The sequence below is a fragment of the Coffea eugenioides genome, chromosome 11, assembly GCF_003713205.1.
Source record: "Coffea eugenioides isolate CCC68of chromosome 11, Ceug_1.0, whole genome shotgun sequence".
Lineage (NCBI taxonomy): Eukaryota > Viridiplantae > Streptophyta > Magnoliopsida > Gentianales > Rubiaceae > Coffea > Coffea eugenioides.
In genome coordinates, this window is record NC_040045.1 from 4915395 (window position 1) to 4981701 (window position 66307).

The 66307-nt window shown below is 34.8% G+C and overlaps 1 protein-coding gene, 1 non-coding gene and 2 pseudogenes across 2 annotated transcripts in view; 3 read left to right on the forward strand and 1 right to left on the reverse strand.

The window, feature by feature from the left end:
* The first annotated feature begins 20185 nt into the window (after positions 1 to 20185).
* On the forward strand, positions 20186 to 20292 carry LOC113754562. Its single transcript, XR_003465245.1, has one exon. It is a non-coding gene; the product is annotated as a small nucleolar RNA R71 (small nucleolar RNA).
* Positions 20293 to 32468: 12176 nt separating this feature from the next.
* On the reverse strand, positions 32469 to 33414 carry LOC113753591 (annotated as a pseudogene).
* A 20190-nt stretch (positions 33415 to 53604) lies between these two features.
* Positions 53605 to 55873, forward strand: LOC113751843 (annotated as a pseudogene).
* Positions 55874 to 63804: 7931 nt separating this feature from the next.
* The window catches only part of LOC113751844, a 23295-nt gene continuing 20792 nt past the window's right edge, over positions 63805 to 66307 (forward strand). Inside the window, exons 1-3 of the mRNA XM_027295992.1 lie at positions 63805 to 64239; positions 65886 to 65941; positions 66070 to 66244. Of these exons, the coding sequence (XP_027151793.1) occupies positions 64162 to 64239; positions 65886 to 65941; positions 66070 to 66244 (309 nt within the window). The 5' untranslated portion in view covers positions 63805 to 64161. The remainder of the gene's footprint in view (positions 64240 to 65885; positions 65942 to 66069; positions 66245 to 66307) is intronic.

Here is a 66307-nt window from a genome sequence, read left to right on the forward strand (position 1 = left end):
GCAAAAAGCACTTGGACCAAAGACAAGTCGGAATCCAACTAGCTTTCAAGAAAAAAATTCCGGCAGCATATCCCTTGTTTTTACCTATTTTCCAGCCATTAATGGCTTCATTATTTCCTCAAATCAGTCCTAACATCTCACACAAAATAATTTCATTTCCAAAAGTCGTTCACTAGGCTTAATGGCATTCAAGTACAAAATTTAGCTAAGAAATGTCCGGATATGAAAGTCAAGCCCTAAACTATTCAAATAAACATAATAATACTCGATTACAAGTCATAAACCAATTCTACCTACTACCAAAACAGGGTTCCCTATGCATATACAAACATTAGAGGAAACCAAAAAATGCGGAAATGCAATTAGCTTTGGCCCTGAAAAAAAAATAGTTTTTGACCTTTTTTTGCGGTAATGGTACCAAAGGAACAACGAGTATCGGATGAAGGTGTAAGACCCACCGTTTCGAAGCTAAAAGACAGGGCTACAACATTGCAGAAGGTCACTCAACCCAGTTTTGAGTGGAACCATGTCAAAAATGCAAGATACTACACCAAAAACGTAAAATAGATTCACAAAATGCATTCTGGTGTAAAACTCAGCCTACTTAAGTCCAAATCCAGAAATTCCAAAGCCTGATGAAAGCTAAGAAACAGGGCTACATTTCATCAGAAGACCTCAACAACCAATTCGGAAGCAATTCCAGCCAAAACAACCAATTACAGGCGCAATTCTTGCATTCGGGTAAACCTTGATAGCAAGGGTAATTTTGACTTTTCTCATTCTATGTTACTCCGATTGACCTGAAATTTTTTAGGCACCTCTAAAATTTCATTCCCTACAACTTTCATGTTTTAAGCCAAGGCCAATTCGGCCTCTAACTAGGAGCTATAAATTCGGGCAGAATGTTATTCATAAAAACTCTAAATTGTCAATTTTTCTTCCAAACAGAAATTGGTTGTAATTACCGACTTTTTCCACCTCCTAGAGTCATTATATACTATTTCCAAGCATCATGGATAGCTACACAATCATGTTCATATTAAAACAGAAAAATCCCCAAAAATAATAAAATTTCATCACTTCAACCACAAATCAAGAAATAATCCATAAACTTGCATCTCATACTACCACTAATCATGATTGAAGCATCAATTAAGGGAGGAGGGTGGTTCTTCACAACTCACCTTAGAAACAAGAGAGAGAGAGCAATAGGTCCTCTTAGCTTTTCAAATAACTCCACAAATCAACTCACTAACACTAATTGAAGAGGTTTTATGGAGAAATGGCAAGTTTCAATGGTTGGTTGGATGGATTTGAGCTACATGGAAGCAAAATTTGAAGAGTTTCTTTCTTTCTTTTTGAGAGAGAGAGCCGGCCAAAGAGGGGAGAAAAATGAGGAATTTTTGGTGAATTTTTAGTTATTTAAGTCAATTGGTAAGACATGGAATAGTAGTCAAATGGTCCACCCAATAGCCAAGTGACACTTGTCACTTAATTAATGCATCTCTATCTTTTTGTTCCCTCTCACACCAATCCAAATAGCATCCTCTAATTATTTCTTAACACCCGATAAATTAAATCCAGTATCCAAAACTTAACCTCGTTGGCCGAATTTTTCCGAACTTTTCGCACTAGTGGATCCCACATACGCTCTTAATTTCTCAAAAACTATCCGATACTAGAAAAATCATCCAAAAACTATATTTACTCATAAAAATTATTTTCCCAAATTCTCAAATCAATAAAATGTGGAAAAACGTGCAATTATAAGAAAAAATAAAACCTAGTACTTAAAAAAAATTACGGGCTCTCACAAATAAGATATATGAAAATGCATCCCTTTGAAGGAATCTCCAATAAGAAATTAAAGCGATTGAAGAAATAGAGTCTCAATCTTGAATCCAATTGAAAACATGAGGGACTACCCAAGTGATGCAGTAGCGGAAGCATAAGAGATCAAGGGGTTTCATGAACAACCTTCCAAGAGGAGATGTTAAACGAATGAAATCTAATCATGAATCACCAATTCATGAAAATGAGAGGAAACTCTCACAATTGGCAAAAACTAACCAATGATATATCTTAATTTGAAGAAAAATGTCTGATTACAAAAGCTCTAACTATTGCTATTTATATGCCACAATGAATCCTATTCTACAAAGAAACAAATACCATTAAAAACCCTAAATGTACAAAACTATGTATTTAACTGCGGCGATGTTCGACACTCAACATAGGGCCGGTCATAGGGCCCAATATCATCCGTCCATTGTTCCCAATAATATTGAAAACATTAATATAACACATAAAAATAGTACTAAAACAACTAATAAAATATTATAACTACCCACATTATTCAACCCCTAATTAACTTTTGGATAGCTCTATTGTGAGGACCCGAAAAATTATTTTATATTTTCTCTTAGTTTTGGAAAAAAATTAATTTATATTTTCTTTTATTTTACTTTACTTGCCTATTTACTAGCCCTAATTTTATGGTAATTTTAAAGGTTAAGTTAGGATTTTTCTCTTTTCCCTTTTATAATTTGGTGCATATTAAGTTTCGTAGAGTATTATAGTAGTTTGGCCGATCAGTAAGATGTACGCATTATATTTGATGGACGAGAACGAGTGTGGTGCTATGAGATGGATTGGTTATGAGAATGAGTGAGTTTGAGAAACACAAGATGGATTGGTTATGAGAAATACAAGAGAGACAAAGAGATAAGAATGAAACCATAAGCAGATAAGTGTCACTAATCTAAGCATGCTTTGACCAAGACTATTCTTAGTCTTTATCTTACAAAATTGAACCAAAAACCTTCACCTTTCTTCTTCTTTATGGCCGAACCTAACAGAGAGAGAGAAGAGAGAAAAACTTCTATTTTTGCTTGATTTGTAGAAAAATCCAAAGACCAACCCTAATCCACTCCGATAAACCTTGAGTTAAGCATGAAAGTGAGCCTTTGGTAGAGTTATTTGAGGAAGAAAACTCTTGAGTTGCTTGTCATCTTAGGGTTTGAGGTAAATTTTCTAGATAACATTTCTTTTTACTTGTTTCTTGAGATTTATGCAAGATATATTCTGATTGAAGTTAAAGGAAGCATGTTTATGGTAATTTCATGGCTTTGTTGAGGTTTGGTGAAGTTGTTATTAGGGTTTGGTCAATTTCCAGCTTTAATGTTCAATTTTCAACCTTGAGATGAATTTCCAGCTTTCATAAGAGATGTTTTAGCTCTAATATGGGGTTTTCTGGCTTCTATATACAAATTTTCAGCTTTAATGTGAAATTTCCAGCTTTAGTGGTTAATTTCCAACTTTGATAGGTTAATTCCAGCCTTGAGATGCTATGTCCAGTTTTGTTATGCCTATTAGCTTTTAATATGAAATTTTAAGCTTTGATATGTGGTTTATAGTCTTCTTATGCTAATTTCCAGTTTTGAGAGGCAAAATTCCAGCCTTGTTATATCTTTGGAGACAATGATTAATATTTTTGCAACCTTGCATTATACGGAAGAAAGGCAAGTGACTTTTGCTGTCTTTCAATTGGAAGGACCGGTTCAAGCATGGTGAAATGTTATCAGGGCAAAATGAGAGTGAGAGAGAGAGCAGATGACATGGAAATGGATAAACTTCGTAAGGGAGTTTAATGAGAATTACCTCCCACATCTGGTCCAAGAGAAAAGAGAGAATGATTTTATCAGGCTATTTCAGGGAGCTTTAAATGTATTTGAGTATGGAACTCAGTTTACTAAATTGTCCAAATTTGCTCATGAACTGGTGGTTACGGAACAGAGAAGAGTAAGATGGTTCATACAGGGATTGAATATAGGATTCCAAGTGGCTCTAGCGGCAGCTCAAATCAATATATTTACGGAAGCTCTTGAGAAAACTCAGCAAGTTGAGAATGTGAGAGCACAAGTAAAGGCTTTCCAAACATGAAAAAAGGATGCACCAAGCAGTAAGTCTGTGGAACCTAGCGACGACGTATCATCTTCCAAAATTAGAAGAGTGAACCTTCCACTTTACTCACCACGGACACTAGGAACACTAGAAGAAGGTTCTACAAGAGGAAATCAAGTAGGAAGAGGGCAACAAGAGAAAATTTCTCGAGAAGGCTAAATAGTGGCTCCTCGTTTGGCTTGTAGATACTGTGGGAAGACAAATCACACTGACAATGAATGCTGGGTGAAGGGGTGAAAGTGCTTGATTTGTGAGAGTGCTGACCATAAAATCAAAACTGCACGAGAAAGCAGCAAAGAGGGTCAAACATACAATAAGTGAATAGGATACTTTGAGACATATCCAGGAGGGAGGAAACTGATCCAGGGTGCCAGCAAGGGTATATGCTATTGATCAACAACCAATTCCAGAATCCCATGAAGGTTAGAATTTTGAGGATAAAATTTTCTTAAGGGGAGAGAATGCGAGGATCCGAAAAATTGTTTTATATTTTCTCTTATTTTTGGAAAAAAAATTAATTTATATTTTATTTTACTTTACTTTACTTGCTTATTTACTAGCCCTAATTTTATGGTAATTTTAAAGATTAAGTAAGAATTTTTCCCTTTTCTCTTTTATAATTTGGTGCATGTTAAGTTTCGTAGAGTATTATAGTAGTTTGGCCGATTAGTAAGATGTACGCATTATATTTGGTAGACGAGAACGGGTGTAGTGTTAGAGGAATTATGCGATTAGAAGTGTTAAGAGTGAATTTGAGGAACACAAGACGGATTGGTTATGAGAAACACAAGAGAGGCAAAGAGATAAGAATGAAACCATAAGCCAATAAGTGTCATTAATCTAAGCATGCTTTGACCATGACTATTCTTAGTCTTTATCTTGCAAAACTGAACCAATAACCTTCACCTTTCTTCTTCCTTATGGCCGAACCTAAGAGAGAGAGAGAGAAGAGAGAAAAACTTCCATTTTTGCTTGATTTGTGAAAAAATCCAAAGACCAACTCTAATCCACTCCAATAAACCTTGAGTTAAGCTTGGAGGTGAGCCTTTTGTAGAGTTATTTGAGGAAGAAAACTCTTGAATTGCTTGTTATCTTAGGGTATGAGGTAAATTTTCTAGATAACATCTCTTTTTACTTGTTTCTTGAGATTTATACAAGATATGTTCTGATTGAAATTAAAGGAAGTATGTTTATAGTAATTTTATGGTTTTGCTAGGGTTTGGTGAAGTTGTTAGGGTTTGGTGAATTTCCAGCTTTAATGTTTAATTTTCAGCTTCGAGATGAATTTTCAGCTTTCATAAGAGATGTTTTAGCTCTGATATGGGGTTTTCTAGCTGCTATATACAATTTTACAGCTTTAAAGTGAAATTTCCAGCTTTAGTGGTTAATTTCCAGTTTTGACAGGTTAATTCCAACCTTGAGATGCCATGTCCAGTTTTGTTATGCCATTTTAGCTCTTAATATGAAATTTTAAGCTTTGATATGTGGTTTATAGTCCTGGTATGCAAATTTCCAGTTTTGACAGGCAAAATTCCAGCCTTGATATAGTTACTTGAAGCTTTATATATATGTGGAATTGTAATGGATTTCTTTGCCAAGAATCTATGCCACATGCCTCATGAGGTATTAACCATGATCTAGTGTGTATTTGTCATGGAAATAAGGTTCAAAATTGGAGGTTAAATAGAGAAACTTTGCGGCAGGTTGCTGGAAAATATTTGTTTGGTTGGTAGATTGAGCGAGGGAGAGTTTGAGTTTCTATTTTGTGGTGATTTTGACATAGTCTTGCTCAAGACATTTGTTAAAACCTTACTCTTCATATGTATGTTGATTTTGAGCCAAAATAAAGAAGTTTAAAGGAACGAAATGAGTTTTCTCCAAACCATTTTCTAATTGGAATTTCCAACTCTGCATTTTGAAGGTTTTGCCTTGTTTTCTTCAAATGTTTGACTATAATTGATATTCTTGTACTCCATATGATTCCTGAAACATTGATTTATCATGCACAAGGTTTCCCCTTGATTTGAATAAGAAAACGTTGCACTTTTGATAAGCTCTATGGGGGTTAAACTTGCAAATTTCTTTGTTTTCTAAGTGACGCTTCGAAACTCACATTTCATTATTTATATTGACCTTAGATAGTTAGATTCTTGATATATTGAACTTGCCTAAGAGGATGAATCAAGGTTTAAGTGAAACGATTGTGATCAAGTGGTGAGTGTTCCTTGTATGTTTGTGTATTAAGTGACTATGTTGACTATTTGTGACTGATTGTTTGAGTGTTAAATGCTTTCCAATGATTGTTAAATGGATTTTTAATGGACAAGTATGTACTTTATCACACTCAATCTATGTGAATGTGAATTTTTAATGATCAAATGATTGAATATTACTTGTGCATGAATATAAGCCATGTGTACTTTATTGCATTGGTTGAATTAGGACATTGCCCTTCATCACTAGCCTATTCTAGCCAGAAGCGGACTCGGTCGGGTAGGTTGGTGACTCTGGGCCACTATTTTGGTATACTCGAATATGACCACGAAGTCAAGTGGAGTACTGGCTAGTGAATGAAATGCAATAAATGAATGACTAATTGAATAAAATGATCACTATTGGAGTTTTATTTTCAAATGTTTTCAAATGTCGGAGGCATAAGGAAGAAATGGAAAGAGATAGAATGACTGAATGAATGAATGGCTCCAAGTGAGCACGTATCCTTTTACTGAATGTGTTGTTGTTACTTGAATGCTCTAAGTGTTTCCTTTGATTGGTTGTTGTTAAATGTGCTTGATTGCTTGTTTGGGAATCTCATTGGGCTTTTAGCTCATTCCTTTAGTTTGTTTTCCTTATAGGAGTGAAGGTCCAGAGCAATTAAGTGTGAATTAGTGTGTATAACCCTCTTGTACTTGTACTTTTGGTAGATAAAATATATTTTGGACATTTGATGTTGTATCTTACGTTTTACCTTTTTGGTTGTAATTAAGTTTGAATTTTGAATGAATTGTATAACTTAAATGTTATTTTGGAGGCTTGAACAGTTAATTTTGAGAATTTAATGAAGTAAATGTAGTGAGTTCGGGCAAGAGTTGGGCAAGCGATCCGCCAAACCTTTGGTTATTCCCTAAGGGGAGGTGGGGTTGCCACATCTATAGATACAAAATGATAGATTGAATAACGGGAGGGGGGGTGGTTCCTTGTTCTATATTAGACTCCCCCACTTAACAAAAACTTACCCTCAAGTTCTAGAGGGTATTTCAACATAGGTATAGGATGACAAGTCGACGATTCTTTCATGCATTTTGTAAGGCCTAAATAATATTAGGAACTTTTGCATCTAGCCATGAACACTAAAAAATCCCAAGAAGATTTCAAACCCAGCAATTCCATCTTCTACCTTTGTCAATACAAGTTGGACGAACTTTCCCTAGAGGATATGGTACTCCACCTGCTTGGGCTTTCTGCGAAAATTATTAATAGACAAAAACTTTTCAAAAATAACTTTTTCACTAACACTAATAATTTCTTAGCTTAGGATACTGATAGAGACAACAGACTAGATAGGAGATGAATCTAGCAGTGGATAGATGAAGATTTCATCAATCTTCATGTCCACACATTCATCCAATCCATCAAGCCTCATACTTGTAGAGTCAAACTCGACTTGGGGTTCATCAAATGAGAAAGATGGGACAAGGTTAACCTTTTCACCATCGAGTTCATAGATATATTCCTATTCGTCCTCGATCTCGAGTTTCAATACTTTTAAAGGTACAAATTTTTCCACAACAACTGGTATTGCAGTTTTGTGAATTGGATGTTGCTGTTGAGTGATCCTCTATCGACGATCGTCATAGATCTGATAACTATGAGAATTTGAAAAGAATGCATGAACATTGGAATCATAAGGAGTGAATCTTCCAACTATGCACCTTTGACGAACATATCTCTTATTGTGTTGCAAGAACTGTCGTGCCATCACCAATGCCTTGTCAAGGGCATCTTCAATGTGATTGAAGTGATGGTGGAGTGCTCGTAGCACAGTGGATACTTTAGTAGTTATCACCGAAGAAGCCTGCTCTAATATCATTTGATGCAATAATGGAAGCATAGGAGACGAAGGGGTTTTACGAACACCCTTCCAAGGGAAGACGTTACACGAATGAGACCCAACCATGAATTACTGATTAATGAAAAAGAGAGGAAACTTTCACAATTGATAAAAAAAAACCAACAATATATTTTAATTTGGAGAAAAGAGTTTGATTACAAAAGCCCTAACTATGCCTATTTATAGGCCATAATGAGTCTTATTTTAAAAAGGAAGCAAATAACACTAAAAACCCTAAATGAACAAAGCTACATATTTGGCGGCGACGATGTCTCGTGCCCGACATAGGGCCAACGTCATCTGTCATTATTCCCAATAATAATGAAAACATTAATAAAACACATAAAAATAATACTAAAATTACAACCCTAACTAACTTTTAGGTAATTAAATATAGAACAATAGATTGAATAACCAAGGGTTCCTTGTTCTGTATCACCAAGAGTTCTTATAAACTGTAGCTTCGATACCCCTCGATAAAATTGGAGTTTTATGATTATCTGTGAAACCACCTCCTATGATGTGAGCTATACCTTTAACTCCTCATTTCAATAGAATTTACTAAGGGGAAAGAGAAGGGTTTAAGAGTCAAATCAAAACCGAATCATCACTTGGCAAATGTTCTAATCAGTGTAAATTGAGCATCTATTGGGAATTTATCAATAAAAATTTTATGTAAGGGTTGGACAATGTCACATTTTTCTTTTCTACTCCCTTATTTGTAAATCTTGATCAATGTAATATTTCTGTGCTTTTTATATGTTTGTAAGATTTGTGCCTTTCTAGATTTATTTTTCATTGATAGACCTATAGTTTTCTTTTCTTATAGTTTCTCTAGTTGAATAATTTGTTCATTTTTCTTTCTTTTCAGTTCGTGGTTAGCAAATTTGAAATCCTACAGACATTTACATTTCTACACTCTATTATTTGGCCTTTTTACCTAATGCTTTAACATTTTTTATAATCCTGTCACTGTATCTATATCTAATGTTTTGACAATTTGCATTTTTCTATCATCATGTCCCAATATATAACATATTGCTCATAATGTTACATTTGGATCGTCTAATTAATTGTTCTTTCTTAAATTTTTTGAGTAGCTATCAGGTTTTCTCAAAACTCATTCTCTCTTCCTTCTCTTTAAAACTCCTTTACTAGCTAATATCTCATTCAACTAAAGACTAGACAATCTAATCTTTCCCTATGGGATGGAGCTCTTTTCTTAGTGTTATTTCCTTTGTTTGAATAAATTCTCCGAGTGAGAGATTCTTTTCCCCTAGATTTTTCTTGTGAAATATTTATTCTCTCCTATGATATTCTTGTGAGAATATTTTTTTGCTTTTCTTCCTTTTTCTAGTTGATGAGACCAAATATTTGGTAGATCTAAGAAATCAAATCTGGAGGCTAGATCTAAATTTTTCTTTGGGTTTGAAACATGTTTTATTATATTTGATCATCTAACTATCTGAAGACATGGACACGGAATTGTTAGATTGCAGTAGCGCAGATATCTAAATGAAATTGTTCTTTTTATAAAAAAAAAAATCATGTTTTCTCTATTGGGATCAATTCTATTTGTAACTTATTATATTTCAGAGTAGTCTCTCTATAAGTATTGACTATAACAATCCTGGCCAACTAGGTTTGGGTAGGAGGGAATGGTTAGGAAGGGGAATAGGGGAAGGAAGGAGCACAATTAATAAAAAAGCATTGATTATAACAAGTTCTATTAGTTTTTTTTTAATTGTTTTTCATCAAGAATAAAAAAGTCACCTTTCAAGTTAATTTTTTATTTATTATTCTTTAAGAAAATTTAAAAACTCTTTTTCCTTTAGCTACCTTTTTTAGATTTTTTATTGTTCAAAAATAATTTGTCTATTCTATTTTATTCTATTCTTTTCATTTTTGTGATCCATCCCTATGAAAAGTTAGTATCTTCGTTTTTCCAATCTAAAAATTAAGAGGCTATATATTCCTTTTTCTTATAATTAGTCAATTACAAATCAATAACAGTGTGATCAATTTAGGAAATTAAGGTATAGGGAAAACATTTGTCCTCTTTCACCATAATTAGACCATTGCAAAACAAAAACTATAAATACATTCAAATATCTAATTTGTATCGAAGAGAAATTTAATTAATTACATATTAGAAGAATGCCAAAATATTCTCTTACATGTTACTTTACCACCATTAGTTAGAATAAGCAAAATTGAATATAGAGTATGATTCAATATAAATTAAATATCAATTTGTTCATGCATTAAGTATTCTAGATCCACCTTCAAATCTTTGTTTTATATATGGTATCTTTAGGTTTATAAAATTTGTTTTTTTATTCTATTGAATTAATATTTGTTCCATTCATTTTGAAAATAAAAATTACCTATACGAATTCATGGGTTTATAACTAGTATTAACATTTTGTTATGTTACAAAAGTATGATAACCCACAAAATAAGCTATAATTATCTCCAATAGAACATTGAATTAATACTAATATTTTGTTAAACTACAAATGGCAAGTGTGAGACTTGAATATAAACTCTATTATTTCTGGAATCTTAACTTTTTTTTTAATTTTGTCACTAGAACAAGGCTTCATTTTAAAATCATGAGTTATAAACTAATTTGGTCAATGTTTGTAAACTTTTTAAAGGAATGCTGCATTTTTGTTAAACAAGTTTGTTTATTGAGGAGTATTTTTTTTGTTTTCTTATTTAGGATATAAGAAGAAAGACATAATCTAATCTAGGCATGGTAAGGAGTCAAGTTGAGCTTGAATACTAGTTTACTCAAGCTCAAGCTTAGAGTAAACTATTGTACATGAGCTTGGCGAACTTACAACTTTGAGACTCACGCTGAACTCGTGTAAAATTTAAAGAGTTCACGATCAAGCTCAAATTTGAACGGTAAGACATAATTTGTTCAAGAAATATAGATTTTTGGATAATTTTTTACTTAATATATATACATATAATGTATATATTTATTTAGTAATTTATTTTTATTGGCATATCTCATACATGAAGAAGAGATGTTAGCCCTGAATTTGTTCATTAATTTTCGGAAGGACAATGAAACCTTTATTCCAAACAAAAAGTACAAGTTTGTAAATAATTAAATAAGGTGCTATGACGACCCCACCTTCCTCCTAGGGCGTACCCAAGGGTTTGGCGGACCGTCTGCCCAACTCTCTTCAGGGACTCACTCACTCACTCAATCAACTCTCAAGATTAATCATTCCAGTTTCCAAAATAACATTTAAGTTCTACAATTCAACCAAAATGCAAACTTATTTACAACCCAAAAGCCAAATGAATGATACAATGTCAAATGTCAAAATATATCCTATCAACCAAGAGTACAAGTACAAGAGGATTATACACTCTAGGTCACACTTAATTGCTCCAGACTTCCATTCCTGTAAGAAAAATAAAAATTAAAGGAATGAGTTAAAATCCCAGTGAGATTCCCAAAGAAGCAATCAGGTAGAGAAACCATGGAAGTATAGTATTTAACAGTTTGAACACTTTGGTCAATAATAAACAGTCATTCAAGAAATAAACATTCATTCATTGGAAGGATACGTGCTCACTTGGAGCCATTCATTCAGTCATTCAGTCGCCAACCATTTCCCTTATTCCTCCGTCATTTCAAAACATTTAACAATGAAAACTCCTTCAGTATTCATTGTCACTCATTCATTGATTTTATTGCATTGAATCCACTAGCTAGTTCTCCACCAGACTTCATGGCAATACTCGAGTATACCAAACATTATCTCAGGGTCACCAGCCGCCCGAGCGAATGTGCTTCTGGCTCAAGTTGACTGGCAACGAAGGGCAAGGACCCAATTCAGCCAAAAGGCATACATTCATGCACAAGTAGCATTCAATCATTAAAAATTCACTTTGGCTTGAATCGAGTGCGATGAAATACACACTCGTCCATCGAAAATCCATTTAGCAATCATTAGAAAGCATTTAATATTCTGGCAACATTCACAATATTTCACATAGTCATTTAAAGCACACACATGTAAGGAACACTCACCACGGTACAAGTTCAATTGTTCGCCTCATGTGCATTTTCGACCTCAGCTCTACGTCCTAAAATCACATTTATAAAGTGCCATGAGATCCATTATACCAAGTCACATTATTCCAAAAGAAAAATCAAGCTTAAAATGGTTCAACAACTCTAACTTAAAATTGGAAGTGAAAATAAGGACAGTTTTAAGAAAACAGATTTTTTCCCAATTTTGCGCAACGCTATTTGAAAAATCATATTTCAACCTTCTTAAATCCAAAATTTATAAACTTTATACCGTTAAAAAAAAGATTCAAAGAATTATAATTTCTCAAAAAACATCTTTGCAAGATTCTATCCAAAAAATAGTCAAAATCCAAACCCAAATGGCTGCTTTATCCAGTAGAAAGTCAGAACAGGAATAGAAATTCAGTCAATTTTGGAAAATCACAGATATTCATAGGAATTGAAAAAAATTTTGAAAATCATATCTCAAGTTTCTTAAGTCCAAAATTTATAAACTTTATACCGTTGAAAAATAGATTCAAAGAATTACAATTTCTCAAAAGACATCTTTGCAAGATTCTATCCAAAAAGCAGTCAAAATCCAAACCCAATCGGTTGCTTTATCCAGTAGAAAGTCAGAATAGAAATAGAAATTCAATCAATTTTGGAAAATCACAGATATTCATAGGAATTGAGAAAAATTTTAAAATTTTCACGGTTAAAAGAGCTATGAGTCTAATTTCAAATGCAACAAAGAGAACTCAATTTGAATTTTTCTACACCAAAATATAACAGATTTCCCAAAACTGATCAAGGTCTCCTGCGAAAATATTTTCAGCAGCACTTCCCCTTATTTTCCCTAATTTTCAGCCATTTTCAAAGCTTTATTTTCACCACAAGACAGTCCCAAATCAAGTTCACAAGGTATAGGATATATAGACTACTTATTTTAGCCACAAACTAGCTATAATCAACATATACCTAAGTTGAAAAATTTTCTACCAAAGCTGAAATTTCACAACTAAAGTTAGAAAGTCCTATTTTGAAGCTAAAGTTTCATACCAAAGCTAGAAATCTTCATATCTCAACTTTCATATCCAAATCAATACTAAAAACTCCTAATTCATGGCTGGACAATATAACTAAATGTTGAAAAATTCCAATAACAACACAAATCCATGAAATCAGCCACAATATTTCTATATTCAAGTCATATGCCCACTTAAATGTAAGATTAAAGGGAAAAAGTAGTTCCTTACCAAGATTACTTTCAATTCCTAAGGTGAGTAGCAAATCACAGCTTTCTTCCCTCAAAATCACAGCACACCAAACTTCTTCCTTCCTTGTTGCAACCTTCTATGGATGGATTTAGGATTTAAGGTTGATTTCCCCACAAAATCCAGTTAGAAATCAAGATGGAACTTGGAGAAATTTTCTCTCCTCTCTAATTTCGGCCATGACAAAAAAAAAAAAAAGAAAAATCTTGGCCAAAAGAAAGATAAGAAGGAAAGAAAGCTTTCTTAGTCAACATGTCATCGATCGTCGTCACTTGGCGAGCCAAGATTTTTCCTCTTTTCCTTTTCTTTTCTTTCCTTCTCCTGGTCAACAATTTCGGCTAGCTTAGGGTTAATTTTGGGGAAGATTAAATGAAATAAAAACAAGAAAATTATGGTAAGAAAGTATCGGTCAAGTGGTGTGCTCAACCGGTAACAAATGGCGCACGTCGGTTCAAGCCTAGTTCCTTAACTCTTTTGTACTTTTGTTTTAATTTATGATTCACTAACTTACTTTTAACACTTTTAATCACATACATCCTTTTATGAAATACCCGCTATTATCCATCAATTTTAACACACACATCTTACTGATTGATCACGCTACCAAAATGCACCAAAATCCTAACTTACTCTAATTTTAAAAGTAAAAGTAAAACTCTTGACTCAACTAATGAAATCACCATGAAATTTAGAACTAGTAAATAGTTAAATAGCCAAGTAAAGAAATATAGAAGGAAATATAAATTAATTGTTCAAAAATGGAAGGAAATTCTAAAGAAATTTTCGGATCCTCACACACTCTCCTCCTTAAGAAAATTTCTTTCTCGAAATTTTTACCTTTCATCTCCTCAGATGACTCTGGAGCCCGTTGCTTGTCTATGGTATATACCCGTGCTGGCACTCTTGGTTTGTTTCCACTTTCATTAGCTTGTCTAGATTTGGTTCTATCTACTTGTTGAGCATTATTCCCTCGTGGCTGCTTATTCGGGCAGTTGTTAATTTGATGATCGGTACTCTACAAATTAGACACTTTCACCCCTTTACCCAACATCCATCCTCAATATGATTGGTCTTTCCACAGTATCTACAAGCCAAGTGAGGAGCCACTTTTTTGGCTTTCTCGAGAAATTCTCTCTTGTTGCCTTTTTTCTATTTGAACTCCTCTTGCAGAATCTTCTTCTAATTGTCTTAATGTCCATGGTGGGTAGTGCGAAAAGTCCGTTCTTCTTACTGACAGGTGTCGAGCCTGTGCAATAATAATTACTAAAAAGTTTTAGTTACCACCACAATTAATTATAGAACAAATTCAAGTACTGGAGTAGGGATCTTAAGTGTGCAATGAGTTACTTGATTTACCATGTTCTCAAAGAGTTTATTTGATCCGATATACCAGAATTGCCTATAAAAGTATTAAATTTGCATACAATGGCAAGTAGGGTCGATTCCACAGGGAACGGATAGGAAATTGTTTCTTTCCAAGTCAATAGAACAAAATTGGGGGATGTTTCATGGAATGAAAGTGAAAATAAAATAAACAAAATTCGAAAGTTAATTCACCAAGTACAATTTACGAAAAGTAGCAATTAATAAAACTCTACCCAAGGGATCAACTTTTCAGGTACGGTCCAATTAAATGATCATTGATGCATAGATATTTCATTCATTTGTCACTAGATTGGTTATAGCCATCAATAAGTTCTGATAGCCAGTTTTTTCTTACTTTTTCGACAGTCAAGGTACGACCGTTGACTGCTTCTCTAACCAGATAACAACCCTAAGTACGATCGTAGGAATTTAATTATCCAGTTGCATTAAAATTAGAAAAAGCTAACCCTAACCAATAAACACGCTAAGAGGGTTTATTTAAACTAGATCTTACGTTTTCCCAACATAAAGCCAATTATGGTGGTTGCCACTAGTTATCAACTAAACGAACAATTACGGATTTAATTTAATTAATGTGACAGTAGGCTATTAGATTAAATTAAATATCCGGCCGTTGATACTCAATTAATAAAATACCCATGAACAATTAATTTAGGAAACACACGAATAGTAACGAATTGAAAAAAATAATAAAAATTCGATTAGATCTCACAGATGTTATGGACCGCGCCTTCGCGTCGACCTTTGGGTAGAGGAGAAATCTAGCCGCTTCTCATCATATCAATCTCGCGTGATTTAATTGAAATCATTCAATTAATTACCAACGAGTTGGGAAAGAAGAGAGAATGAAGAGACAGACGAAAAGTCTTTCTTATCTCTGGGTTTCGTGTTCGTACTGGAGCAAAAGAAAGGTAAAGGTAAAGGTCTGATGGAAGCCGTACCAAACAAAAGCAGAGAGCCAAATCGTCTACAGGGAAAAGAAACTAAAAGCTAATCTCTATATCACACGTGAATCTGGCTTTTTCTAGCCAAATCATCCAAAGTGGCCGCTGAAAAGAAAGCATCCGCTCCCTACTTCCTTTAGGGGAAGGGTTTTAATCCTATGCATCTTCGCGGCCCACGAGCCCTTTTGACTTCTTAATTTTTCACCTTTTCTACCAATCCCGCGGGTCCGTTTTTTGGGTGTATCTCTTCAGTTTCTGGCATGGGTACACTATGAAATAAAGGGTTTTCTGAAAATTTGCCTTAAGAGATCACTTTTAACACCAACCACCTATAATTTACACAAATATGAAATATGGGTAAAATCTCAATACTTAGCACCGTGAGTAGCCAAAATTAGGACAGAATAACAGCGCAAAATGTACCCAATAATTGCTCTATCAAATCCCCCCACACCTAGATAATGTTTGTCTTCAAGCATTTCAAAACTTAGAAGTACAATCAAGATAGCAACGGTTATGTAGTGATCTACACTAACACAAGCATCTCGCATTCCTGACAATGTCGGCAAAATTAGATCACACTGGACAGGTAGTTATCCAAAGAGTATGAACAGTAATACTTGTCACCTTCAAGAAAATGTATAGATACTATGAACGCTCAACTCAACATCACGGAATGACATTACCATAGACTTGCACATTTATCACATCTCCACCACTCAAAAGTGAACTCAATACAAAAAATCAAAGGGACTTTAATAGAGTTGTAATGGGGTTTGAGCAAAAAGCGGGATCAGAAGGTAAAGATATGGTGTAATGTGTCAAGAAAATGTCCGATATCCATTACATAACCTCAGCATTTTATTGGAGAAATTTCACAAGCAAGACATTTTCATTTGCTATACCCACTATGCAAGAGTCGAAACTCTTTTTTTTTTTATTTTTTTTTGTTCTCTTTTTTTTTCGCAAAGAGCATCTTGCAAGGCGTGGGCACGCCCTGTAAGCTAGAGTCTTCTGTTCACCAGCTTGTCGATAGTTTTTTTTTTCTCTTTTTTTTTTCGATCTCAGATGCACAGAACTAGCACCATACGACTTTTATTCTGACAACACTTGCGACCCTAGAGTTATTTGTCTTGCACAAATAATGAAATTCAGACATCTCTTAACGACACAAGGTTGAACAAGAAAGTTTAAAAAGGTCCTGGGTTATCAAACACACCTAACAAACAAAGGAGAAGGATAAAAGCTCAAATTAGTTCACTATTGGGAGGCAAGATGAAGGCATGGTTTGTAGAAAATTAAAGAAGGTTAAATCATAAATGCCCTTATCATTTCAAATGCATCCAATTCAACAAAATGTGGTATCAACATGTATAAAATAGCAAGTTCTAGAATGTCAATACCGTATGTGATACCCACTCAACAACACAAACGAAGCAAACTAGAATAATGTGCTCGCATATGGCTCAAAAAGCTCCCAAAGGTTTCAAGAATGGGTTAAGTCCAGCAAATTCAACATTCAACGATATTGTCAAAGAAAAACAAAATGCACAGCTAGCATATATGACCACGTACACGTGCACCCTGATTGTGCAACCCATCATAGCAACATGCTCTAGCAGCTAACAAATGTAGAAATAACAAGAAAGTCAACTAACTACATATTTTTTTGATTTTTGATTTTTTTGATTTTCTGTTTGTTTCATTTTTTCATTTCTTTTGTGTTTTAAGCAAAATGAAATAATAGAAACCATCCCCCCATACTTAAAACCTATATTGTCCTCAATGTAGCAAAGACAAATAAAGTGTAAGGATAAAGGGGGGCAAAACTACACTGACTATCGAGAAGATGCAGCAAGACACTAAGGGGAAGGAGGATGAGGCAGTTGGAATCCAATTTAAGCAAAGAAAGCTGCCTGATTATCCGTCTGAATATGAGCAAAAACCTACAGCGCTGCAAGGTGGCGGCGGATGCGAAGTGAAATCGCGACTCGGGGCAGCAGATGGTTGGCGAGCAACTTCGGCGACGGCGAATGGCAACGGCTACAGCGATGGGGGGATTGCACAGGCCACAAATTAGTGGCGGTGACGGCGTGCGGATCAGCAGTAGCGGTAACAGATGAACAAGAAAATGGAAAAAGTAAAAATTGAAACTAAGACAAAACAACGGAAAGTGAAAAGTAGAAACTAAGACAAAGAAAATTGAAAAGATCAGACAAAACAAGAAAAGAGGAAAATAGAAAAGTGGGGTTAGAGATGGTTTTGGTCGCTTCGACTTTCGTTGTCGCAAAGGTTGGCCACGCCTTGGAAGGTAAGGTCGTTTGCCTATAATATGCCCAACACGATCTGCTGTGTGGCGTGGGCACGCCTTGGAGGTGGAAGTCCTCTGTCCACCGAATTTTACAAAAGCCCATGTGTGATGAATACAACGCGCGGGCACATCTTGTAACATAAAATCTTCTGCCCACGAATTTTTTTGATCCCAACCCAAAATAAAATTGCACAGAAACACCCATGACCTACAATATAGGTTGTTTATCAATAGGAACTTAAAAACACTAATTTTGAACACACGAATATGAAATAAAACACAATTAAAATTCTTGGATTGCCTTCCAAGTAGCTCATTTCTTTAACGTCTTTGGTTAGACGTTAAACACCACTCTTCAATGTGGATGTAATTTAATTTTTCTTGTAATTGGTGGCGCTCCTCCGGGATCCAAATAGCCATTGAGTGCAACATTTTTTCTTAATTTTCTACCCATTTTCACCTATGAATTGCTTTCATTCCATGATATTTGTTCGCAACAATTTTGAATTTACTCTTACAAGCAAATTCAAAAAATTCTTGTACAGAGAAATTAGCAGCATGAATAGCAAACATAGAATGGGAGTTAATAGGATGTTTCATTGTATCAAAAATATTAAAGTGAACTATTTCTCCATCAAATTTCATCGTGAGAGTACCTTTACTAGCATCAATCTTAGTCTGGGCAGTACTCAAGAATGACCTTTCTAATATAATGGGTGATGAATTTGGAGCACTTCTATCATCCATGTAAAGCACATAAAAATCAGCAGGAAAAATTAATCCATCTATTTGCACTGAGACGTCCTCAACTATCCCATCCGGATAAGCAAATGTACGATCAGCCAATTGAATTATTATCCTCTTTTTTTTTAAAGGTCCTAAGTTTAGGGAATCATAAAATGATTTAGGCATCACATTAATAGAAGGCATCACATTAATAGAAACCCCTAAATCTAGCATGGCATTTTCGATATTAGAACGTCCAATCTTACAGGGGATAGTAAACATACTTGGATCTCCGCATTTAGGTGGTAATTTCCTTTGTAAAATCGCTGAAACATTCTCACCTACCACAATTTGTTCATCCCCCCTCAACCTCTTCTTGTTGACGCACAAGTTTTTCAAGAATTGAGCGTATTTTGACACTTATTTGATCGCGTCGAATAAAGGGATATTGGTTGCCACCTTTCGAAACACCTCTAGAATCTCCTTTTCCTTATTTTGTTTCTTTGTCTTTTCCAACTTGCAAGGAAAAGGAGGTAAGTTAGATTTAATAGGAGCTGAAGAAGTAAATTTTACCTTAGCATCTTCGCGAATGCCCTCTTCTTCTTTAATCTCCTTTTCGATCTCTTCTTCACTTTTACTCTTTAGGTTCGTAGTCTTAGGTCCCTCCACTTCTTTGCCACTCCTCAGTATCATGACACTTACATTCTTAGGGTTTGCCTCGATTTCGATGACAATTTTCTAAAAATTTGATACTCTAAGCGATTAATTGCAGTTTCCATGTGACTTATTTGAATCTCCAGATTTTTTATACCCGATTTAGTTTTCTGCTGGAATTTGAGCAGTACTCGTGACCAAATTCTTAATAATATCCTCCAAAGAGCTTTCTGAATTAGAGGACGAAGGTTGAGGTTTTGGTTGCCATGGTTGCTGAAATCCTGGTGGACAATTTGAGAATGAATTCTGTGGTCTGTTCCCATAGCTGAAGTTGGGGTGGTCTCTCCAACTCGGATTGTACGTGTTAGAGTATGGATCGTAGTGCCTGTGGGACGTGGGCACGCCTCCAGCCATGTTTAGTTGTTCAGCCCATCTTCTTGCAAAATAGGGCATAAGTCAGTGGGGTGACCCACGTGTGTGCAAATTTCACAGACCTTTGCTTGATGCACATTCCCCACAGCCAATTGCCAAACAAAAGATGTTAACTCCGATAGCTGCTGTTGAATGGACGACGTCTCTACCTCATTAACTCTACGGGTAGGATTATTCTCATGAAAATTAAATTGTTGAGAGTTTTTTGCCAGTGATTTGATAAGCTTCCACGCTTTTCTTGGCGTCTTATTCGCTAATGCTCCTCCACTGGCAGCGTCAATAATGCTTCTATCAAATGACTGAAGTCTCTCATAGAAGTATTGGATCAATAGTTGTTCACTGATTTGATACTGTGGACATCTAGTGTACAACTTATTGAACCTTTCCCAATAGTCATATAGAGATTCCCCAGGATACTGCTTAATACTGCATATCTCTTTTCTTAGACTTGCAATCCGGGATGCAGGGAAGAATTTTTTAAAAAATTTATTTTTCAGTTGGGCCCATGTTGTGATATTACCTGCAAGTATGTAGTATAATCAATCCTTCGCTGCATTCTTGAGGGAGAAAGGGAATACTCTAAGTTTGATCTGCTCTTCAGTAATCCCTGGAAGCTTCATATTAGAACATATCATATCGAACTCCTAGATGTGTTTATGGGGTTCCTCACCCGAGAGGCCATGGAATGAGGGTAAGAGATGAATTAACCCTGACTTCAGTTCGAAGGAGGCATTCTCAGCTAGACTTGAAAATGTAATGCACAAAGGCTGCTGGGTCAATTCCGGAGCAGCCAACTCCCTTAATATTTTTGCATTCGTTATAGAGATGTCCTCTTGGCTTGGGTCACTTGAATTATCACCACTCGAATCTGTTGACTCAACCTCTGGATCCAATCTCTGAGATGCAATGCTAGATTGCTCCTCTTTGAACTGTCTAATCTCTTTCCTAGTTCGACGGGCAGTCTTCTCTACTTTCGAGTTGAAAATCAATTTGCCTACACGAGAAAAACGAGACATAAATTAGAAAAATGCCAGACAAAATCTAAAGAAAATAACTTAGAAAGAAACAAAATTAACCAAAACACCGTTCCCCGGCAACGGTGCCAAAAAATTGACAGGTGTCAAGCCTGTGCAATAATAATTACTAAAAAGTTCTAGTTACCACCACAATTAATTATAGAACAAATTCAAATACTGGAGCAGGGACCCTAGGTGTGCAATGAGTTACTTGATTCATCCTATTTCGAAAAAGTTTGCTTTGATCCGATATACCATAATTGCCTATAAAAGTATTAAATTTGCATACAATGGTAAGTAGGGTCGATTTCACAGGGAATGGATAGGAATTATTTCTTTCCAAGTCAATAGAACAAAATTGGGGGATGTTTAACGGAATGAAAGTGAAAATAAAATAAACAAAATTTAAAATCTAACTCACCAAGTACAATTTACGGAAAGTAGCAATTAATAAAATTCTATCCAATGGATCAACTTTTCAGGTACTGTCCAATTAAATGATCATCGATGCACAGATATTTCATTCATTTGTCACTAGGTTGGTTATAGCCATCAACAAGCTCTGACAGTCAGTTTTTTCTTACTTTTTCGACAGTCAAGGTACGACCGTTGACTGCTTCTCTAACCAGAAAATAATTCTAGGTACGACCGTAGGAATTTAATTATCTAGTTGCATTAAAACTAGAAAAATCCAACCCTAACCAATAAACACGTTAAGAGAGTTTATTTAAATTAGATTTTATGTTTTCCCAACATAAAACCAATTATGGTGGTTGCCACTAGTTATCAACTAAACAAACAATTACAGATTTAATTTAATTAACGTGACAGTAGGCTATCAGATTAAATTAATTATCTGGCCGTTGATACTCAATTAATAAAATATCCATGACAATTAATCCAGAAAACACACGAATAGTAATGAATTGGAAGAAATAATAAAAATTCGATTAGATCTCACAGATGTTATGGACCGCACCTTCACGTCGACCTTTGGGTAGAGGAGAAACCTAGCCACTTTTCATCATATCAATCTCGCGTGATTTAATTGAAATCATTCAATTAATTACCAACGAGTTGGGAAAGAAGAGAGAGCGAGGAGACAGACGAAAAGTCTTTCTTATCTCTGGGTTTCGTGTTCATACTAGAGCAAAAGAAAGGTAAAGGTAAAGGTCTGATGGAAGCCGTACCAAACAAAAGCAGAGAGCCAAATCATCTACAGGGAAAAGAAACTAAAAGTTAATCTCTATATCACACGTGAATCTGGTTTTTTCTAGCCAAATCACCCAAAGTGGCCGCCAAAAAGAAAGCATCCGCTCCCTATTTCCTCTAGGGGAAGGGTTTTAATCCTGTGCACCTTTGCGGCCCACGAGCCCTTTTGACTTCCTAATTTTCTACTTTTTCTACCAATCTCGCAGGTCCGTCTTTTAGGTGTATCTCTTCAGTTTCTGGCGTGGGCACACCATGAAATAAAGGGTCTTCTAAAAATTTGCCTCAAGAGATCATTTTTAACACCAACCACTTATAATTTACACAAATATGAAATATGAGTAAAATCTCAATACTTAACACCGTGAGTAGCCAAAATTAGGACAGAATAACAGTTCAAAATATGCCCAATAATTGCTCTATCACTTATTTTGGAGGGCGTTACATTTTTCTTAGGTTCCTCAGGTGTACTAGTTGGTGTACTCCTTTTTCTCGCATGAAAAGCCTTCATTTGCACCCTCGCAATTTCAACTCTGAGCTTTTTCAAGAGTTTCCGTGAATGTATTAATTTGTGCAGCCGCCAAAGTCTCTTGCATTTCTACGTTTAACCCCTGTACAAATTGTCTCACCCTCCTTTTCTCCGTAGCTACAAATTCAGGAGAAAATTTGGACAATTTAGTGAATTGTGCTTCATATTCGGCCACGCTTAGAGTTCTCTAGTGTAACCTAACAAAATCATTCTCTCTTTTTTCTTGGACCAGAGGTGGAAAGTATTTCTCATTAAATTCTCTCATAAAGTTCACTTGAGTCCATGCCGTCTGTTCTCTCTCCCACTTTGCCCTGATAATATTTCACCATGCCCTAGCTGGTCCTTCAAATTGGAAGATTGCAAATGCTACTTGTCTTTCCTCCGTATAATTCAAGGCGATAAAAATATTAACCATAGCCTCCAACCAATGCTCAGCAATCTTTGGATCAGGCCTTCCAAGAAATTTAGAAGGAACAAACTTTTGAAAACGCTTTAGAGCCCTGTCCTCTCCTTTTTCAGGGTTCCTAAGTTGATTCATTGGAGCTCGGCCTTGTTGCTCTACCAATTGCGCTAAGATATTAGCCATTTGTTGTATTGTCGTTACTACTTGATCCCCTGCTTCGGCCCTTGGTTCTTGTTGCTGCTCCGCCGACGCGTCTTTTGTTTCTCTTGGTTCTTGTATTTGCCTACCTCCACATCCATGGCTAGCCCCATGTTCTTGACTAGCCCCTCATCCTTGACTTTGTCAACTCTCCATACCCTTCTCTCTCTTTTTTTCTCCAAAAGGTTATGTAGTAAATAAACGAAATAAATCAACTATAGCAGCAAAAGAAAAATATTTTTAAACCACACAGTCAAAGATAAGGAAATGCACTTAGTATATTTATAGCATTCCAAGTTCATTCATCAAGTTACAAATATACTTTACATATCAACTTGATCAAAATCAAGCATGTAAAACAAAGCAGATACCATACATGTTAGCATTGACACGTCACTAGCAGCATACATGCAGTGGTAGAACAAGAAATGGCTTGTCATCCCAGTTACCTACACCCACGTCCTGTATTCTTGAGTCTCTAACCTAGATCCTTATCGAACCAACTGATTCTACTTCTCCCTGGGATAGAGGTTGCCTTACTTTAGGCTCAAGATGAAATTCATTAGGCCCTACATACCCTTGACCTCTCTTGGCTACATTCACTTGTACTACCTCATCCACAAGCATCTCAAATTAGTCAAAGTACAAACTGCTTCAATTGCATGTATAAATTCAAATACATCATTAGTAATGCCAATTCCAGGTAATAACCTACTCTTTCGAGTTAAAAACAATTCATATAAGCATGGTCTAATCACATTTCCACACTTACCTCAATTTCATTTGTAATCATCATAAAAGTATCAACTTTTTAGTACTCGGGTACAAGAATCCGAAAGAGGATAATTCATAACTCGAGTTGGCCGGTCCCAAGAGTAAATCATCCACATTAGAGATTCCTACCTGACGTACATATTTATCGTCTCCAAGTATCAAGAAAAAGGGTTTATACCTATAACATTCATGATTCACAGCTTACGCTTAAGAAGAGCATCTAATTTTTTACGCTTTTCATATAATCGGGACCATAACACCACTTGGTCCAAACTCACCCCACACAGAGACCACGCGAACTTGGCTCTCATACTCCCTGTGACGATCCCACCTTCCCCCAGGGCGTACCCAAGGGTTTGGCGGACCATCTGCCCAACTCTCATCAGGACTCACTTACTCACTCAATCAACTCTCAAGATTAATCATTTAAACCTCCAAAATAACATTTAAGTTTTACAATTCAACCAAAATGTAAATTTATTTACAACCCAAAAGCCAAATATATGATACAACGTCAAATGCCAAAATACATCCTATCAACCAAGAGTACAAGTATAAGAGGGTTATACACTCTAAGTCACACTTAATTGCTCCAGACCTCCATTCCTGTAAGTAAAACAAAAACTAAAGGAATGAACTAAAAGCCCAGTGAGGTTCCCAAAGAAGCAATCAGGTAGAGAAACCATGGAAGTATGGTATTTAACAATTTGAACACTTTGTACAATAACAAACAGTCATTCAAGAAATAAACATTCATTCATTAGAAGGATACGTGCTCACTTGGAGCCATTCATTCAGTCATTTAGTTGCCAACCATTTCCCTTATTTCTTCGTCATTTCAAAACATTTGACAGTGAAAACTCCTTCAGTATTCATTGTCACTCATTCATTGATTTCATTGCATTGAATCCACTGGCCAGTTCTCCACCAGACTTCATGACAATATTCAAGTATACCAAACATTGTCCCAAGGTCACCAGCCGCCCGACCGAGTCCGCTTCTGGCTCAAGTTGACTGACAACGAAGGACAAGGGCCCAATTCAGTCAAAAGACTTACATTCATGCACAAGTAGCATTCAATCATTGAAAATTCACTTTGACTTGGATCGAGTGCAATGAAGTACACACTCGCCCATCAAAAATCCATTTAACAATCATTAGAAAGCATTTAACATTCTGGCAATATTCACAACATTTCACATAGTCATTTAAAGCACACACATGCAAGGAACACTCACCACGGTACAAGTTCAAGTATTCGCCTCATGTGCACTTCCGACCTCACCTCCATGTCCTAAAATCACATTTATAAAGTGTCATGAGATCCACTATGTTAAGTCACATTATTCCGAAAGAAAAATCAAGTTCAAAATGGTTCAACAACTCCAACTTGAAGTTGGAAATGAAAGTAATGACAGTTTTAAGAAAACAGAATTTTTTCTAGTTTTGCGCGATGCTATTTGAAAAATCATATCTCAAGCTTCTTAAGTCTGAAATTTATAAACTTTATACCATTGAAAAATAGATTCAAAGATTTACAATTTCTTAGAAGACACCTTTGCATGATTCTATCCACAAGGCAGTCAAAATCCAAACCCAAGCAGCTGCTTTATCCAGTAAAAAGATAGAACAAGAATGAAAATTCAGTCAACTTTGGAAAATTACAGATATTCATAAGAATTGAGAAAAATTTTGAAATTTTCATGGTTAAAATAGCTATGAGTCTAGTTTCAAATTCAAGAAACGGAACTCAATTTGGATTTTTCTACACCAAGATATAATAGATTTTCCAAGACTGCTCAATGTCTCCTGCGAAAAAATTTTCAGCAGCACTTCCCCTTAGTTTCCCTGATTTCCAGCCATTTTCAAGGCTTCACTCTCACCACAAGACATCCCCAAATCAAATTCACAAGGTATAGGATACATAGAGTACTTATTTTAGCCACAAACTAGCTATAATCAACATATACCTAAGCTGGAAAATTTTCTACCAAGGCTGAAATTTCACAACTAAAGTTAGGAAATCTTATTTTGAAGCTAAAATTTCATACCAAAGCTAGAAATCTTCATATCTCAACTTTCATATCCAAATCAAAGCTAGAAACTCCTAATTCATGGCTGGACAATATAACTAAAAGCTGAAAAATTCCAATAACAACACAAATCCATGAAATCAGCCACAATACTTCTATATTCAAGTCATATGCCCACTTAAATGCAAGATTAAAGGGAAAAAGTAGTTCCTTACCAAGATTACCTTCAATTCCTAAGGAGAGTAGCAAATCACATCTTTCTTCCCTCCAAATCACAGCATACCAAGCTTCTTCCTTCCTTGTTGCAACCTTCAATGGATGGATTTAGGGTTTAAGGTTGATTTCCCCACAAAATCAAGCTAGGAATCAAGATGGAACTTGGAGAAATTTTCTCTCCTCTCTAATTTCGGCCATGGCAAGAAAAAATGAGAGAAAGCTTGGCCAAAAGAAAAATAAGAAGGAAAGAAAGCTTTCTTAGTCAACATGTCATGGATCGTCGACACTTGGCGAGCCAAGATTTTTCACCTTTTCCTTGTCTTTTCTTTCCTTCTCTTGGTCAACAATTTCGGCTAGCTTAGGGTTAATTTTAGGGAAGATTAAATGAAATAAAAACAAGAAGACTAGGGTAAGAATGTATCGGTCAAGTGATGTACTCAACCGGTAACAAATGGCGCACGTCGGTTCAAGCCTATTTCCTTAACTCTCCTGTACTTTTGTTTTAACTTATGATTCACTAACTTACTCTTAGCACTTTTAATCACATACATCCTCTTACTTAATACCCGCTCTTATCCATCAATTTTAGCACGCTCACCTCACTGATTGATTACACTACCAAAATGCACCAAAACCATAACTTCCTCTAACTTTAAAAGTAAAAGTAAAACTCTTGACTCAACTAATTAAATCACCATGAAATTTAGGGTTAGTAAATAGTTAAATTGCCAGGTAAAAAAATATAGAAGGAAATATAAATTAATTGTTCAACAATGGGAGAAAATTCTAAAGAAATTTTCGAGTCCTCACAGGTGCACTACTTTTTTATTGTCTATTTATGTAATTAAGATTTTAAAAGGCCTTCATGGTGTAACAGTTTTATTTTTATTTTTGCATTTGAGACCATTCTGAACACTTGTGGGAGCAAATTTATTTTGCTCATACTCTATGGTTTACTATTCAATCAGCTCGCTAAAATTTAAGTTTTGTGCGGTTAAGAGTTATATTTCAAGAATTTTGGTGTAAAAGATCTTGGGGAGCTAGCATGCCTTTAATATAGTAAAAATAAAGAATGGCTGGAACTCATGTTTTGCATTGATTATACCTTCAAAGTTAAATCTGAAAGTAAATGTCAATTATATTACATGGCTAAAGATAAATTGGGATTAAAGGCAATGCAGTAAAAATGATCTTTAAGAACCTCAGGTGGAATTTAATACAATTTGTAATGAGTGATCTTTGTATTAGTTTATTGTATAAAAACTGATATTACCTACATAGTAGTTATATGGGTGGATAAATTTGGTAAATATTAGTCTATGTTTTGTGTATCTGCTAATGAAATAATAAAGTTTTTGAGAAACTAACCATCACATATTTTCTTTGAGCATGCTGAAATAATTTACATGGATAATTAAGACTGTAGATACTAGACTTATGGGTAATTAAGTTATTTAAAATCCTCTAGAATGGAGGTTATATCTGTCTTATCTTAATGCTCAAAGGCTCACATTGATCTTGGATAAATTTGATGTTTCCACTATCGTGTTCATGACAACGAGTCAAATTTTTTGACTGCTTGTGATATGGATGTTTACAATTTTAACAGTTATCTAAAGTAAGGGAATGGATTGATAAGTATAATGTAGTTTACGAACGTACTTACAACGATTAAATGTTCAGTAATTATTGACCAAGTTGCTTACACTTTAATGGTTTGACAAGTATGTCAAATGTGTGGTGCTTTTTATGTGGTTGTACTTGGTCAGTAGGAGTTACAAATAACTCGTAACTCTTATGTATACAATTTCCAATTATTTAATTTGATAAAGTTTTCATTCCCTGATTTATGTAGTTATGAATATGATTTTACTCATATATGTGCATATTTAAGGATTATACATGAGCTCATATAAGTATTTAGTAAACGTTGCATAGTGATTGCTTGATATGCAAAGTGGCTTTGTGTTAGAGGTTAAGTGGACGAAATCCTATACATGCTTCCTTTGTGAAGCGGCTTCGATTTAGAAGCACCAAAGGGGACATGAAACCCTGTATAGAGTCGGTTTAAGACTATATAGTGGACTAAACGAGGTTTTGATTTGATTCTATTACTCTTGGATCATGGGAGTTAAAACCCATTATACTTTATCACACTATGGAATTTGGATTGATGGAGTATTAGTATTTGTAATTTTGGAGGTCCTACATTAATAAATAATGTAAAGACATCTATAATTTGGAACAATTACTCTCTTTGTACAAAATTCTGGATTAAGATATTTTCTTATAAAGGCCATAAAAGTTGTGTTTAACCTCAGAGTCATTTTCTAAACTTATTTTGACATTTACATTTCAAATGACTTCAAACTCAAGTTTGAAACAATCAGTGTTGCTCAAGTGGAAGAATCTTAGAATTCTATTCTAATTTGGGGTTTCGCTAATTAATTTGGTTTTCTCAAAAAAGGGGTTAAATTAAAACTAGTAAAACCCACTATAGCATGATCCATTACAGTTGGGACATAGGTATGTTGCAGTCATCTATTTAATATGATATGTAAGGTGTAGGGCTTGTTATGAAAAGGATTATCTTAATGCGAGGTTTAGCTATAGTTATACAAGGTTTAATCCCTTTCTCCCATCTGAACGTTAGCATCGTATTGTTAGCGTGGCTCATTCTATTGATGGCCACAATACAGAACTTGGAGAGGGAGAGGGACTCACCTATGTGAGGCACAAAAACCATAAGGTACCGATCAAGATTTTCAAGCATCTCTAATAACACGGTAGTGGAAATGTAAGAGCAGAAGGGGTTTCATGAACATCCTCCCAATGAGGAATGTTACATGAATGGATCCCAATCACGAATTAAAGGGGGTGTTTGGAACCCAAGTTTTTGAGCAAGTTTGTTTGCTACTAGTTTTTATACAACTTTTGCTACAGGAACCCAAAAAACTTCCAAAAAACTCACGGTTGCCTTGTTAAACTTTTAGCAAAACGACATCGTTTTGCCGCATCTTGTTTTGAAACTCCAAAACACTTTGCCCGACAAAAGCGGTGCCCTATACACTTGGACTGTTCCTCGTTTTTGAGCTCACAGAAGTGGTGCCCTAGACAGTGCCGGGGAGGGGGATTTTTCCACGCACCAGATTGCGGGGAGGGGAAGGAGAGGGGAAGGCTGAAAATTGCAAAAAAAAAAAAATTTGACTGGCTCGTGGAGGAGGTGCGCGTTGACTGCCGGGCGAGGGAAGAGGGAGGGGGAAGGGCAAAGGGGAGGAGAAGGGGAAAGGGAGGAGAGGGGTGGCGGAGGTGGCGTTGGAGGAGGTGCTGGTGGAGGAGCCGATGGTGGTGCTGGAGTTGGAGGAGGTGCAGGTAGTGGTGGTGGTGGCGTTGGGGGAGGTGTTGGTGGAGGAGCAGGTGGTGGTGCAGGAGGTGGGGCTGGTGGTGGAGTTGGGGGTGGAGCAGGCTGCTGGGCTGATGGGAGGCTGCGTTGCTGCGTCGCGTTGTTACTGCATCTGCGTTGCTGCTGGGATGAAGAAGAAGAAGATAGGAAAGAAAAGAAAAAGGAAAGAAAAGAAAAAGAAAAAGAAAGAGAAAGAGAAAAAGAAAGAAAAAAAAAGAAAAGGAAAAAAAAAATTCCACTTACAAAAACTTCTACAAAAAAGTTTTTCACCTTACAAAAACTTCTACAAAATTTTTTCAAAAACTTCTACAGTGTACTGCAGTAAAGTTTTAGACACACTCCCAAAAAACTAAGGGTCCAAACAGGCCCAAAGATTCGTGAAAAAAGAGAGAAATTCTAAAAAACTGGGCAATTTCAATAAAGTCTGATAAAAGTTGATAAGAGAATGAGATATTACTTAGGCCCTATTTGGCAAATAACTCCCAATAAATATCTGGGTGAAACTTAGGCCTCATTTGGCAAATGAGTTTTTTAGGTATTTGTCTAAAATTTTACTGTAACTTACTGTAAAAATTGTAGGAAAAATTTTTAAAATGAAAAACTTTTTTTCTTTTCTTTCCTTTCTTCTTCATCTCCCTTCCCCCTCCCTTGTCACCTCCTCCTTCTAGTTGGAACAAGAATTTTTTTTGCTCTTTTCTCTTTCCCCCTCTTCTCTCTCCCCTCCCCTCTCCCCCCTTTTCCGGGTGCTTTCTAGTCGTGCGACCAGATCGGGCAAAGGGATAAGGGAAGGGTGGTGGGGGAGGGAGAAGGAGGGAGAGAGGTGGCGGGGAAGAGGGGAGGAGAGGGAGAGGAAGAAGAGAGAGAGAGAGAAAAAAAAGGCATGGCCTTCGGCGTCGGCCGAGGTGGTGGTGGGTTGAGGTGGAACGAGAAAGGAGGAAGAAAATTTTTTTGTGTGTTTTGGATATTTTGAAGTATGTAGTTTAAAAATTTTGAGAAGTTTTTTGAGATTACTATAGTTAAAGTTGTTAAAAAATTGGTAGGAAACAAACTTAGCCAAAAATTCATTTGCCAAACAGGCCATTAGTTCTAGGAATGCTTTGAAAATCCTTGTTAGAGGGATAGGGAAATTCTTGTTATCCATTAATATCTAAGGTCATGTTATTCAATAATGGTAATTGTGAAAATTTTTTTCTCTTTTTTGATTGATTTTTATTCACAAATTGAAGCTACTATTCAAATTATAGTAATTTATTGTTGAATTTGGATTATTTATTGTTGAATTTGGCTAGGTATAAAGTTAATTGAAGATGCATAAAAGTTTCATAAATAAGGCAGCTTGTTTCGACTTTGTTTTCGATGATGTGTCGTTTATGTTTGTGAACTTTAATGACACAAAGGGCAAGCTACCCCTACTTCTGCTACTTATTTTGCATTTGGGGACGAGTCCCGCATCTCGCGCTGGAGTTGATACCGGCATAGTAAAATAGTAATCCAATATGAAATTAATGATTTTTTTATGTTTAGTTAAGAAGAAAGCGGAAGAAAACAAGAATATGAGAACAAATGGAAATTAATGTAAAACAAAAGGAAAAAAAAAGGCAAATTACACTGTATCTCCTGTGATTTAGTATTTTTGTACATAATCTTTCTATAATTTTAAAAGTTATATATAATCCCCTCATAATTTGGATTAAAGTGTCAAAATGACCGAAATGATCATTCGTAAAGGAACCTAAGAAAATGTCAAAATTACCCTTGTTTAAAAACTCAAATGGTTGAAGTGATCAACATATATAAATATAATATGCATGATACTCTAATCCCGTATGATTTTATATTTTACCATATAACCCCCTTATGATTTAATGTTTTACTATATAACTCCCTTATTGTTTTCACTATATATACATAATTTGCTTGTAGTCAATAAATAATTTTCAACTTTATATAGGGGCATTTTTGACATTTTAATTGACTCCGTTATGGATTGTAAATTTCGTTACTTTGATACTTTAATTCAAATCATGAGGAGATTATGTATAACTTTTAAAATTATAGGAAGATTATGTACAAAAAAAAAAAAACTATAGGAGGGTAAAGTGTAATTTGCCTGTATGCAGCGTCCCGCCCCTTTCCTGTCACTGGATTGGGAGGACTGTAGTATGAAAGACTGCACGCAACTGTAGTACGCATCTCCTTAACACTACTGCTCCATCATTATTAGCCAGTGTTATTATTGATTTGGCAGTAGTATTCCTGTCACTTGGCTGCATTAAATAAGCTTATTAATCAACTACCCTGACTGATTCTTAGACTGTTTATTCCAACAAATTGCCGAATAATGATATTAACTAATACTTACTCCATGAAGTATGTAACTTAATCCTCTCAGATTTTCTGTAATCACAGCAGTGTTATTAACATGTTTTCATCGAGTGATAAAATTTATTATGTATTCTGTAGTTATTGTTGCAGTATCTATCTACATATTTTGTCTTTAACATTTAATATTTACGTCCATTATATTCTGTAGTTATATTCTGTAGTTATATTGTTGTAATGATTTCCACGAAGACTTCCAAGTCATCGTGCCTGTTTCAAGTCACTGTGAGCCATCGTTCCGAACAATGGAGGTTCTTGCATGAATATGTTTGTATGGGAGAACGAATATGTATCTAATGATACACAGAACAACTGAAAGAAAAATGCTTATAAACAAAACCGTAATCTTCAAGGTCAAACGCGCACGATTGAGCTTCATGCGACAATTTTATTTTACTTGGGCATGGATAACCAACCCATTGTTTATTTATTTATCATTTTCGCCTCCTTTAGTAGATAGCGATCGAGAGGAACTGATCAGACAGCACGAGCATAGGACCGTAGCAGGGACTTGAAAGTTACCCTGTGACCAAAGTAGGGGAAAACCATGATGCCTCCATAAACAGGAGAGTTCTGCAGATAGGGAAGAACTTGATAAACTAGCACATTAGGTGGGATGTAACCGCCCTCAGGTGCGATAGAAGAGTTTATTGGTATTCCCAGGTACAATTTATGAACGCCTGGATAATCAGACCAATTGTCCCAGCTCCGGAAGAGGAGACTGGTATCGTTTGGAGGCAGAAACTCACAAGATGGGTTGTCGAAAAATTCCACCCGCACCTGATCAACGACTCCAGTTCTGATAATTGGGTCAAGAAAAAGGTCAGGAATAGGACATTCCCCCGCTACAGCTAAGATTACATTTGAGTATCCCTTAAGTGCCAGAGCAAGAACATCCAAGTAATTCGGGTTTCCGCTGTGGATGTGAAGCTCTACGCCATCTAAAACAGCTGTGCCGAATGGACGGAAGGTTGAATTACCACCTAAGTAAGTGTTCTAGATAAAGGCTGCCACTTCTTCTGCATCTTCGACGCAAGAAAGATTCGATGGTCCTGCTAGAGAAATAAACACTTTGGTCTGATTATTCTGGCAAGATTCTATGTCTGCTGCGCTCGGCCAAGGATGAATTATGTTCAATTCAGGCATGTGGCCGCTACCAAAATCTTCCAGAAAGGCAATATTCACGTCGGTAGCGAATTCTCGCCTGCAGAACTCAGCCAAACTTGATGGTTCTGAATGGCCTCGGCCCCAGTATTGGACAATTCCGGCAGCTTCGGAGGACCCAATCAGAGAAGCAATCAACAACAGGAATGTTATTGCTGAGAACAGTGGTTGCAAAGAGGCAGCCATTTTTTTTTCTTTCTTTTCAGTGATTTTTGCAGGTTTGTTTTGGTGAGTTCACTTGCACAATGACTGACCTGTTAGGGTGGTTATCTAAATCTAACCACTGGTGAAAACCATCACCTTTAAACCCAAGATCTATATGGCGATTATTAAGAAATAAATTAACTGTAAAATTGCGGAAGCGTACCTGAATCCATATTGATAAACTTGATCCTTGAATCCCTTAGATATTTGGGGTGGCCTTCCAGGTCAACAGGTATTCACCAATCCTTTGAGAGAGGCCTTTAGTTTCTCTCTGGTATCTTTCCTGACGATGGGATATCAGGGAAGAGGTATTTTGTGGTATTAGGAAATACTACAACTAAAACGATACCTGTGACTTGGGGACCATAACCCTATTTATAGGTAACATTCCTGTTACCTTTGGAGCCCTATTTCAGCCCATCATTGAAATAGGAGCCCAAAAGTTTCTACACATAAAAGGGCCCACATCCTATTAGATACATTAAACCCAAACTATATTTGATCACTTTAATTGGGTTTAACCTTAATTGACAGTTTGCAATACATAATTATTCACATATAAGTCCAATGTTGAATTAAGGATCCAACAATCTCCCACTTGGACTATATGTGTAACCTTATAATTATGTTTTGCAATTAACCGTATGAGCTCAACTTTACTGTCATTATCACAATGTATCTGCAACCAATTCGGTCCATCAATTACACCAATATAGGATCAAAGCGGCCTTTGTTACAATTTCGTAACTCGACCCATCAATGGTCACATATATCAATGCAATTGAATGACATGAATTATGATGTGGATGTGTAGCATGAAAAATTTCATGTAATGTGACCAAAACATGCCTATTTCCAACTGGTCCACCTTAAATTTTATGAGATCAAACCATACCAAAATTAGAGTGCAAATAAATCCAAACTTTATTTATGCATAAAATATCCTTAAATCCTTAATAACTGAAAAATATCATAAGAGCATTTAAAATAACAAACTCCCACTAAAACTATACATCATTTAATACGACACCCATATGAGCAGTATGCTCATGAAACATTTTGGGTGGCAATCCCTTAGTAAGCGGATCCGCAACCATGGAGTTTGTCCCGATGTGCTCTATTGATAATTGTCCATTCTGCACTCTTTCTTTAACAGTCAGGAACTTGATATCTATATGTTTAGATTTGGTCGAGCTCCTATTGTTATTGGAATATAAGACTGCTGACTTATTGTCACAGAATAATTTGAGTGGTCTTTCAATGCCATCCACTACACGTAATCCTGTGACGAAATTTCGCAGCCAAATTTCCTGATTGGATGCCTCATAACAAGTTATAAACTCTGCAGCCATAGTGGAAGATGCTATTAGGGACTGTTTAGCACTCTTCCAAGATATGGCACCTCCAGCCAACAAGTAGACATAGCCTGACATTGACTTCATAGTATCTTTGCATCCAGTATAATCGGAATCAGTATACCCAATGATCTCTAACTCATCTGACTTCCGATACGTGAGCATGTAGTCTTTTGTTTTCTGTAGATACCGTAAGACCCGTTTGGTTGCTTTCCAATGATCTAATCCAGGATTACTCAAATATCTACCCAACATTCCAGTAATGTACGCAATATCCGGACGCGTACATACTTGAGCATACATTAGACTCCCTACTGCTGAGGCATAAGGAATCTTTTGCATCTCTCTTTCCTCAAAAGCATTCTTGGGACACTGCTCAAGACTAAATTTGTCTCCTTTAGCCACTGGAGTGTCACCTGGTTTACAATTTTGCATGCCATATCTTTTGAGAACCTTTTCGATATAGCCCTTTTGTGATAGTCCTAGAATACCCCGAGAGCGATCACGGTGTATTTGTATGCCTAACACAAAAGATGCATTACCAAGATCTTTCATCTCAAAATTCTTAGTTAGAAATTTCTTGGTTTCATGCAATAGACCAATATCGTTGCTGGCAAGCAAAATGTCATCAACATACAATACCAGAAAAATATATTTGCTCCCACAGAACTTATGGTATATGCAATCATCTACTAGATTCATCTCAAAACCAAATGAGATAATCACTTGATGAAATTTGAAATACCATTGTCGAGACGCTTGTTTGAGCCCATAGATGGATTTTTTAAGTTTGCAAACCATATTCTTTGGATCTCCAGATACAAAGTTTTCTGGTTGCACCATATAAATCGTCTCATCAATGTTACCATTGAGAAACGCTGTCTTTACATCCATCTGATGTAACTCAAGATCAAAATATGCCACTAATGCCATGATAATTCTAAAAGAGTCCTTTGAAGAGACTGGAGAGAAGGTTTTTTTATAAACGATACCTTCCTTTTGTGTAAATCCCTTAGCAACAAGACGAGCTTTGTATCTTTCCACATTGCCTTTCGAATCCTTCTTGATTTTAAATATCCATTTACAACCAATGGGTTTCGCTCCTTCTGGCAATGGGACAAGATCCCAAACGTCATTATCCTTCATGGATTTAATCTCTTCATTCATTGTATCGACCCACTTTTGAGAATTTGAACTTTCCATGGCTTGACGGAAGTTGATTGGATCATCTTCCATCAATCCAGAGTCATCCTCATGTTTTTGGAGAAAAACAATGTAATCATCTGGCACTGCACTTCTCCTTTCTCTAGTGGATCTTCTTAATGGCACTGGTTCTTGAAGAGGAAGAGTTTGTTCTTCTATAACAGTTTGCTCTTCGACATTGTCTTGATTTGTTATGCCATGATCAAGTTCAGGAATAGGGTCCTGAGCAAGAGCAATGACACCTGTGGGAATATTAATATATTCCTCTTTAAAGGCAATGTCTCTTACTGTATTTTCTCCCCCAAACTCGACATCCTCAAAGAACCGAGTATTTCCTGTCTCAAAAATTGATTTGGCTGTGGGATCATAAAACTTGTAACCCCTGGATCTTTTAGAGTATCCAATAAAATAACAACTAATCGTTCTTGAGTCCAGTTTCTTTTCATTAGGCCTATAAGGCCTTGCCTCAGCTGGACATCCCCAAATGTGTAGATGCTTTAAACTGGGTTTTTTCCCTGTCCAAAGCTCATAAGGGGTTTTGATAGTTGCTTTAGTTGGAACCCTATTAAGGATATATGCTGCAGTCTTAAGTGCTTCACCCCAGAGTGACTCTGGTAAAGTAGAATGACATATCATACTCCTTACCATGTCTTTAAGCGTTCTATTTCGTCTTTCAGCTACACCATTCATAGTGGGTGAACCCGGCATAGTGTACTGTGGGACGATACCGCATTCCTCTAGGTATTTAGCAAATGGTCCTGGACGTTGTTCACCTGAACCGTCATATCTGCCATAGTACTCACCACCACGGTCAGATTTGACGCTTTTAATTCTTTTGTTGAGTTGATTCTCAACTTCGGCCTTAAAATTTTTGAACACGTCTAGTGACTGTGACTTTTCAGAAATGAGATATATGTAGCCATATCTTGAAAAATCGTCTATGAACGTTATAAAATATTGTTGACCATTCCAAGCAGATGTAGGAAATGGTCCACAAATATCTGTATGTATAAGTTCTAAGACGTCTAAGGACCTATTGGCTTCAAATCTCCTTTTATTGGTTTGTTTTCCCTTTATACAGTTAATACAATCATTAAAATCTGTAAAATTCAAGGGACCGAGAATTTCATTTGACACAAGCCTTTCCATTCTCCGTTTGGAGATATGTCCCAATCTCTTGTGCCATAATGCAGCTGAATTCTCATTGGCTAATTTTCTTTTAACTCCTCTAGTACTCAAATGCAGAGATTCATTAAATGAGGTAATTGTGTCAATTAAATATAGATTATCGTAGTGCATTAAAGAACCAGAACCAACCAATTTTGAATCATGAAACAATTCAAATTTTCCATTTCCAAATGAACAAAAATAACCAAATTTGTCCAAAGCAGAAATAGAAATTAAATTCCGTTTAAAAGACGGTACAACAAATGTCTCATTGAGATCCAAATAAAATCCGGTCTTTAACAATAATCTAAAAACTCCAATTGCCTCAACTTGAACTGTTTTGCCATCGCCCACGTAGATATATCTTTCACTATCATTAGGCTTTCGGCAATTCAGGCAACCCTGCATAGACACACTGATGTGAGTTGTTGCACCAGAATCTAACCACCATGTGTGTCTAGGTACCGAAGTTAAATTAACTTCAGAACAAACCAAATTACTATATTTCATTGAAACAAGGCGTGTCAAGAGCGTACTAACTTCAGCCTTTTCGTTCTTGACAAACCTTTTTTCAATGTCCTGAAGGAACTCTTTAGCGGTTACAGTCGTTTCTGACATTGTTCCCCTGAATGCTTCTGGAACGGCCTTTTTAATGATCATCAGACACAAGCGATTTGATCTCTCCCACCTCTCATTATTTCTCTTTTCATCAGAGGTACTCTGATCTATAAGAGGTGGGGGTGAATCATTCCTTAACGCAAGGTCGAGATCCATTATTCCAAGTACTATCAAGAGATTTTCTTTTCAGGACTTGAAATTTGTGCCATTCAGCATAGGAATATTATTGATATTGGAAGTAATATTTGTAAGATCATTCGCAACTGAACAGAAAACATAACATAATTAAAACAAGCTCACATAAATCAAAACAATAATAAATTCAAATAATGGCAGTCCCATCTCAAGATACCGATATTCCATTAATATTTCGTCTTTGGACAAAAATATTAACTTCTGAGTGATATCTTGGTGCAGTAATAAATACTGATAATAATAACATGTCGAAAAATAAATTTTCCTTTGGGCCAATTTATAAATCACATGTAAAATCCAAATAATTATCACGTATTTATTACCACAAGTGCACATGTAATTTTATTAAATATGGACCTTCCTTTGGGCCGATCAATATTCATAAAATTACAAGTACTCAACTAGTTATATTCTAAAATAAATTAATTTTCATAATAGAGGTCACTTTGGTGGCATATTATTTCAATTAATTCATTCCAAAATATATATAATCATACCAATATTCAAATTTAAAATTATACAAATTAATCAAAATTTTGATCAAAGTCAACTTTAGTTAACTCTGATCAAACAATTAATTGAATCAAAACTTATTGGACCAAAGGTCCATATCCATAATTTGACCCAATTTATTATTCAAGCCCAATTTTTTTTTTTTAAGTCCATAAATACTTTATAAAATTATATATATAGTGGGCCAAACATATGGACTTTGTAGGGCTTAAATATCTTATTAGCTTTATTAGGGTTCACTTAAATTAAAGAAACCCTAATATCCTTAACATAAATATAGGCATATATATCCTTAAACAAAGAAACAGGTCAAACAACTCAAGTATTAACTAAATTAATACTATGGACAAAAATTGAAACTCAGGATATTTCATGTCAATTTTAATTCTTAAAACCAGGGAAAAAGACGAAAGACCTCCCGAAGCCAGAAACCAAATTGGTTTACAAAGGAAGTTGGCACACTAAAATACCAATGAACCGTGGCTAAAGTTTGATTACCATGGAGCCCACTTAAATATCATATCAATTCATATGTAAGAATTCATGGAGCCCACTAACTTCAAGTGTTGACCGAATTCATGAGTTATCTGATGTAATTGTACGAAAGCATAAAGACATCAATATGGATGAAATCACACTGCGTGCCATTAGAACAACAATTGTTTATCACAGCAATTCATACCATCAGCAACCGAGACTTCCAAAATAAATATCAAATCCGAAACATGAAGCCGTATCATGAAACAATTATTGAACTTGACAATGAACCACGGAACAAAGACTTGTTAGCCGTGCAAGCAAAGCCAAAATTAATCATAGTTCTATATGAACAAAAACTCAAAAATTATGAATTTCTAAATCCAAATTATTTCCCAATAATCAACCATATGGGCTCTGATACCACTTGTTAGTGTGGTTATCTAAATCTAACCACTGGTGAAATCCATCACCTTTAAACCCAAGATCTATATGGCGATTATTAAGAAATAAATTAACTGTAAAATTGCGGAAGCGTACCTGAATCCATATTGATAAACTTGATCCTTGAATCCCTTAGATATTTGGGGTGGCCTTCCAGGTCAACAGGTATTCACCAATCCTTTGAGAGAGGCCTTTAGTTTCTCTCTGGTATCTATCCTGACGATGGGATATCAGGGAAGATGTATTTTGTGGTATTAGGAAATACTACAACTAAAACGATACCTGTGACTTGGGGACCATAACCCTATTTATAGGTAACATTCCTGTTACCTTTGGAGCCCTATTTCAGCCCATCATTGAAATAGGAGCCCATAAGTTTCTACACATAAAAGGGCCCACATCCTATTAGATACATTAAATCCAAACTATATTTGATCACTTTAATTGGGTTTAACCTTAATTGACAGTTTGCAATACATAATTATTCACATATAAGTCCAATGTTGGATTAAGGATCCAACATGACCATTTTATAGATGAGTTTATCTCAAGTGGATGTTCAGCATCTAGAAAATCCAAACATCCGTACACGAAAACGTGAATGGCATGATTTCTTATTTCTGCGCTCAAACAGGTGAATGGTATTATTTAATTATGTTTAAGTTGTCAAGATTTTCCCACTCAATCCTTCATTCAACAGCTGTGATGGTGCTGTGACGCGCGGTCTTAAGCAAGAAATTTTTTTTTTCCTCGACCTCAATGTGAATGTGACTCACATATATAAATAATCTCATAGCAAAATATGTTCTTACTGATCACAGAAGTGAAGCTTGTGCACAGGAATGCATAGAATCCAGTTACTTGCAACTAATCACTGTTTAAGCATACGAATTAACCATCACGAGCTAAGACGCAGAGGCAAGCCAAGCTCCAAAGCCAATTCCCAGTTGGCTCTAGTTAAAGGGATCTTCCTCTAACCTGTCATCACTTCCTTTACAGAAGCCAAGACAGCAGAAACTATGTCCGCAGCCGAGATATGTCTCTGCTGAAACATAGACAAATTCCTTGCTGTCCATAGCCACAACATTGAAAGCCAATCCCCAGACCGGATCAACAAAAGAGTTTTGAGTGGCAGTCCAGGTGCAAATGCAATCGCGTTGTGATACAACACGGAGAAAAAGGTTTACCGGTTAAGGTTGAGAGTTCAATAATTAGAGATCTTTTAGGCTCAAAACCCTTTTTGTTTCTTAAATTCCACCCTTCAATCCTACGTTATTGAAGGCTCAATAGGCTCAAAACATATTGAGCCTTCAACTACTCATCCTATTTTTCTAGATTTTTAATTTATTTTTTTTTTCAAAAATTGATTCATGTCTTCGGTTTGGATTCACCATAATGTCATGCATTGCTTTGTTGCTTTTAATTCCTTAATTTTAACGTAGCCCCAGACATGGCATATAATAGTCGCTCTCTTAATAAATGCAATTAATTAATCATACCAAACATAAGGTTTGGATTAGGTATTGTAGCATACCTTAGTTTTATTCTATTCCCTATTTTACTTAGGCCTGGTTTGGATTGCATTTTTCTGAATTTTTTGTAGAAAAATTACTGTAGCGATTTAATATATGTGAAATAAAAAAGTGATAGGGAACTGTGTTCACAGCAAACGTAGCAATTTTTTTGAAGAAAATCACTGTCCAAACAGATCCCTACAATGTTCAACCCTCTAACAATGCAATTAAATAAATATACCAAAAATATTTATACGTAGTTGAAACTAAAAATAATTGTATCCATAATAATCAATATCAAAAATTGACCAAAATACAATCTTTGACTAACATAAACTAATAATTTAAGTTCTTGTCCTCCAAAGAAATAACAATATTCCAAATCACACATGCTGAACAGCTTAGCAAATTAGCAAAATTGACTAACACACCCAACACAAAATTACGAAATATTCAACAATTTTGTATTCTTTTCCTAACTAAAATTTACAAATCATACCCAAAAAAAGGGAACTAATCTAAGTTCCTATCCTCCAAGATATAACAAGATTCCAAATCATATAGTTGAACAATTTAGCGAATTAGCAAAATTGACTGAAAAAAATACAAAAAGAGAACAACAAAAATTTCAATATTTTTTGTATTGCTTTCCTAAGTAAAATTTACAAATCATACCCAGAATAAAAAAATGAAATATACTTATCAGATACTTCAATTTTTGGAATCACCATGCACAGAAAATAAAAAATAGCTCTAAATTTCGGCCCAGACCTAGATCTAAAATTGGACCTGAATTATATATAATCGGATGTTATTCATGCTATTAGAATTGTTAGATTTTGTTAGAGCATAAAAAAGAAATATAATATTTTTACCTATTCTTTTGTTGAGCAATTAGAATCAAAATTATATCATAGTTATGACTAAAGAAATGGAGAAGGATATTTTCCAACTACTTAAAGTTTTTATTTAAACTAAAGACAAATTGAAACTACGAAAATTAGTTTAGAAAGGATAATATGAAAATAATGCACAAAATTTGGCTCCAAAGATGCAGCATCTACAGAAGGGACAATTTGCATTCAGGGGTTGCGAGGATATGGAAAAGTAGCATGGAACGGGGTTGTTGCAAGGTGGAGTATGAGGACAAGGGAAGAAGGAAGCAGGAAGCTGACAGGCAGGGATTGTCGGAAAAGTTAAAAGGAAGCCAAGGCTGTTTGGACAGTAAATTTTCAAAGAAAAATTATTACTTTTTTCGTGAACATATTTTCTTATCATCTTTTTATTTAACACATATCAAATCGTTATAATAATTTTTCTACAAAAAAATTCAGAAAAATACAATTCAAACAAGGCCTAAATTTACGGAATGATACTAAACTACTTAAAGTTTGAACTTCCAATTGAAATTAAGAATAAGGATGTTTGTTAAACAAAAGGGATAATATCAGAAACCTCCCTTGAGGTTTCTCTTAATATCACTTAGCACCCTTGAGGTTTTAGAAACATCACTTACTTCCCCCTAATAATTGTAAAAAGACTATACTAACCCTCACTTAACACATAATTTACAACATATTAAATAAATGAAGCTCAAAAAAAAAAATGGAAGTCATCTTTCTTCTTTTTCTCTTTTTTCCATCATTCTCTCTTCCTCATATTTTTTGGATGAATATGCAATATTATATTATAAATTATAATAAATTAAATTTTATTTATCTTTTACTTTTTGTGATTGTGATAAAGTGGGGTACTATTTATTTGCTTATTTTGAGTTGATTTTTTATAATAATTGGTATAATTTAATGGTTTGAGCAAGGGTAAAGAAATTGGTGGAAAAAATGTAAATTTATAAAAAATCGATTTTGAACATATCGAATTAAATTGATACAAATGTATTTCCTTTCAAATATCATTTTTATTTTTCAAATTTATATTTTTATAGGGTGTAGCATTGTGATGTAGTAGTACTACAAGAGATTGCTTTTGAAGTGATGATTTTCTTGAAGTGAACAAAGTGACTTAGGATCATTTTTATTTAGTAAGTGAAAGGGTAGTTTAGGTTTTTAAAAATTTTGTTACACAAATAACTAAAGTAAGGGAGGTAAGTGATATTTTTGAAACCTTAGGGGTATCAGGTGATATTAAGAGAAACCTAAGGGGAGGTATCTAATATTATCCCTAAACAAAAATTATATTAAAAACTAGTTTTGGATGGGAGTGTTTTTCAAAAACTAGTTTTTCAAATACAATAAAAATTTTTAAAAAGTACTTTGAAAGGTAATCTAAAAATTAGTTTAATTTTTTTTAAAATTTTAAAAATATTCCAAAATATATTCTAGAAACTCTTATACTCTTAAATATACCATAATATTTTCTAAAAATATTCCAAAACATACTCTAAAAACTCTGTTACAGTAAAATTTTTCAAAAATACCCTTAAAAACAGCTAATCTAAAGGTATGAAAATTAGTTTAGGAACGACAATTCACAAATGTTACACAGAGTGTGGCTCCATTTTGATGGGTTACTTTTAGGATGCTTTTAGAAAATTTTCATAATGGGAATATTCTTTTAAAATCTTTACGTGTAGTATTTTTGGGGTCCATTGAAAATTTTTGGCATGTTATGTTTTCATTGTTGGCATTGAATACATTTAAAAATGGTCGGTAAGCAATAAAATGAGTCTCGGCAATAGCGAAGGATAGTTGGTGATGGGTCCACCGCAAGGTTGTGCGTTTAGGCTAGTAGGAAGCGGTGGAGTGTAGGTGGCAATTGGCAAAGATTTAAGATGACTAAATTTATTTAACAATATTAAATTTACTTTGGATTAATCTTATATATATTATCACTATTAGATATATGACACATGAGTAAAAATTCAATATTTTTACTCATTAGATTTTTTACTCATTAGATATATGACACATTAGATATTTTTACATTTTTACTCATTAGATAATTTTACTCATTAGATATATGACACATTAGATATTTTTATTCATGTGTCATATATCTAATAGTGATAGTATATACGCTGACAGTGTATATAAAATTTATTTATTTACTTTATAGAAATATTAGATTTACATTTTATTATCATTTTATGAGATTAAATTTACTTAACAATAAAAAATAAACAATATTACTTTTTAAAGTTGAACATTTAGAGCAAAAAATAGAAAAATTAAGCAAGGGAAAAACAATAGAAAGCGAAGTATCCATTGAAAACATAGATCTAGAAATATTTTCAGTCAAGAAATAAATCTAGGAATACTTAGATCTAGAAATAGAAAATAAATCTAGGAATATAATAACTTTAGATAATCATAAGCATATTTGTTATTTTCAGAACACCTATAAACATACCTTACATAGTAAAGAAGATAAAAATTATAATAGTCTTATTGATCTAGTAATATCTTTAGGAGAGTCTTTAGAGAAACATAAAGAAAATAATTCTCGGATAATAGAAAATTTATTAGAATCAATAAAGAATAAAAATAAAGTAATAAAAACGCTAGTAGAAAATCAGGATTACTTAAAGGAACAAAATAATAAAATAATAAAAAGAATAAAATATTTAGAAGAACTAAAACAATTAAAAATAGAACATAAAATTAATACAGAAAAAATAACTAAAGAAGTATTAGAAGAAATAAGACAAAAATCTGTAGAATTAAAACAATCTTATAATCAAGTAGAAGTACTATTACATAAAATAGAAAAAATCATTTTAAGTTAATATATGAGTAGTAATAGTAATAAGCCACTTCCTTCACATTATGTCTTTTATCCAGATTATCTGAAAACATTAGAAGAATTAAAATATTATCATCAAGACTCGTTGGGATTAACAGATTATTCAGGAGCTAGTGCATCAGATAAAATATATCCTAAACAAAATAACTCTATAATAGCATTATTAATATCCTTACATAAAAAAGTAGATACAATAACAGAAAAGGTCAGAGTCTTACAAATAGATAAGTTTGAAAAAGATTTGGAAGAAATAACGGACCAATTTAAAAGATTACCTGTAACAAAGAAAGAAAGTAAACCACATCTTAGTAATATATTTTCAGTCAATCCTAAACCACAAAAATTTTAAAAGATGGCTAGTAGAACATCATTTTCAGGACCTAGTAGAACAGTCAACGAAAACACACAAGTAGGAACTAGTGTATTAAATATAGGGAGACAATTAAGAAGGAGTAGGAGCATGCATTTAGAAGAAGCAATAGACGTAGATAGAGACTTGGAAATATACAGGAATAATGAAATAAGTTTATTAAACCCAAGAACTTTGTACTCAGTAGGATTTCTTAGAAGTAATACAAGATTATTTAGACAAAGCAGAGAAGAACCAGTGAGCGCATTAAATAACCCCGTAAATCTTAGAATGATAACACAACAAAGCATAAACCAAATTAGAAGACAGTATACATATATGCATATAGGATTAATAGTTATAGGAATTAAAGGACTAACAAGGAAAGGATTAGGGAAAAAAGTATTATTAGCAGTATTAGACAAGAGACATAAAAAAGTGGAAGATGCATTAATAGCCAGTATAGAAGTAGATATGAATCAGAACGGAGGAATATTTTATTGCAGCCCAGATTTTATGATAACCTTAGAAGATATAAAAAATCTAGAAATAGGAATACAAACTAAAGGATATGAAAATTTTCAAGGAGATAATTTAACAATAAGTATCGGATTTATAGGAAGATTAACAAATAGTAGTAAAACCAGATATAAGGTAAAAATAAAGCCAATAGTAGAGGCTATGGCAAGTAAAGGAATAAAATTAATAAAACCAATAGAAGTAAGTTCAGAAAACTTGGCAGGAGAAGAATGGGAGATTAGTAAATTTATAGAAGAAAATAATCCAATGGTACCAAAAGATAGTATAATATATAAAAATAGTCAAGGAAGAACAAGCCTTAGATTTTTTAATTATGAACCAACAGCTTTAGGAACAGATAATGAAGAAATAGACAAATCTGACATAGAATCAGACCTTATCGAAATAAATTTATTAGAAGAAGAATTAATAGAAATAAATCATAGGATTCTTTATCCAAAAGAATTAAAAATGGACTTAACAGAGAAAGAACTATTTGATTTAGAAAGAAAATTAGAAGCAAATGGACAAATAGCATTAAACGAAGTATTATACTGTGATAACGTAGGAAATATTAGAGTTAAAGAAGAAGAAGAAAATTCTGAAGAAGAAAATTTAGAAGTAGCCAGCATAATGTCATATAGAGAATTAATGGACCAACAACAACAAAGTGGTGAAAGTAGTAACAGGTCAACAGATATGCAGACTGATCCTAGTCAAACAGGAAATGTTAGAACATATGAACCAGGACAACCACCCAAATAGTCTATAATGAATATAGAGAACCAGAGGAAAAATATAGTTCTAGGGGAAAAAGAAGACCATTAGAATTAGAAATAAAAGAGCATTCAGTAGATGAAGGAAAAACTTTAATGTTAACATCTTACGATCCACAAATGATAGAAGATGTAATAGGAAGCTGGAAAGCTAGAGTAGTAAGAAATTATATACAAAAAGGATTCGATCATAACGTAATAGAAATGTATACATATTTAGAAACATTTTTAGGAGGAGTAGCAAGGGCAGCATGGAAAGCATTTAAACAAAAATTTCCAGATAGGTTACAACAAGATCAGGCACATGGAGTCAATCCAATGAATTTTGTCAACCGAGTAGAAGAAATTCTATTAGCAACAAGCCCAAACAGAGGAGGAGTAATGACACAGATAGAATCAGTAAGAAAACTAGAACACTTATCAATTAGAAATTGAAAATATATTAAACCTTTTTTACAAGACTTTTTATATTATAGTTATTTAGCAGGATGTTTTTATGATGAAGGAATTATAGAAAAATTATTTGCAAAATTACCAGACGACTTAGGAAAGAAAATATATACCTTATATAAAGCAACGCCCATGGAACCAACATTAAAAAATGTGAGTACGGCAGTAAGATTTATAATCAATAGACTAGTAGAAGAATGTACTTTTATAAAAATACAAAGACAATTAAAAGGAGAATATAGTTTTTGCTCAGAAATATACACACCACAAAAATATGGAGAAAAAGATAAAGAAAAAAGAAAATATAGAAAGCCTTATAAAAATTATAAAAGATACCCTAGAAAACAATATTATCTTAGGAAAAGCAAAGCTAGAAAACCATTCTCAAAAAAGAACACCATGTTAGAAGATATAGACCAGAAAGAACTTATGGAAATAGATTATCTTGTTTTATTTGTAAACAACCAAATCATTTAGCAACAAATTGTCCACAAAAACATAACTCTTTTAATAGAGAAGCTCACTTAATAGAATTATTTTCAGAAGATTTAATAGAAATAGATGATAATATACTAGAAACAGAAAGTATTTATAGTATAGTATCTGAAAACTTAGATTTAACAGATTTTATAGAACAAGAAGACACAAGTTTTATAGATGAAATTTTAGAAAAATCAGAAGATAGAACTATCATGGATAATATATATTTAGAAGAGATGAAAGAAGATTTTAAAATGTTAGAAGATTTAGAACTAGTTGAAGTAGAGTGTATCCATAAATGGGAACATAGAAAAGGAAATTATAGTAAAGCATGCTATAACTGTAATAAATATCCGTCAATAGAATTAAGGTTTCAATGTCAGTTATGTTATATAGAAGGATGCAAATTCTGTTTAGACAAATTTACACAGGAATATGTTTTAATAGAAAATATTAATAAAGAAAAAACTGAAGAAAATCTGCCTTTAGAACATTATTTAGAAAGAAGGATAAGGATTTTAGAAAATAAAGTTGAACATTTAGAGCAAAAAATAGAAAAATTAAGCAAGGGAAAAACAATAGAAAGCGAAGTATCCATTGAAAACATAGATCTAGAAATATTCCCTGAAATAGAAGAAATAAAACATAATTATGATCTAGAATTATTACAAGCAGGAACATCAAATATAACATCCATAGAAGTAAAAACTCGAATAAAAATAGGAGATTTTGAAACACAATTACTAGCAGTAATAGACACAGGAGCTAGTAATATAGTAATCCAACAAGAATTAATTCCAGAAAAATATTATGAAAAAGCATACCATATTAGAACGGCTAGACAAATGGATGGAAGTACATATACATATGATACAGCATTACATAATTCTTTATTGTTTTTTGAAATTGATAGCATACACTGTACACAACCATATCCGGTAACAGAAATATATATTAGAAGTTTTCCTTATCAAATGATATTAGGACTATCATTTATTTTACAGGCATATCATGGCATGATTCTTACTAGAACAGGATTAACATTCCTGAAGGAACATTTTTTACCATATAATACTTTTTTAACAAGCAATAAATTTAAAATAAATAAAGATAATAAATTTACAAGACTCTTAGGACTAGAAGAAAAAGATAATTGTAAATGTGATATAAAAGGTAGCTGTAAGAATGATTCAACCCAAGAATATAGGAGGAAGAATCAGAAAACTAATTCTTTTGACAATATGGAGATGACTGGAGAAAGGCCTTTATATTCGTCACAAAGAATTCAAAACTGTTTAGAAAACAAAGAATTTGAAGAATATTTAGAGATAGAAAATTATGACACAATAGAAACTATTTTAAATAATGAAAAATTATATGATCTGTTAGAAACAGGACATAGAGATATAGACCAACTAATAAGTGAATTAGAAAAATTAGAAATTTTTGGAGAAAATCCAACTATTCATTGGGATAAGGACAAAACAGAATGTAAGTTAGATATTTTAAATCCAAATTTAAAAATTAGCACAGCAAAGATAGAAGCTAATAATGATGATATAAAAGAATTCGAAATGCATATAGCAGATTTAAATAAGTTAAAAATAATTAGAAGAAGTACTAGTCCACACAGAAGTGCAGCATTTATAGTTAAAAAACATAGTGAAATAGTTAGAGGAAAAAGCAGAATGGTAATAAATTATAAAAGATTAAATGATAATACTAAAGAAGATAGCTATGATATACCAGATAAAAATGAGTTAATAAATAGAATCCAATATAGATATATTTTCAGTAAATTTGATTGTAAGTCAGGATTTTGGCAGGTAAAAATGCATAAAGAAAGTATAGAATGGACAGCTTTTACATGTCCTTTAGGACACTATGAGTGGTTAGTAATGCCTTTTGGGTTAAAAAATGCACCAGCCATATTTCAAAGAAAAATGGATAATATTTTTAATAAATATAAAGATTTTGTCATAGTATATGTAGATGATATATTAGTATTTTCAAAAAGCAAAGAAGAACATGTAAGCCATCTAAAATTAGTTTTCTCAGAATTTATTAAACACGGAATAATAATCAGTAATAAAAAAGCACAATTTTTTAGAAAAAATATAGAATTTTTAGGAACAGAAATAGGACAAGGAAAAATAAAATTACAACCACATATTTGTAAAAAGGTTTTAGAATTTCCAGATAAGATAGAAGAAACAAAGAAACTTCAACAATTCTTAGGATTATTAAATTATGCAAGACCTTTTATTAAAAATTTAAATAATCTAGTAGCACCATTGTATAATAAAACCTCTTTAAAAGGACAAAAATTCTTTAATAAAGAAGATGTCAAACTAATACAAGAAATTAAACAAACAATAGGCTTACATGATCTAAAATTACCATTAGACACAGATTACTTGATAATAGAATGTGATGGCAGTAGTACCGGATGGGGAGCAGTTCTTTTTGCAAAACCAAATAAGTATAGCAGTAAAAATAGTGAACAAATCTGTAGATATGCTAGTGGTAAATATAAGGAAAAAGGCAATAGGAGTAGTATAGATAATGAATTATTAGCAGTAAAATATAGTTTAGATAATTTTAGACTTTTTATAATCAACAAGTCTGAAATAACTATTAGAACAGACTGTGAAGCAATAAAAAAGTTTTTTGATAAACATAATGAAAAAAGAAGTTCTACTAGAAGATGGTTAAATTTTGTAGATAGTATTATTGGTAATGGATATAAAGTAGTTTTTGAACACATTAAAGGTAAAGATAATAATTTAGCAGATTTTTTATTACGACTGTTTAACAATTCTTCTGATCTCTCAGCAGATGGCATATAACTTCCAGAAAGTCAAAATTGGCCAGTGGGAACTTACAAAGTACCCTAAAGGTACAAGTCTACATTTCCATAGCCAAGAGGAAGGTAATTTAGAAGACATCCAGCAGGATATCTTAAATAACCTCTGGAATAGCAGAAATAGCACTGATAAAGTTAGAAATCTTAATATCTTAGCATTTTATTTTAGTAATCTTCCAAAACAAAGTTTTTCATATTATGTAGTGGTAAAAGGAAAAATACCTGGAATCTATTCCAAATGGATTTCCGTTATAGAACAAATAAATCATTTTCATAATCCTTTATGGAAAGCATTTCATAGCATACATGAAGCACTAGAATTCGCTAGGCATAATATAGGAACAACATTTTATGTAGATCCTAAGGCTAGCATGGACAGCATGAGGGCTCCAGTATATCAAAATACAGATGCCCCTAGTAGCAGTAGAAATTATCAATATGCATTAGAAAAAGATAACACAAATAGAATAGAATTTTGTAGACATTGTAAGAGCATGGAGCAAGCTATTAGAAGTTTAAATTTAAAGTGTAAAAATTTTGAAGAATAAGATCTTTCTCAAAAAGAAAAGATAAAATCTTTAACTGAACAACTGAAAGAAATGTATAAGATCTCAGGCTCACAAGGAGATACTATTCTCTCACAAATTTCTGAGATTGGGGAGCTCAAAGGAAGGCTGTCTCATACAGCATCTCAAATGGCCAGTTCTTCATCCGGCCCAATAAAACAGACAATTTTTATAAAAGAAAAGCCCATTTCAGAAAGACCATTTGAATTTCTTAAGCCCAGAATATCCTTTAAACCATATCACCTACTTAGTTTCCTCCCTTTACATATCCAAGAAATTATTAGCCAAAAAGCCCAAGCCCAATATTATTCAAAATTAATGGCAGTCCAACAATACTTTTATGAAATAGCAAAAGACCCAATTAGAAATACAGCAGCCATTAGACTACATCCATCTTTCTTCATCGACCCAGAAAAACATTGCCCAAACAATCCAGAAGCCTGTGACCACCAGAAAATAAATAGCCATTGTATACATACACTCAGTCATTTTTTCCTCAGAGCAACTATTATCTTATCAAAATATTCATCCCCAAAGATACTAAGAGTAAATGGGGAAAGAGTTATTTTAACACCACAGTTTCTTATGGATACCGGATTCCTGGAAAAAATTATTGTTACAAATCCAGAAGATACTCATTGTCTTGGAACTCATCTCGGATACTTCATCAGAAAAATGTTAGACTATGGACAGTGGGCAACTGTACATATCAAATCCGCGCCAGCAGAATGGATAGGACTTTTTGATATAGAACCAGCAATACATAGAATGATGATTACAGTCAGCAATATACCACCAGCAAGGAGAACGACAGAAGAACTAGAGAAAATCAGCAGCAGTCTAGTGGAATGTCCATTAGAATTAAAAGAACAATTGATAAATGCTAAAATGATCCAATTAGCTTACAGACATTTCATAGATCAATGGGAAAATGGAATTAGGTTAGTATATGAAAATAAGATACAAAAGATATATGCCCCATACAGGTTTAAGTTAGAAAAAGATTTCACTATAAGTACCAATTATCCAGAAGTCTTTGAAAAATATTTGGAAGGATATTATATGAGCACAGGAGCAAGGCATTTGGATATCGAAGCAGATGAAGAATATAATGATGATCATTATTGGGAAACAATGGGACCAGAAGAAATGAGCAACATCGAAAATATGATGGAAGGATAATTCTTCGGCCATCTTGTCAAAAGCTATAATGTATAGATCGGTCATAATGCTTTTATTAGTTGTCGGCCACATTGTATAGTTAGGCAAAATTGATTTGATGTTTTTACAGATTTCAGAAGGTCTTAAGTCCGTAAAGTTAACATGTCATGTCCACGGACTTTGAGTCAAAAAATTTTAAGTCCGCACAGTTTGCACAAGAAGTCTATAAAGGCATACGTCCCAAACCAATGTTGGGTACGATGCACTTACATCCTGTAAATTAAAGCATCCAATAAAAACTCCAATTTCATACGTTCTTTAGAAGTTTTTTACAAGTCTTTAGCACTCTCATATTTCTAGCATAAGACGAAAGAGAAATAAGAAAGTAGAGATTTAGGCAGCCAACCCTAGATTAGATCCAAACCACCGGAAACTCTGAAAAAGATACCTTGTTTTTAGGAGCCTAAAAGACCACATCCGTTTTAATTTGTATGTCTAAACAAAATTATATCAATATGCACTTTGTAAATATAATATATATTATTAGTATATATAAGATTTACTGTAATAAAATAAAATACGTGAGGGGATGAAAGTAATGCTTACAAATCTTATTCATTTTTGTCATTTTGTGAGCTGAACTGATGGTACGAAAATATGCATTTTTAATTTTCAACGTTCGGGCTGCGAATTGAATTGGTTCTAAAAGTTTAGACCCAACCAAATGTAACCTATTTGCTCTCCTACCCTTTCGGTTTATAATATTTCTCCTTCAACAAATACGTTTCTGAAAATTTCCCAAATGGTCCCTGTTGCTACATAGAAATTTAAGAAAATTTATGAAAGTACAAGGCATACATACGTTTCTTAGTGTTTATGAAAAGTTTGTATAAACTTCATAAGTTAAGATTCAAAAATGAATAAAAACAAGTGGAAAGCATTCAATTTTTGACCAAATGAAGACAAATCACAAATTTCACTAATTGAATCAGCAGAATAAATCACGTTTGGTGATTATGTTTCCATACTTATTACTAGATTGATTTAGTAATTTAACATACATGATTGCTAATTATTATTTGTAGAATTTTTTTACAGGTGACAAATTATCTAGCAATAGCTTTATAGGTTGTGAAATTTATGTTGTTTTTTATGTTTTAAAATCTATTACATAGTAAAAACAATGTATAAGACACTTATTTTACACTTTTACACTATTTTTTAAGATTTGTTACTACAATTTTTTGCAAATTTATAGTGCAACTTGCCAGTTTGGCTCAAATTAAATATAGCGGAGATTACATTTATTTAATCAGGAACCTAGCTCAAATAAATAATTTGGGAATTATATATCTATTGTTCAACATATTGGGGACCAATTTGCCTGACACAACAAACTGTGAGGACTTAAATTGCATTTCTCCACAAATAACTTAAATACCAAGCGACGCCGTTGCTCATGCAAAACCTTACGGACCTTCGGCCCTCTTCTTATTCTTTCGTTATCCTCCGCACCCGCTACAGAACTCCTCCCGAGTCCTACAGCTTTCCGGACAGGAGGAGAGTGACTGAGGGAGTGGCCGGTCAGGAAGACAACAACTCTTGGCCTGAATTTGTTATTCATAAATGTTTACTCGCCCCAAGCAGAACTAAGGTAAACGGGTTGTTGTGCTCTAAGTTTTCTGCTTCTTTACTTCGTGTTAAGGAGCCTTCTAATTTATTATCTCAAGCATAATTGGATAGTGTTTGCAAGGTCAATCCGTAGTATATTGCAATTCGTTTAGCTCCTTTAAGGAAAATATACGGCTTTTCAGGATGTTAAGGCAAATTCATACCTCTAAACCTCAATGTCTACTTGGGTACGGATATAATCCAACGCTGCTAGGGTATACTTCTGAAGTGAATTCTAGGACTTTCTCGTGTTTGGTGAATCACATAACCAATAAAAATTTCAAATTTTTAAGATACAGAAATTGCTTAGTTCAGCTCCGCCGCAAAACCCTTTTTCAAGAAGGTAAAATAGCTAAGGGCTTTGCAAGTGGGACTTCGTTTAAGAATGCTTCAAGGGATTCGGGGAATTTCCAATTGGTTAATGGGGCTAGAAGTTTTTCGAGTTCCGATTCTCAGAAAGTCGCTCAACGCAATGACAAGAATCTTCCTTGGTTAGTTAAATCAAGGGCTAAAGATACAAGGAGGCCTGAGAAAATGGATGTGTCGAAAACCAGCACTTCTTCATGGGAGGAGTCAGCAAACAAGTTCCTAAAAGGTGGTGGAACTGCCGGAAAAGATAGGGGTTTTCGGGGTTGGGAAGGTAGCCAGCACAACTACAGGGGCAAATATGAAAGTATTGAAGAAGAGGATGGAGAAGAAGAAGCCGAAGTTGAGGATATTGATGATCCAAGATGGGATAAAATAAAGAATCAATACAATAGAATTGGTGCAGCGAAACTAGGTTCAGATAAACCAGAATTTAAGAAGTGGAATAAGCAGGAAATTTGGGGTAGGAAAACATGGAAAGATGCTACCGAATCCACAGTGCCAAAGATTGTTGGCGAGGGGATATATGGAGTTGGTCCAATATTAGCTGCATTATCTGCTGGAAGAAGAGAATTTTATGCTTTGTATGTTCAAGAAGGGATTGATCTTAGTGGAAATAACAGGAAGAAGAAGGACAAGAAAGGGTTTGAGAAAGTGCTAAGGATGGCAGAGAATATTGGATTGAACAAAAAGGAGATATCCAAACATGATCTGAATATGGTTGTTGATAACAGGCCGCATCAGGGAATAGTCTTGGATGCTTCTCCGTTAGAGATGGTCGGGATCAAGGAATTAGAACCAGTTTCAGTTGAGGGGGAGAGCGGCCCTCTTTGGGTCGCATTGGATGAGGTTACTGATCCTCAGAATTTGGGGGCCATTATCCGTTCTGCTATTTCTTTGGTGCCTCAGGGGTGGTTTTATGTGCTAAGAACTCTGCTCCTCTGAGTGGGTTGTCAGCAAAGCAAGTGCTGGCTCACTTGAGTTAATGGAGCTCAGATCATGCAAGAACATGAATGCCAGTTCTTTGTTCCGTCTTCAGCCTCAAATGGGCGGTGTTTCTTGGGGGCATCAGTTGTCCTTCTAGAGCTGTTTTTGAATGAGGTTTGTAAACCTGGTGCTTCACAAATTCTTGTTTTAGGCAAGTGAGGGCACTGGTTTGAGGCCTTTGGTAGAGAGATCATGCACTGAATTGATTAGGATTCCTGGAAACATTCCCATGGATGTAATTGCTGGTGAAGACGAAGAGATGGAAAGGTCTGAGGTCAACCATGGGGTTCCAGGTAAAGAGTTCAGGTCCTTTATGGCTGTGGAGAGCTTGAATGTAAGTGTTGCGGCGGGTGTGCTTCTTCACCACTTGAGTGGAATCAAATGCAGTGACAATGGCCCCAAGGGAGAGAGTTGATGTGGTTCTCATTTTTGTGGAAGTTCATGTGAACCTGTCACCGGGTAATTTAGAAAAGGTCGACTCGTTTCTCTTGGAATTCATGGAGTGCATACTTGTCCTAGTTTTGTTTTAATTTCTTGATACATGAAACGACCATTTGTTAAAGATGCTGGTATCTGGATGATATACGGGTGTACTTAGTCCTTCTTAATTGGAGTTGGCTTCATTATTCTAGTCTATTATCGCCTACAGAGTTTGAGCACCAATATGTGTGTGATGATAGAATGTATAAACAAGCCAGCGCATCAAAAATTATGAGATCATGAGTTGGGGATAACACCAAAATGGAGACAATCTGCAGATTTCTATACTGTTCCTAGAATGGTGCTGACACGGTTTTTATTCGCTATTTCTTCTTCCTTTTTTAGATAGTAGATAGAACTAGTACAAGGGTTCCCTTAGCTGCTGCTATTCATATAGAAAGGTCTACATCTTGAAACCGATATTTTGCCAAAAACCACATCGGTACACCTGAGAATCTGTGCGTTTTGATATCAGATTTTAGTGTGGGTGTTACTACACCTTTACGCCTGCCATAGTTAATTGTAATCCGTAGATTGAGCTTTGCCCTCCTGACCCAAGGAAAAGCTTAAAAAAAAAAAAGAATCAGTACTCAGCTTGTTAGCTTTTGATAACAATACTGTTCTTATATTACGTAAATGATGCCATTTTCTGGTTAAACTATTTGTTAGACCATTTAAAACCCGTGGTCGAATTGCCTTGTTAAATTCATTATCTCATTAGTACATATATTTGTCATTTAAGTACAGGAAGAGCGGCCATAGTGAAATAATACCAACATAATACAAGATCTTGAAATTCGTGTGATAATCACTTGGCCAACTTAGGACTTCGGATAGCGATTGAGGATCTTTTGGGTTTGGGAAGGGGTATGGGAAAGGGAAAGTCTGTCGTCTGCAAAAATCTCTATATGGCTTGAAACAGAGTCCTCGGGCTTGGTTTGGAAAATTTAGAAAGTAAACTAGGATTACCTGTCATGTGATCAGTAGCACCAGAATCAATGACCCATTTTGGAGAAGAGGAAACAAGACATGCATTGGGTTTACCTGTCTCGACAGGAGCAGTAACATGACCAGATGGCTGTTTCACTGTTTCTTGAAACTGAGTCAATCTAGCATACTCATCCGCAGATATTGTAACATGCTTGTCAGAGGTCGCACAACTAGATGCAATATGGGCAGAGTGAGCCTTCTTATACTGCAGCTTCCGACAGTCTCGCTTGATATGACCTGGTTTATGACAGTAGTGACATACAATCTCTCCTTGCTCCTGTCCATGATTGCTAGTATTCTTATCAGAGTGGTTGGGCCCCGACCCCATGCTCGTACTGGTGCCATTACTCTTGTAGTGTTGTCTTCCTGAATCAGCTGTGGTAGTTCGGCTAAGAAGAACACTGTTAGGCTGAGTAGATAGAACAGGTAATGTATTCTCTGTACGGAGAACCCTTCGAAAAGCATCTTCTAGACTGGAAATTTCTGAACCGGAAAGAATTTGAGATTTAGCAGTCTCAAATTCAGACGGAAGACCGGCTAGAAAACTCATAACCGCCATCTTCTCTCGCTGATTTCGTTGTTCCTCCACATCACAACTGAAGGGAAGCAGCATATTGAGCTCTTCATATGTTTTCTTGAAGTCCATAAAATAACTGGTGAGAGACTTGTCTCCTTTATCTGCCCTGTAAAAATCCTTGCAAACATCATAGATACGAGAGAAATTTCCTGTTCCAGAATATAAGAACTGTAAATAGTTCATTAATTGTTTTACTGTCTTACAATGAGTAACCAGACCGACCATCTCACTATCAATAGAATTACGGATCTGTATATACAAGCGAGCATCCTCTCTCATCCAAGACAATTTAGAGTCATCCGTAGGTGGATCATCAGTCAGATGGCCATCCATAGAAATACTGAGCAGATATAATTCAATAGTATTGTTCCAATCAAGAAAATTAATTCCAGTTAACTTATGTTCCGTGATTTTTGAAACCAGCGGAACTATATCAGAAACAACTCCAGGCTTTTTGTCAGACATAATTGCTAAGAAAATTCAACAAGATAACAGATTACCCACAAGAAAAACCTGTTGTAGCCAAGTCCCACACCTAGATCGATGTTGACCCACAAACAGGTATGCAAATAGCGTCGAGAGACAGAGGAGAGGTGCTGGGTTCTGACCAATCGGTACTACGTACCTCCCTGAGTTGGCGGTGTCTATAAAGGAACCTCTAAAGCCTGTACCTTGAATATGGCAGCAGCTTCCCTCACACCCAACAACCCAGAAAAAAAAAAATTTATGAACAAACCTTGCTCTGATACCATGTGAATTTCAGAGGAAGAGAATAAATTCCCCATATTTTTATTCATCAATCGTAAGGGTATATATACAGGTATAGACATCTTATAATAGGAAGATATCCTATTACAATAAATCAGTCCTCTAATTCCTATAATTTAGGCTACAAACTAGCCTACATTTGTTAGCTATCTAATCCCTACAAATCAGCCTATATCAATCTGTGACAGCTATCTAATCCCTACAAATCAGCCTGCATATAATCCGTAACAGGGAAATTTGCCCTAATCTTTCCCACTCCCAAACGTCTTCGAAAGGCTTGAAAGAACCTATGACATTTCTCTGTAGCACCCTGTTCGTATTGCACCCTTAGCCCCAAGCTCCATTCTGCTTCGACCTTCTTTTGAGTGATAGAGGGGACTCGGGGAATGTTTTAGGGTAATTATGGACGTTCCATGCTATTCTTGCATGTTTTGTCGCTATAACATCTTTACAGGTGAATTGGATGTCATGCTACATCTTTACAGGTAAATTGGATTTTATGCTTGTGGTACCAAAATTGATGAACAGAATCGTAAATGCCTTTCAACTTTGATGATATTGATGAACATTCTCTTGGTGTCTGCCTACATCATTTTCTGTTGTCATGCAGAGCTGTTTGCAACGTGACATAACATGATCCGGTTGTAAGTGGATTCATTTCATTGCAGTTTATACTACTTCAGGGTGTCACTTATTAGCTAATAGACCAGACTCCTGTGAGTTGCATCAATACCACACGTAAACTCATGCATTACAACAACCATGGTTGAAAGTGAAAGAGGGCGGAAGTCTTTTCTTCTCACATGCAGTTGCAGTTTTGCACATGGCATATGTTTGGGATCTTCTCGCTATTGTATCTAACTTTCCATTGTCAACAAAGCTCGTGGTTCAGGCCTGCCGTTCAGTGACTTAATTCATTAGTCTACGGACTACTCGTGAATTTCAATAATGCCCACCTATTGAGAGTAATTTCATTGTATGGTGTTCTTATTATGGGACAAATGCAGTTTTGGTCCTCAATATTTGGCACTTATGCAATTTTTGTCTTTAAAGTTTCCGCAGAAACAAATCTAGTTCCATATTTTTGGTACACGGTGCAATTTTAGTGCTTAAAGTTTCGTCAATAACAAATATGGTCCCCCAATGTTACAAATTTGAACCATATTTAAAACAGTTAGCGATTGTTTTTTTTCAAATATTGGTGGAATTAGTCAGGTGTAATCACATGTTTGTTGAATTAAGCTTCTTTTTTTTTTTTTTTTGGAAAAAAAAAGCAAAATAATGAGTAACCTTGAACAATAAGAACAACTCATGCGATGGAATGTTAGCAACTAATCAATCAAGAAAATGTTAATCTATCGAAAAAATTAACTATTACAAATTTTAGCTTGGGTTCAATTGGGCTAGAGAGTGAAAACATAGTGTGGATCGATGAATTGGGTGTTCCAATTAGTTTTAGTTTTTTAGATTAGAATTTTCTTTTTTTTACTAGTTAATTAGTCAATACGTCTGTTATTAGTCATTGTTATTTGAAATTAGCTATGATTTTGCTTTCTTATTTGAAATTCAATTTAATGGAAACATGACTGAACGTGTCACTAATTGTAAAAAATTCTTCAAATGTCCTAAATTTGCTTTAAATTGGACAAAATGAAGTATAGATTTGCTCTTGCCAAAACATTAGAGACCAAAATTGCACATGTACTAAATATTGAATACAACATTTACTTTTTATCAAAATTTGAAGGACTAAATATTGGGAACTAAAATTACACATTTTTCTATCCACCATTCTGTTATCTCTCCGAGCTTCCGAAAAGTAAAAATAAAAACCAGTTACAACTTGATTGTTTTTGTTTTTTAGTGTCAAGTAAGGAAACAGCATCTCAGGTACACGGGGTGGAAGACTTGTCCTGGATGGGAACTACGTAGGGCCTCAGCCTAATGACAATGGACTGGACCAAACCCCCCCCCCCCCCCAAAAGCACTTCTCAGAAAACCGTCCAATGCATATGCACATTCTTGATGCATCCACAGCAGCTTATGAATTAGTACTAGTATTTGTTTCGACTACTTTGCCGAGTATCCACGTGAGTTAGTAGCATCTGTTTCTGCCTGCGTCAGTTGCTTCTCGATGGAGGATTATAATTCTGCAGATTGCAAATAGGGTTTTGTAGACTCAAAATTCAGGGCACCACAAAAAGGAAAAAAGAATAAAGAAAAAAGGGAGCAGCTTATGTAAGTCAGAAATTTCATTTTATGCTTCACTATGATCAGAGCCTTCTTCGGTACCACGACCACTTAAATGTGTTCCTCAAGGTTTTTTGCCTTCTTCGCATTTCTTTAGTTCATCACTTCATAGGACACTCGAGAAAATTATCCGGTTTTCACTTCATATTTGATGATAAATAGAGACCTAAACCTCAATGGTTATAAAAGGGTTTGGCTAAAATGGAGAGCTTAATTGTAAAAGTATCTAAATATAGAATTACAATAAATGTGTGGGTACGTGTATTCAGAATTTATCTTGAAGGAGCATCTCTGAATTTATCATGTGGTATTTTGAAGGAGCTAGCTCGAGTTTGGCGGATTGAGAAAAGATTCGATGAATTTAACCTTTCATTAAATTGGATTGAGTTTGGGCCTAAATATTAGGCTCAAATTAAATATGAGTTGAGTTTGGGTCTTATTAGACTTAAACCACATATAATCTCAATCCTTTAATTTGCATATATATAATACTAATATTTTTATACTTATGAATTATGTGTGAAAGTATATTAATATATATATATATATAAGAAATATTATATATACAAAATTATGTCATAAGATTCTGAAGGACAAAATTTAGTATGAGCAAGTTGAGAACCTTTGCAATTGTATTGACTATTGATCATGTTTTATTACTATTTTTCACGTGCTTTGAACTAATCGGATATATTGTTGTTAGAAAATTCTTGGTTTAAATGATCTGTTACTAGTTCATGTATAGTTTCAATGTTGTAGTTTTGTGGATGTTAAATTAGTTTCAGAACTTGATAGTTATAATAATTATAATAAGGAAATTATGGAGTAAGAGATGAATTTGGATTAAATCGGAATTAGATTCACAGCTCGAATATTTTGTGAGTAAAGTATGAGTTTTGTGACGCCCCGAAAAGTATGAGAGTGAGAACCCGGAAATTTTCTAATTTTCTAGGGTTTATTTTATTTAATCGCCCGCCTTTTCTACATTTTCTTTATTAGAAAAATTCCCCAGATAAAGTTTATGAGCAAAGATAGTTTTAAAATGATTTTTCTAGTATCGGTTAGTTTTGAGAAATTAAGAGCGTATTTTGGACGTGGGACCCGCAAGTGCGGTAAATGCATTATATTTTTGACAACTTGTTGAAAATTTGTATTAAGTGATATTATTTTACAAGGTGTTAAGATATTTATATTGGAGAGACAAAAAGATAAGTTTTAAACCTAAAGGTGACAAGTGTCACCATAAGATTTAGTCTTGAGTTTGACTACTATTCATAACTTTACCATTTAATTGAAATTGACCAAAAATCTCTTCATTTTGCAAGCTTATTGGCCGAATTTTTTGAGGAGGAGAAACAAGAAGAAAGCCTTCAACTCCAACTCCATTTCTTGCTCAATCTTGTGAATCAACCGTTAAACTTTCAAATTCCTCCACAAAAATCACTTGTTTAGGAAGATTGAAGGTAGTGGTGGAGTAATTAGAGAAGGCAAAGGACTAAGCCATCAACTTTCTTGATATTTCAAGGTTCATGTCTAGCAATCCTTTCTTTGTTCTTGATTATGCTAAATTAGTGACTTGTGATGGCTAAAAAGATGGTTTGATGGATTATATCTTGAGTTGTGGTTGACTTGATGAAGTTTTATAATTTTTGGGGATTTTTCTGTTTTAATATGAACATGGTTGTGTGGTTATATATGATGATTGGAAATGATGTTTAAGGACTCTATGAGGTGGAAAAAGTGGTCAATTGCAATCAATTTCTGTTTTGGAAGAAATTTCAGAAAATTAGGGTTTTTTGGTGAAGGAACATTCTGCCCGAATTTTAATTAGCTCCTAGTTAGAAGCCCCCGGAAAAATTGGCCTTGACTTAAAACATGAAAGTTGTAGGGAATGATATTTTAGAGGTGCCTACAAAAATTTTTTCAGAGTCCAATTCGGAAAAAAAGGAAAGTGTAGAAATGAGAAAAGTTGAAATTACTAATTAACTGTTCTGGGTTTTACCCGAATGTAAAGAATTGCGCCTGTATTGGTTGTTTTGGCTTGGAATTGCTTCCGAATTGGGTTGTTTGAGGTCTTCTGAATGAAATTTAGCCCTGTTTTCCTTAGCTTTCAGCTGGTTTTGGAATTTCCTGGATTTTGGACTTGGAGAAGCCCTGAGTTATGATGTTTTCGCTAGATAATACGTTCTGTGAAATCGTGTTTTTGTGATTTCTGGTCTAAGTATCTTGGCAGTTTTTGACCTGGTTACACTCGAAACTGGGTTTTGAAGTGACCTTCCTGTAATATTGTAGCGCCTATCTCTTAGCTTCGAAACGGTGTATCTTGCACCTTTCATCCGACCCATCGTAGTAACCTTTTGGGGGGTGCCAATTACCCGAATTGGACGTTCAAAACTGTTTTTTTTCTGTTTTGGGGAAGCTTAACTTTCATTTCCGGACTTTTCCCTAGGCTTGACTTGTACTAGTACTACTTGGAGCTTACTGAATGGCTATTGGATGAACTTGTTGTTGTGTGTGTACCTTTGGGACTGGCTGAGGAAATAATGAAGCCATGATGGCTGGAAAAGTTAACAAATTCAGGGGAAGTGCTGTCCGAACTTTGAAGGGATTTGTTTGCATTGAGTTTGTGATCTAAGACTTGGATTTGGGCAAGGCAATGTTATATGCTGGATGATTTCTGAGCCGTGGAGGTGAGTGACCCTAAACTATTTCCAAAGTACTTGTGAAATGTTTCTTGCATTATGTACTCGATTGCATATCATGCGTGCTTGCATGTGAGTTCATGACATGATTTGGCTTCAATGAGTTCTGGAAAAGTCTTGTGCTGGACACCAACGTCTCCACTCTGTTTATGGTTCATGTTCATGTTTATCTGGAGCTCAAGAAGGGGCTCTCTCTTAATGTTAATGTTAATGTTAAATGATCTATTTGAGCGTTGGGTGTTCAAGTGCTATGATTTCCCTGACTCACGAGAGCACTAAACGAACATTTGATCTCTGAATCATGACATCATCGAAATGATCGAAATGCAACATTGTGAAATATATTTGTTTAAGGATTTTACTGGTTACTCGCTGAGCTTCTAACTCACCCCAAAAATATTTTATTCCCCTCCACAGGGCTCAAAGCGAAGGAAGGTCTTGTTGCGCTTATTCACATGTCTGGATGGCCTATATCTTGTACAGTTTGAATTTGGAATCATTTTATGTATAGTTGGGAATTATTTCCGCTTTGCTTTTGACATGTAATTATTGGAGAATTTGATGTAATATTTGATATTTATATTGTAATTCATTTGAGGATTGTAATGAACGACTGAGTCCCGGCGAGAGTTGGGCAGGCGGCCCGCCGAACCCTCTGGTTCGCCTTAGGGGGAGGTGGGGATGTCACAAGTTTCACATTTATCAACTCAAATCTCATAACTCGAAAATCAAAAGTGATATTAATTATATGAATCGAGTTTGAACTTGTTAAAATCTGACTCATATGGACCGATTAACTAGCTTACTTAAATATCTTCTCGATGGCTAACTAACCAAAGGCAAGTATGATGTACTCGTGGCATGCCTTTGATATAAATTGATGCTTTCAGTGAATGTTTGAAACAATTTTAAATAGTAGAGCTCAATGCTAATCAGAATATAGAAATACGAGGCTTGTAGTCCAAAGGATAATACTCCGAAATTAGGATTAAACAAAGGGCCTGGTGGGTCGCCAAGATCCCAATCACAAAGTAGCATCTCCCTAAAGAAAAAAAAAAAAGCCATCCATTGGAACTCGATTCCCCACCCCCCACGCCCACTTCTCAAACGCCTGGAGGCTCTCCCTTCCTCATACTGCCCCTATATAAGTTAACCAACTCAGCCAACGGTCTCTCTCCAATTATTTCTCCAAATACCCCGCACACGCTCTCCCACGCACACACTCGCCCACGCCCACAAATTGCACACACTCACCTTCGAAAATATAAAATTACGCGGTTTCTCACATTTGGTTCCTTTTTCCTCTCCTCTGCTGCTCTTTCGTTTCTCGTCTTTTTCTTCCCTCTCGTCGTCTCTGTCCCTCTGTCGTTCGTACACCATTTCATGGTGATTTGAGAGGGAAGACGACAGGAAAAAGATAAATTATATGTTTGTGGAAGGTTAAGTTCCCAGGGCATTGTTTCTTGCCCTGCCTGCCGTTGCCGAGCTGCTGGATAAAAGTAGAATAGACAAGATAACTGACAAAAAAACAACGAGACGAAGAGACGACGTGCATTGTTGAGAAAAATATCTTCCCCGGTAATGGATACATTGGACGCTATCTTGTTAGGTGCAAGCAAAGCTTGCTGTAGTCCGCTCGCCATTTTTATTCAGATCCAGGTACATATATGCTTCTTTCACTGCTCTGTTTTCTGTTTTTTTAGGAGAATTGAGCAAAATGTTATAGAAAAGGCGGTAAATGCTGTGTGGATTTGATTTTGTTTTGCATTGTTTAAGGCCTAGATCTGAGGAATGGATTTGGATTTTGTCGGATATCAGACGCTCAGAAGACTATACTACCACAAATCTTTTTCATGATTGTTGAGTGGGAAATTTGTTAATGTTCTTTTGTTTTTTGGTGGAGTTTGGATTTCGTTTTCCCATTTCTTTCTGTTGGCCTAGACCAAATGTATGGAGAGCTTTTGTGGTGAGTGTTGGATGGATCTGGGGAGCTTGATTTCATTAAAGGCCGCTGTAGCATTTATTGTTTCTCTATCGTGAAGAATGATGAATACCTATATCTCTGAGTTTAGGATTTTCTTCCGGGTTGAATCCACAACATGTGAGCCAATTTTATGCAGATGATGCAGCTCTAAAATTCTAGAGGTGGTGAATTTTACTCCTGGAGAAAAGAGGGGGAACAAAAGATAATTTACAGATTGTGTTATCAGTTAGGGCCTTTTCTCCTTGGTTTAAGCTTTTCTGAAGCTGACTAAGTAAATGTACTCGTTGAAATCTATTTAAAAAGTGCAAGTGCGTTTACTTTGAAGATTTGGGCAGCCAAAAGCAGTTTAGAAAAGCAGGACAGGTGGCTGCTCAGTAGAATCAGCTTTTTGCAGCTTAAGGGCAACACCTAAAAACAGCTTTTTGCCCTAATATAGATTATAATCAACTTGCTTCAACCTATATCAGGGAACATGTTCTTTTTGAAATCATGCTTGGGAGGTAAGCAGACAGTTCCTTTTAGTTTCTGTGAAGAGAGATTTCATTCCTCTGCAGAAGATTAGGGAAGAGAGTGCTGTTAAGAACTACAGAGAGAGAGAGAGGATACTATGGCCCCATTTGGAGTTTGGACATGGAGCTTTTGAAGCAGAAACAAACAGAAAATGTGAAGGAAAATTTTTAGTCTTCCATTTTGTCTCTTAATAATTGCAATTGTGGTTACAGAACTTACATTAGGTTTTTTTTTTTCTATTATTGTATGGAAATTGGAAGGATGAAGAGAAAATGATCTTGACAACTTCTAATCATGATCCGTCTTTCATCAAAAGTACAAATTAAGAATATTATTGCTTGGAACATCTTTAGCTAGAGTAGATTTCAAGTTTACAAACTGAGCCAATGGTACTGACTTAACTTGGAAAAGATATAAATAAGATAAAATTCTCAAAATCACACTTGTTTTTTTTTTTTTGGGTGTCTATTTGTATGATTCCCTTCCTTTTTTCTTTCTGAAGGCTTATGATGGGGTTTAACAGTCTTATTAACAGTCTTATTGTTTTTAACTCTTGAAGTGCCTTTCTAACTGATAAAAAAAAAGAAGAAGAAGCAGAGATCTTCAGGGGTTTAAAATGTTTTTCGTTTGCATTTTGTGAGATTCTTGACAGTAGAAATATTGGATTGAAGAGTGCTTGATGACTTTTTTTTCTTACAATTTATGTTTCACCTTCTTTTGTTGTTTTTTATCTAGGGAATGCTCTCAAACTGTTATTTCTTTTATGAATTGTATTATATATGACATTGTGAGGCTTGTATTCATGCTGCAGGGATATTTTATCTGCTTAATTCTTGCTCTTGGATGGGCTGGTGCTGCTTATGTCAGGTACAATAATGGGGAATGGGATCTTGTACTAAATTAGTTACAGTTTATGATCCATTTCCTCTACTCTGGCTTATAAAAGTTCACTTCAATCTTAACATATTTCTATGACATTTCCTTTTCTACTATAGAAGCAGAGAAATAAGACGGATGGCTGAGAGAATGAGAACTGGCAACAGTTTTGCATTTCTCTGTAGTGATATTAATGAGCTCGAGCATTCAAATCAGATCCATTTGCCTCGAGTGTCAGTTATCATGCCTTTGAAGGGCTTTGGAGAGCATAATCTACACAATTGGAGATCTCAGGTGAAAAAGAAAAAGATCATGTGGCAACTAGTAGTTCTTGTTAATTTTGGTTTAAATTTTGAA